This window comes from Lycium barbarum, chromosome 1 (assembly GCF_019175385.1).
Source record: "Lycium barbarum isolate Lr01 chromosome 1, ASM1917538v2, whole genome shotgun sequence".
NCBI lineage: Eukaryota > Viridiplantae > Streptophyta > Magnoliopsida > Solanales > Solanaceae > Lycium > Lycium barbarum.
In genome coordinates, this window is record NC_083337.1 from 51,358,312 (window position 1) to 51,430,400 (window position 72,089).

Consider the following 72,089-nt stretch of genomic DNA (forward strand, 5'->3'; position numbering starts at 1 on the left):
AAGACCCATTTAATTTTGTAAAATTTACTTGGCATAACTTACATTATTACCTATTTATGGAACATAACTAAACTTTACAATAATTATATTTAATAGCTAAAATATAACATATTTACTTCCTATAGATACCACTTTTTTACCACTCATCTGATAACTTCCCACACCCCTAAATTTAAGCCAAAAAAATCGTCCCTCTCTCCTATCCCCCTAAATACACACCATTATGCCCAATATCCCTTAATTTCCTCCAATTTCAAATCAGTTTTACAATAGTTCAACTTCCTTATTTATCTCTAATTAACTACTCATTAATTTCACTCATAATTCAAATCTAATTCCCAAAAAAAGTAAGATTCTATACTTATTTTTACGTTTCACCGTGTATTTAACTTATATTTTTGTTTTTTTTTCGTTTGAATCAGCAATGCAACTCTAAATAATTAATTATCATTGTTTGTTCTTGGTTGTTTTTTGTTAGATTCAAGTGAAATGGCTAAGAAAACTTCTACTCCGATGAGGACTAGAGGTATAGAACCCGAATTTTCAATTCCTAATGTTTTGGATTGATATTTTAATAGTTGTTTTTCATATATATTTGGCTATATTTTTAATTGTATTTTGATTATTATGTTCAATATTACTTATTCTAGTTTCTGTTGACTATATTTCAGATATATTTTTCGCATATTTTGACTATATTTAGAAAAATTTCAGAAAAATAAAGAAAAATAAAAAAGTTGTAGTGAAACGTTGACCTCAATTATGAACTCAATTATGACTATATTTTGGCTATATTTTAATTGTATTTTTTATTATTATGTTCAATATTGCTTATTTTAGTTTCTGTTGACTATATTTCAGATATATTTTTCATATATTTTGACTATATTTTTCAAAATTTTAGAAAAATCAAAAAAATAAAAAAGTTGCAGTGAAAACGTTGTTACCTCAATTATGAACTCAACTTGAATTTGATATTTCAACAGATGAATTCAAATATATATTCGTCGTTTAAAACGAGCTCTGTTCACTGGTTTGATATTGTTATTTTTCAAAGTTTTTTGATGAACTAGTTTTGAACCTTTTTTTTTTTGGTTAAAAATATGAATGTACTTTTTTAATTCAATTTTTTTTTTAATTTGTTAGCTGTTTGAATGAGATATGAGATCAGATATGGAATGGAGGATATTTGCGTGAATCAAGGAACATTAAAAACTTATTTTAATTTTAATTGGAATAGATTTTGTTTCCATAAATATGGCACTTTCAGTTTTCTCAGCGTGTGTATTTCCGTTATATTTATCCTATATTTAAGTCCACGCATCTACTAGCTAAATATAGGTCCTCCAGCTACAAATTGTAAATGTAGAACATGTAGTTATAGGTTGTTAGAAGGAGCTAAAAGGTAGCTGTTTGTGAAAATTTTACTTTAATTTTTTCCTAAGCAATGAACCCATGATTAAAGGTTTTTCTAGGCTAATGCCCATGTTTTAAAGAAATTCAGTAAGGTATCCTAAGGCCCAAAAATGAAATGGTTTTAAAATCAAAGTCTTATCTTTTGAAACCAAATCTGGGATTTTTATAAAAAATATATAGCAAGAATATTTTGTAAAACGAACATATACAAGATTTTAGACCATAAACATAACGCATTTTCCTAAAGAAAAACCAACTGTGCAAAAATATAGACATTTCTTTCTTAAAAAGGGTCAAAACAATCCAATTTACGCCTAATTTATAAAATGTTAGGTAAGAGTATTCTAAAAGCGTATTAAGCGGATTAACCCGGCCCATGTGTGAGTAAAGCATGAATGGAACTTAAATCAATGACAATAAATAAACTTTCTATCTTTTTCTATAGAAAAACTACTATTCTTATATATAAAAGGAACTAATTACACTCGGATATCATAAATCCGAACCTAAATACCCTATGTATAAAGGGGATATATTCAATTCTTTTTTCAAATAATGATATGAAACATGACAGTCTTTTGCGGGAAATAAACACTAAGTAAACAGTTCATGCAAATACTCACACATTGGAACTGGAAGGCCAACTGTATAGCACGGATCCTTAATACTAGGGTTCCTAACACCTTCCCTAGTGGATCACCAGAACCCTTACCAAGAACTTTGGATTAAGAAGGTTTTTTCATGGCGTATGAATAAACCCTTCAAAACTGGTTTTCGTAATTTCCTAAAAATCAGGTGGCGACTCTTCTAAAACAAAATCCAAAAGAGCACCAACGATTTCGAAGTAGCTTTTCCGAGCGCTAACCCCGCCCGCGAAAATGCGAATTGTTACAACGCGAATAGCATAGGGCATTTGGAGCACAACAAAAAGCTTACGAATTAGGGCTTCTGTCAGGATTAAAAGAATTGCACAGGACCGACTACTACCTTCAACGGGCGAGAAAGAATGGACATGGTAAGTTAAGGCAGAAGTGAAATTCGGGTCATATTTAGGTTCCTCAAGGACTGGTTGTATGGCAATTGAAGGCGATATGTTGTTAATAACACTACCTCATATAACAATTCGGTTGAGTAATGCAGATGCTTTTAGGGACCGAATGGCCAAAGGGTACTCTAAGGAATTAGCATAATGAGTTGTCCCCTCACAGTCTTTGAACATTCGAGAATGAATGTTCTTAAGGGGGGAAGAATGTTACACCTCGCTCTCCCACGAGCTAAGGACGTTCCGAACTCATGGCATATTTTCGGAAAAGGAGCTTATGGTAGGCTAACATCGTGAGTATACGCGAGATATAAGTCATGACAAGTGGGTGTTACACCTTGGAAAAATTTTGTGTCGTTAGTACCGTTACTAAACAAACGTGAGCCTAGAGAGGCCATGGAACTCTTATAAGGCTAAGAAAGAATTCTAACAAGTAATAACAGAATAGCTAAAGGTTTTCAGGTCAAGTGGGTTGAAGAAAGTAAGTTGTCAAAGCTTTGGGAAAAAACTGGGCAAATTTCGAACAGGATTTTTGGTCCAACTTGAGAAAGTTATATCTCCTAGCATATGAGGAGTTATGGAGTGAATAAGTTATCCAAATTGAAGTTCATCGAGTCTAGTTTTCAATGCAATAAACCGTTTGTCGATATAACATCAGAGTAGGGAGTTATGGAAATTTTACAACGGACTGCCAGAATCCCACAAACCTGCGCGAAAACCCTAAAAGCCCACTCAAAGGGCCACTAAGTTACCCGACCAACAACACTATAAATAGCCCCAAACCTCGGTTTTTTTCATCATTTTCACCTCTTTCATTCACCCAAACCTCTCTATAACAGTCCATAACCTTAACCCCAAGTCTATATACCAACCATAAGTGAAATCAGAGGTTTCCCACATCAAGTTTGGCTCGGAAATGACGGTTTGCCTTGTAATTCTCAATTTTTGTTATCATATTATCGTGGATAGGGGCGGAGTGTCACGACCCAGCTAGGGGCCACGACGGGTACCCGGGGCTAACCACCGAACACCGCTCGCTCTACTGCTTATCATACTCATTAGACATTCCTTTATCAATTCATACTCAATTTATAAGAAAATCATCTTACATTTCAAAACATAATACTTTTATATACATAAGTCTTTAGGCTATCGAAATAATATATATATATATATATATATATATATATATATATATATATATATATATATATATATATATATATATATGTGTGTGTGTGTGTGTGTGTGTGTGTGTGTGTGTGTGTGTATGTGTGGATGCATATACAAAATGGCAACCTCGTAAGACCACATAACCCACACTGCGTATCTACGAGCCTCTACTGGAGTGCTAGACATAAGTACGGGACAAGACCCCGTCATGCCCAAAATACATGTACATGAATTTACACAAAAGAATTATCATAAGCACCTCCGAAACAAAGGAGTGCTCTCTAATCAGCTACTGGATCCTACGAGTCCGAATCAAGCTCACCTCCCTGTCTACCTGTGGGCATGAACACAGCGTCCAAAGAAAACGGACGTCAGTACGAACATTGTACTGAGTATGTAAGACAGGAACGAAATAAATATGATAGAAGGATCATGAGCAATAAGAGAAAGATATAACTGCACGAGTGTCATAGGCAAATACATTTCGACATATATCTTATTTTACATAATCATGGTACATATGTCATCACATCACATATATCATCACATCATAATCCTCGTCGTTAACCCGCATCCGGGTAACCATCGTATGCCGCCCACTAGTGGTGATCATGCCCGGCCCTCTAGGCTCGGTGTAAATATAGCAGCCCGCCTTAGCGGTGACATGCCCGGCCATTTAGGCACGGTGGAATCGTATCGTAATCTTATCATAGCTTGATATTTTCATACATAACATAGGCATATTATAAGCTAGCATTATTGATCATCTTATAGACATATCATGACTTAGCATCATTTCACATTTATCATTGGGAGCATACATTAGGCCTTGAAGGCAACTATGGCTATGTCGGAGTGACGTGAGGTTGTGAACCCCCGATTATATTATGAACATTTATGAGTATTCTGCCTCACCTTGAAGGAAATAGTGTATAAGGTGAGTGTTAATAGTAATGACATCATTAACGTTATAGGATCATCATATCATGGACTCTAGAATCTCTATACTTTAACTGATCATCATCGTTATCATGCTCGCATGTAGTTTGGTATATTTGCGGACTCATAATCTCTATCATATTGCAGAATCATGGAAAACTTGAAATATTCATGCCTTTGAAGAAAGGGATTAGCCTTACATACCTTTGTCGTTTAACCAATATGTCACTTGCTTGTTTTCCTTTGATGTCCCTGTTTCTACCTTCAAGAGAAGTCGCATGAACATTAGCCAATCGGTTACTTAAATGTGCCCACTATTTCTAGGAAAATTTGGGCAGCATTTCCTTTGTTTATACAACTTTTCCCACATTCTATATCAACTCCCAAACATTCATAACAACATTCACAACATAGTAGACAACATTCATCATCCATCTATATTATTCACATTTCACAATTTCACTTTAATTTCCCCATAATCATGGTCATAATTCACTATTACGTTCTTTCACGTATAATACTCATTTCCATGTTCTAAATGTCATTCATAATCTACTTACAATCACAACATATTCATATTCATGATTCATTTCAAACTACTATTCAACAATAGCACTATTCCCACATTTATGACCCATTTTCTATATTCTTCAACAATTCAAGTGTTTCAACTTCTCAATATCTTAAACATCGTGAGAATATCATAAAACGTACCTTAGATATTGTAGGAACAAGCCTTGAGTAGCAATACTCTTCTTGCACCAAAAACCCTAACTCACTTCCCTTGAAATTTCTTGGCTTAGATGACTTTAATGGGTATCACACTCTTGATTCTTGTTGGTTGATGTATTTGATCATGGATTTCCTTTGGTTTCTTGTATATGATGTTGGTGGAACATTCTAGAGGTCTTGAGAGATGAAGAAGTGTGTGAGAATGAAATAAATGAAGTGGGATCACATATATAAAATCATAACTTGTTCAGTTCGTCGGGACTTCCACGGACACTTCCACGGTCCGTGGAATATTATATGGTCCATGGTTCTGGTCGTGGTTCACCACTGGCCAGTCATCTTTTCTGCTGGGCATTCCACGGACCATTATACGGTCCGTGGAAAGTTTCACGGGTCGTGAAACATGGTCGTGGAAGAAGCTGTCCGCATAGTTCCGTTCAGTAAAAAGGTCATAACTCTTGATACCGATATCGTGTGAGGGCCCACGACCTATGGTTGGAAATATCTGTCAATTATCTACAACTTTCATTCTTAGTGTTTTTCCAAATTCTAAACTTATAATGGCGTTTTGGCCCCTCCAAGTCAGATCATCCGAAAATGTTTCCTTAAATCGCCCTTTTGGATGGCTTATGCCCATATTTGGCTTATGGGTCCTTCTTAGGACTTGCTCAACTTTCCATACTACTCATATATCTCTTCATATGTCCTTTATAAAACCTTACCAAACAATCCTTAACACAAAAATTTACGGAACCTTTCCTAAACCTCACCTATACTCCACTTGTCCTTATCGATTCTTATTTCATCAATTCATATAACTTCAAGATCTTAACGTATGCATTCCAAAACCACAATCATCCGTCTTAAAATCTTAAGATCTTCCTATTGTCCTTAAGCTCGCGTTGGTTCATTCACTATGCGACGACATGAAATTTTCGAAGTGTAACACGGAGACATCAACACGAGTGGTGTTACGTGCATGCAAGGATAAATTAAGGTAAATTCCTTTCTATCTACTCATAATCAAAGTTAAATCGTAGTAAATTCTGTTAGATTTAACTCGTATTAAGTCAAATTGATGAAAATACGATACAACCCTATAATGGGTATTGTTGATGGATTACTATGAATATTGTTGAGGTGTTAGCACAAATATGGAGTTGGATGTTGATTGTTGGTGTTGGGTTGCTGTTGTTATAGTCCTGGTATCGGAGTATAAACAGAGGAAATGCTGCCCGAATTTCCACAACTTTGGACTGATTCGGAAATTAGCACCTAAGTGTTGGCATACAAGAAAAATAAGGACTAACCCAGGATTCGTATGCCCTCATATAGGTTTGGGTGAAAGGGCGAGCATCGGAATACGGAACTCGTTCGAATAACAACTTGGCGGTGCAGGTATGTAAGGTTTTCATCCCTGTTATTCTTGGCATGAATCTTAGAGCCCACTAGCGTGCATAATATATTCACTCGAGTTTATCCATAGTTTCCTATACTTTATGAGAAATATATTTATTTTTATGAATTTTTTTTATGAAAAATATATATTTTTTAAAACTCCCATTTTTCTACGGATTTCTCCAACATATTATGTATATAAGTATACGTCCGTGGTTACGACAATTATTGACTCCTAGTTATAACGTCCATCTATTACACGAAAGATTCCTATAATGTTATTATGATTATTGTCACTTGAGTCATTTCTTGGCCTCGATATGAGTCCTGTAATAAATTCGGAGGTATAACGACCTTACGTCACTCCGAAAGGCCCGATGTCCTTTCTTTGACCCCTCATGCATTTATATATATGCATACACTATTTTACTCCACCGTTCCGCGCTATAGTCGGCCGGGTACGACACGTAGATGTACAACCCCTGATCAGTTGGGTATTCACACCGAGTCCCATTAGGGCCTGGTACGTTATGATATGATAATGTTTTCCCGGACGTGGGGAGGATGATGATGATGATATACACACCGAGTCTTGAAAAAGCCGATTACGTTTCACATCGAGTCCCGAGAGGACCGAGTATGCTTCACACCGAGTCCCACTAGGGCCAGGTACGTTATATATATATATATATATATATATGTTTCATATGAAAAATGATTTCTCATGCATGGCATATTGTATGGTTTCAGATGTTACAGGTTACCAGTTATCACTATTCTCCCATGTTTACATTTATATTTTACTGATGTCATTACTTCCCTGCCTTACATACTCAGTAGTTTTATCCATACTGACCGTCCCACTTCTTGGGGCGCTGCATTTTGTGTTGTAGGTCCTGACAAGCAGAGTAGAAGAACCCTCTCAGTAGGATTGCCAGTTTCAGCAGGACGTCAGCGAGTATCATTATTCCGGGCTTGCTAGTTGGGTATTTATTGAGTCTGCAGGTTATGTAAATGAAAGATGTATGTACTCCTAGAGGCTCATAGATAGTGTAGTGGGTGTCAGAGTCATGCATGATTTCAAAATACTTATGATGCACATGTTGTAGCCTGGTAGGCTAAATGACTTTTTCACGATGTTCATGTTGCGGCTTCGTCAGCTAGCTTATGTACACGGTTATGCATAAAGATGTATATGTAATGTCTATGTTGGGCCATTTCTTTATGCAAGTGCTCTTGTATGTTTATGAAATAATTACTTTCGTAGCAATTGAACTAAGACTATATTACGTCACGTCAGGTGGTATCCGGTGTAAGGGTCGGGTGCCCGTCATGCCTCTCGTCAGGGTGTGACACGTAGTCAAGTAACATAATCATCTACTAGGCTGCAATAATAGAAGGTAAGTCCTATAACAAGTTGAAGTAAGCTTACAACCCTTGTTGAAGCCTACCGATTAAAGTGAATCTTACTGAAATCAAGGATGAACTGAAGCAAGCATAACATTTTACTGAAGTTTGTCAATATTGGAGTTGGATCAACATGAAGCTACAATGTTGAACAATAAGGAGCTCGTTCTTAGGGGGAAGATTGTCACTATAGGAGCTATACCTAAGGGTGAAGATGCTAATCAAGAGCTTATAAACATTGAAGAATCCGATCAATTGCACATGAAGAAGTATGAAGCTGTTATGAATTTGTCATCATCAAAAAGGGAGAAATTGTTGTGATGTTGTGGTCTCCATAATATTTTACAGCTTACATGAAGTTTTGATGATTGGAAAACTATGTACAAGTGACATTCAAATATAATAAAGAATGAAAGAAGATGGAGAAGAATCAGATCTTCAAAAAGAACTGGTAAAGCAATCACAAATTGAAGAGGAACTAGTCCTTAGAAGAAGAAATTGAGACAGAAGATACTTCGTGAAGACTTGGAGAATTGGAAGTTTGGCTCATTCTAATCCTACAAGGAACTAGAGCTCAAGATATGGATATATAACCATAAATTGAACACATGAAATTAGCATGGAAATAGAAGAAGATTTGCCGAATACGCATGAAAAAAGAAAACAAGAAAATCCATATCAAAAAAAGATTGGTTTTCATACAATTAATGAAAGTAAGCCTTAGATGGATTTGAAGAATTAAAATCAACCATTCACTCCTATAAATACAGCACGTTAAAAAACTCTGGAGCTTGACCATAACCAGAGAGAGAAACATCTAGAGCAAGAGTAGAATCAACATCAAGAGGGTCAAAGAAGCCAACTAGAAACATCAAAAAGCATGTTCCTATTAAGATGTATCATATTGTTCTTGAGTTGTAATAATTGGGTTCTTGTTGTTACATCTCAGAAATTTTGAGTTATTGCATTGTGAATAGACTAACGCAAGCTTAAGGTAAGCATGAAGTCCTTACGAGGTTAAGGAAAGTATTAGATAGCTTAAAGTGTGTACCATAGGATTTTGAAGTCATATGAATATGTGAAACTAAGTTCGTTGGAGGAAGTGAGGTGTAAGTCATGTTTGGAAAGGTTTTCGCCATAATTGAGCTAATATTTATTTAGTAATGTCTTGAGGAGGGGCTATGAGGCCTCTTGTATGGTTAATTATGTGTTATATAAGTGTTAATAAGGTTCCATAAGGAATGGAAGTCGAACGAATCAACGAGAACAACTTCGGAAAAGTTGAGTTATACGACCACTTATATAGTCCATATAACTTTATACGGTCCGTATAAGGGTCCGTATAACCTTTCCAGAGAAGGCCAATCACTGGTAGGATTATACAGTCACTTATACGGAACGTATAAGTGTCCGTATAACCAAGTCGGGTCACTTTTTCCAAATTCTTTTCCCTTTTTATATATATATATATGACCCAACCTCATATTTTTCATTTCCCACTTCTCCCAAACCCTTAAAAGCTTTAGAACCTTCTCTCAAGCATATTCTACTCACCAAGAGAAATCAAAGATCAAATAGCAAGAATCAAGATATCCATGTGTTGGAAGACTTGCTAGGGTTAGTAGACTTCAAGAATTCCTTGGGTATTGAAGCTAGGCTTTTCATACAAACTGATAACTTGCTCCAAAGCTCATTTTATAAGGTAAAAGGTTAGACTTCATGCTTATTTCATGTTATTAAGAATTCTTAGTGTTGACACCTAATTTTCACTGCATAAAACGTATATTTTAATTTCCATATTTTCCGAGTCCAAGACGGGATAAGAATGCCCTAAAAATAAAAAAATAAAAATTGAAAATTCTGAGAAAGTTGCAAGATTGACGTTTAATTATTATTTCTTCTAAAATTTAACAATTACAAGAAAATTACGGGTTATTTACTTTCGCAAAAGTGATTTGAAAAGAGGATACACGACCCGTTCCGTCTAGCTCGGAAAAATTATTAATTAAAACAACGATTGAATTACGGTACTCTTGACTGCATTTTTCACGTTTTTAAATATTGCTCGGAACTATGTCAATATTGGGCTTGTTTTAAAGCTTGCATCTTTACTTTACGAGTTTTAATTTTTATTTTAGCTTAAATGATTGATATATTTAGCTATATGTACATTTATAATATATATAGTCTATCAAATAGAAAGAGGGGTCAATTTAAATGTTTCTAAAACTAAAAGGTGGTGGTTTTTTTTTTTTTAAGGGAGTGGAAGTTTATTTAATAAACTTTCACCACACCCCCCCCCCCCCCCCCGCCCCACTATTTCTTTTTACTCCCCGGTTGTCTCCTTTCTCATATCAGGCGATTTACTTTATTCTTAGGGTTCCGCGCTTTTTCAGGCCAATTCACGGATGTTCTTCGCCGAATTTTTGAGGGGTTTCTTTCCTTATCACTAGTCCGTGTGATTTCCAGGTTTAATGGCATTAAATTTTATTAAATTGCACCCCTTTTTAGGGATGTTGCTCGGGTTACCCATGCATGTGGTTGCCATGGGCGGGACCTCGAGTCCCTTGCCGGCTTGCGCACCACATGCGAGTAAATGGGGCCTAGGGTAATTTCCCATGGGGGGTCTGTTGGTTTGGGTACGAATCCGAGGGTTTTTATCCTTTGGGTACGATTATGCCATTATATTTTGTGATTGTTTGTCCTATATGTGACTAGGTCTACTATTCGGTTGGTTGTTCCTTCATTTTAGGGATTTTTGAATTAGAATTGGTTGGAATTTTGTTTGTTTGTGTGTTATGTGCAAAATTTGGACTGGAAATAGTACTATTTTTGTACAATGCAATTTTTTTTTTATCTGAGGATGCCTAAATTTTGAATTGTTTTGAGGTTTTTGGGGGAAAATCTTTTTTGGGAATATTCCTTCCTATTTTTGTCCCCAAGCTGGTGGTATTGCCTATATATACTAAGTCTCTAGACGTGTGAAGGAGATTTTTTTTTTTGGATCCTGAAAAAAAAACTAAGTTCATTATCTTATACACTACTATATACACTATAATATATAATATACAATAGAAGAGAAAAAGAAAAAAAAATACAAACACATTAGGAATAAAAAGCTATTTTTCGAAAAAGAAGAAAGGTGTTAAGGTCTTGTTGGTGATGAAGCTTGGATTTCAATCTCCTCATTTGATCTTTAGGTTGCCTTTGCAAAAGGTAATATCCCTATTCTATTATTTAAATCAGTACAGTTTTCATATGAGTTCAAATAAATGCCTTGTTGTTTAAATATGTGTTTGGAACTTTATTTCACTAATTTAGATATATTCCTGCCTTGGTTTAGTTGGTAATATAGTGTTAATGATGTTAAGTTGTAATAATGTAATTGAGTTTTTTTTTTTTCTGAATCACGTTGAAGTTTTGATTGTTGTTTCTTTTCTTTCTGGAATTATGGAACTAAATGGGATAAAGGATGGTGTTTGGAGTTTAGTTTTGTTGTATTAAGTTCTTTAAGGTTCCAGCTTTGCTATATGGTACTTTTTCATCAAAAATTTAAGTATTTAGTCTTGTTCTTGTGATTTCTGTTCATCATGTTATGAAAATGGTTCTGTGTGTTAATCATGAGTCAAGTTTCTGTACTAGTTTCCTTGTTTGATATGGTTTTGGCCCTAGATATGGCTTCAGATTGGCTTCATTATAAAAGAGTTTGAATCTTTTCTCCAGAAATCAGCTAAGTCTAAGTTTTAGGAGATAAATTTGATCCCCTTCCATCATTTGTTGGTCTTGAATCATTCTTAATAGTCTAACATCTTTTTTAAAGGGGTTATTTAAGGTTCTGAAGCCTCATTTATTAGTTGAATTGTTTGAAGTCTTTAAGCTTACCTTTGAACCTGTGTGCATTGCTGATATTTACCTAGAATCTACTATAAAAAGGAAAGAAGGAGGGTGTGTTTGCTTAAGCTATTGTGTGTGGATCTCATTCTTGTGATAACAAGTTTTCTTTTCTTTTTATTAGCCATTTACCTAGATTATCATGGAAACTGTTATGTCTTAGTTTAGATTTTGAAATGCTAAATGGGCAGACTTCATGTATTCTTGTTGATTGAATAAGTATGAGTATAAAAAAAAGCCTAAACTAAACCTAGGAAGTGAAAATGGAACTCAGTAGTAACTCAGTTTCTTGTTCATCCCTTTATGTGCTTGATTTCTTGAAGATTTGGTCTTTGATTGAAATTTCCTTTCTAAGACAGTGCTATGAGTTGATTTAACCTTGTTGAGCTTACTATAATGCTAAAAAATATATGACAAAAGTTGCTTTTGAAAAAAAAAAAAAACAAGGTGCTTGCTTGCTTATCCTTGCCTTGTTAGTTGTTTGGTAATCTCAGACCTATATGTTCACATGTTTTTCTATTCTTCCTTGTATTGTTCAGTCTAAGTGTGATGTTTGGTTACCTAGGATTAGAATCATGATCCTTCATGACCATGGTCTAGTTTTTTCTGAACTTATGAGTGTTTCCATGTGAATTCCCCTCTGTCTGTGACTTACTGTGACCTTAACTGATTTTTACTCACACTTAGGATAGATTCATGCTCCCCTGATTCCTGTTGAACTTGTTTAATCTTGTTCGATCATTCTTTGTAACTGAGTAGGACCTCTGCTGATTGCTACACTTTGTTTGGATTTTGTATGTAAGTTTTAAGTAAAACCAAGTGTAAATCATCATTTGGAAATCCTGTTGATGCTTCATGAAGCTGATTTTGATCTAAGATGATCTTAGTGAATAGTTGAAGACCCCTATGACTTAAAATGGGCTAAAATCAAAAGCTTAGAGGTTTGAAAATGGCAGCAAACTTGTGATATGGCCCTAAGTTTTGCTTAAACTAAAATTGGTTTAGAAGACACAACCTCAGGCCTGTCACTTGATTCTGTGATACTTTGTATTGATATGAATGAATCTAGGTGATTCAATGCCATTTAGCTAGTTTAAGAAGTGATCAAAAGATGAAATTTCCAGAAATAATGTGACATTATTTGCATTGGTTATTTGCCTATTTGTCTTGCCTTGCTACTTCTGGACTTTGTTGGGTATATGAAGATTAAAAGTGATCTTTCCTAAAGCCTGTTTGATATATTTAGACTGCCTAGAATGAAAGTTAGTAAAAATATGAAAGCTGTAAGATTTATAGTTAAAATTTTGATCATAGAAGAGTTTAAGTGTCTTGGATGTTGTGTGTGTTTGTTGCCTTCATTGAAAACTGCAAAAAAGAACAAGAGTGAGATGTTTATAAGAAACTTGTCCTTTTTTGAATAAAATTTGAAACAGCAAAGTTAGAGACAAATCTATAAGTGGTTTGCCTGCATCTCACCTCTGAATTTCTAAAATTTCTCTGAGTCTCACTCACCTTTTTGTCCATGAAAACTTGCAATCTGTATCTTATGCTTTTATATTATTATAAGGGTATAGTGTAGTTGAAGTCTCCTGCTTCACATAAATTATTAAAACCAGTGCAAAAGGTAAAGAAAATAATAAGGTCAAGTTGCCCCCGGGAAAAACTGGTTATGTTCCTTATTCTGAGATTTGTCACTTCCTTTATTGTTTACCTGTTGATTTGAACATTATTTTGTGTGTCATTTGTGTTTTGATACTTACTTTACTGTTAAAGAATCATTTGTGCATTTTGATTCACTTAGAAAGTAGAATACCCAGAAAGGGGCTTAGGATCAAGTTGAAAAGGTAATTATGACGCCTACATTCTTCCTTTTGAAATCCATCTGTGAAACCTGAGTCTGGTTCTGTCATTTGCCCCCTATCTGTGCTATTTGAAGCCCCTACTTGATACCTGTGTATTTTCTGTTCAAATCCTGTAATATGGACAAAGTGTGAACTACTCTGAAGCCCTATTAATGCTTTTATGAATTTGTGATTTGCTTATCCTGCTATCATTGAACATGCTGGGATTAAAACTAAACTAAAATGGCCATGGATTTGTAATTTTCCTCCTGTGACATCCTTGTTGACAACAAACGAACTAAAAAATGATTTTTTTTAGTATTTAAAATCGTCCATCACTGGACATATATGACTTTCTAAGTCATTTATGTAACACCTCGTAACTTCGGACGTAAGTTTGACTCATAAGATGATAATATAATGGAACCAATATGAGGGTTATAGGAAGTGTTATGAAAACCAATTAAGTCATAAGAAATGTCTTTAGGAAAAGCAAAGTTGAAAACCACTCTACGGGGCATGTTTGCAAGTGAGTTTATAGAAGGTCTTACTTCCAACGACCATAACCCCTTTATTAATTGCGAATTTGGGAAAACTTCCTTGATGAAAGTTGTAGCCCTTTGAAATAGCTTTCCAACGGTATATTATGGGTCTTGAACGGAGCTATACACAAAGAGTTATGGCCATTTTACGACAGACTGTTCGACAGAATATCACCCTCTGTCACAAGATGCGACTCAGGATGCGACTCGCAAACACTACATGCGACACCGCAGTCCCGTCGCAAGTTGTGCCAGAGAGATTTTGTCCAGACTTTTCTGGACTTCTTTAAATAAGACCCAACTCGTCCAAAATCATATTTTCATCATTCTTGGTCAAGAAAACCTCTAAAATACTCTCTAACATTCATCCACAAGAAAATTCAAGGGAAATCCATGATCAATAACACCAAATCCATGAACCCAAATGTATGAAACCTAGCCAAAGTTCATCTAATTCAAGAAAACCCAAGGGAAGTGAAGTAGGGTTTTGGTGCTAAAGGAGTAACTCCACTCAAGACTTGTTCAACCACTATCTAAGGTAAGTTTCATGACTTTCTCATGATGATTAAAGTGTTGATGTATTCTTGGGAGAATAATAATTGGGTTTGATGAAGGGAATTTTATGAACTATGCTAGAGTTGTTGGATTGTTGTCTTGGGATTTGTTGTATTCATATGAGTGATGAAGAATGATGCTAATTACATCTAATTGAGATTGTAGAATCATCTAGAAGTAATAGAATGGGATTGGGTGAAGAAAACACCATTAATGAAGGTTGTGGAGCTTCATGCCCACCAAGTGTTTGATAAAATGCTTAGATGACCAAAGCATGAATATTATTGCTAATATAGAATCCCTTTGACTTGTATTGATATAGATCAAAGTTGAGAGGGTTGACGAACATTGTATTACGCTCAAAGGCTGGAATTGAGGTATGTGAGGCTAACTATCTACGTTAGGGAATGTTCATGATTCTCCCTACGCCTCATTCTTCATACTTGTTAGAAATTTGACTCATAATATAGTTAGCTCTAGTTTCATGAAATGATATAGAACTGTTATCTTCTAGGGTTGCAGTTACAGAATTCGTTCATGGTTGTCACTTTGAACATCATGAACCCAGCACGTAATCCTTATAGACTTATGCATTATTATCACATGAGTCTCAGTCAGTGTATAACCAGTTAACTGCAAGAGTCCCAGAATCAGAAACAGTTATCATGCTATCAGCTATAGCCAGTCTCAGTTTTGTACATTGTTAATGTTGAACACCTGTATCTGTATTTTTGGGCCCTAGGCCACAGTTTATGCATACGTATTGCTTGGGCCAGAGGCCACAGTTTTGTGCACATTATTTGGGCCCCAGGCCACAGTTATATTTACAGTTTTACAGGTGATTCTTCATCCACAACAGGGAGTACTTCAGCTTCTTGCTTTCCTGTTTAGTTCAGTTTCAGTTTCTATTTCAGTTTCAGTTTCAGTCCCAGTATTTTATTGCTTCAGTTGCTTTACATACCAGTACAATTCAAATGTACTGATGTCCCTTTTTATTGCTTGGGGGCCTGCATCTCGCGATGCAGGTAACGATACACAGGTTGACGACTCAGCTAATTAGGAGTGCACGTATCAGCTACTGGTGAGCCCCACATTCCTTCGGGGCGTTGTCAGCTATCCGGTTATTTCAGTTTATAGACAGATCTATCATTCAGTACTCTTAGAGGCTTCATAGACACAATTCAGATAGTCAGATATTTATTATGTTAGCCTTGTTGGCAGTTGTTCAATCGTTTTGGTTTAGCCATGTTGGCTACTGTCAGATATATTTCAGATTGTCTAAGTATTTCCGCATTATGATTTCAGTCAGACCTTTAGTATATCAGCATGTGTTTAGTTATTCCACATTTAGTTATGTTTTGATATCACATGTTGATTCAGTCAGCCAGTTGGTTCGCTCGGTCACATGCAGTCAGGCACCGGGTGCCGTGTTACGTCCAGGCCTAGGTTCGGGGCGTGACAATTTAATCCCTCAGTTTCACCCCTTCTTTGGTTGCTGACTCTTTAAAAACTCAAAAAAGAAACATGTTGGTGTGTTTGGTATTTGTGTTGTTATCCCTCCTCTTTATGTTGGGTCACCTATTCACTGTCCATTCTTTTTAGTCAATGTTTGTCTTTTCCTTCTTTTTCTAAAATCTGGAAATTAAGACCATGAGTGTGTTGATTATGGTTTTAGCCTTGTTTCCTCTCTCCCTCACTGTTTAGTCCTGTACCCTCTTTATTTTTTACCCTTCCATCATTGTTGTTGTTTGCTTGGATATTTTGAAGTTTGCCATATTCCCCTTGATTGTGATGTTGCTGTTTAGGAATTATTTGGACACTTTTGTGTCTTGCATTATCTATCCTTGTATTATTTGGATCCCTTTGGACCTTGTTTGTTTCTGTGGCTAGTAGTGATGCCTTTGACTCCTTCTAAGTGTTGTTGGATCATTGAATTGTTTTGTCGGTATACTGAGGTCTTTAAGTCTGTTGGAACCAATTAAAACTTGAGACTAGCAAAAAATGAGATGTCAGGGGATTTCTGTTGCATTATTGATTCTTCTTGAAATGAATAATTGAGAATAAGTATGTATGTTGGGTATATTGGAGTATATACGATAGTCAAACTTACCTTTCTATTAGGTGGATAAAGGGTATACCCGTATTGAGGTTTTTCTCTTTGTCCTAGTAGGTTTGTCAGGGGTATATCGTGTATATCACAGTTTCGTGTTATTTGGGCCTATTACTTGTGTGTGGTTTATCATTACTATTATTTTTGGGCTTATTTCATATTTGGGCTACTTTTGTTATTCTGCCATCATAAGGTATTAAGTGGGTTTGGCCCAAACTTGATGTAATTCATTTTTGCATTGTAATAATTATTATAGCTTTTAACTTTGTACTTAGTTTAATTTGTGCACGTATACTAATGTCATATATGTCCTTTATCTCTATGTTCGTCCAAAACCCGTTGGTGGGCCCCCACGGGGCCCACTAACGTATCTAGATCAAGTTAAACGAATCCGGAGCAAAATGGAGCATACATATGGACTTAGGGACAAACTTGCATAATACCTTCGTTTGGGCTTGGTCGGCCCAAAACCCTTACTATTTACTTTATGCAATTTAAATTCATATTTGTGCCTTTAAATTCAAGATATTGGAACCCTTATATGATTGTCACATAATTTAGAGTTGCCAAGTTGATTTTTTTTAACTAATTCGAACTTGTGTAAAAAATTGGATAAAAACGGACTGAAACTGGTTTTGGACTTAAAACGCTGTATTTGGGAAACTGCTAGACTAAATTGACATTATTGAAACTTTGGGGATTGAGACTGCCTGTGACCGTTCTGGACTGTTTAAAACTTACGGACCGATTGTGGATGTTTGAAACTTGTGAAAATGCGTATAAAACTTGTACAAAAATGGATTAAAATTTGGCAAAGTATAGAATATAATTAGTAGACTAAATAATAACTTAGTATAATCAATTATGGTATATATATATGACAGTATGCCTAAAACTATTTTCACAAAACTACTTTCATAAACTTAAAATGCCTCTTTTTTCAAAAAACCTTTTTGGGTGGACTTACGTGGAGTCCTACCTAAGCTAAGAGCCTTCGGGTATTAGCCTAGGTGTTCAAGTCCGACACCCACGCTCAAATTTGAGCAAAATTGTACTTCGATGATTTCTTAAACAATATAAATTTCTTGCATGTAAATGACACCCTTTTATTGCGGAAATCTAGATTTAAGCAATTTTTGTCAAAAAATGATTTATAATCATAAGGCACTATTAGAACCCGTAGGTAAGCCGCGATTGAGCGGATCCTTAATATCGGGGTGCCTAACACCTTCCCCGGCGAATCACCAGAACCCTTACCCAGACTTTGGTAGATTAGGTTTCTTTTAGCATAGTCGTAAAAATAACTATTTTAAATGAACCCTTTTCGAACTGGTTTTCCAAATTTCCTAAAAATTAGGTGGCGACTCTAAAATATATCCTTTAGAGCACCATTAAGTGGTTGGCGGATTTTTTTTACTTTCCCGGTACGATTCACAACCGTACTTCTCGGGGACACCTCCCTCCTTTTATGAGGTATGTGCGAGCCGATTAAACTTAAAATTCCCAACACCCGCTACACTTAGTTGTTAAATAACTTGGGTGAAAAGAGAAAGTAGAAGATGAGGTCTAAATGTAGCTTTCATGATGTTTGTGAGTAGTAAACTAACTTGAGCCATGATTCTTAGTATGTTATGGATATAATATTGCTATGAAGGGTATTAATGATGACAAGGTAGTGTTGTATAAAATTGTGCAAAGGGTGGATGTGAAGTTGTTGATGTAAGTTGAATATGAGAATGAACTTTGAGACTAAATTGAATATGACTACTTGAGTATGATATTGTGGATGTTATTATGGTTGTTTGGGGGTTGTTTTGCGATATGGTGGAAGTCGATGAAATAGGGGAAATGTTGCCCAATTTTTGTTAGCTCATGAGTTGCTCTAGTTTGAATTCAATAGTGTCTTTAAGACTAAACCATAGTATGAATCCTTTTAAATATAGATTTCTCAAGCCTTGGCGGTGGACGTTAGGTAGTTGAGAAGATAAAGAGGTATGTAAGGCTAACCCTTCTTATGTAAGGCTAACCCTTCTTCTTAAGGCATGTTCCCATTTGTTGTATACCTTCACATGAATTCCATAACGTCTTCCATGATGACTTCATTTCCTAGAATCATTAAAGCTCACAGTTCTTGATATTCTCATGACACTATTGGTCCCATCCTATGATAGTTGATCTTCTAAGGAAAGGTATAATGAAAATGATGATGACGATGATGATGATGATGATGTTGATGATACTTATGTACTCCTACGTATATACATGTATATATCTAAGTATGACTATTAAGAACACCGAGCTTATAAGGCCGGATATGATATCTATCGCGTGCGCACCACTGCAGTTGGGTACGGATAACACTGAGCCTTGGTAGGCCAGGTATGTATAACACTGAACCTTGTTATGGTCGGGTACGTAAGACACCGAACCTCTATATGGTCGGGTATGATACTACTATATGTATAAGTGTATGTAATGGAAGGTTCCTATTAGAAAAAGGGTAAGCGAATATGATGAACGTCGCTAGAGGTATAAATGGCTCTATCACCCCATGACTCTTCTTTCTTATGTTATCCTTCATGCTTCTATTATGTTATTGATTATGCTTTACATACTCAGTACATTATCCGTACTGGCGTCCTTTTGTTTGTGGACGCTGCGTCATGCCCGCAGGTGGACAGGGAGATAGACTTGATCCTTAGGCTGCTTATCCAGAGATTGCTTGGAGGAGCTCCATTTGATCCGGAGTTGCAGCTGTGGGTACTATTCTTTTGTGTATATATGGGCATGGCGGGGCCCTGTCCCGTCTAGATGATGTCACACACTCTTTCTAGACGCTCGTAGACAGTTGTATACAGTTAGAAGTCTCTTAGCCTTGTCGGCTCATATTTTGTATATCATTTTGTTAGCCTCGCCGGCTTGTGTATATGTGTATGGGCATAGTTGTTGACATTGATATAAAAGTATTTTAGCCGTTGGAAATGGTACTATTGAGGCATAGAGTTTGTTAATAAGCCATGTGGCTCATCTAGATATGAATGTGAATGTACGATGAGAGGTGCCTGTGTGGGTTAGCTCCGGGTGCCCGTTATGGCCCTCCGATTGGGTCATGACAAAAGTGGTATCAGAGCGGTTTCGTCCTAGGGTGTGTCTACGAGTCGTGTCCAGTAGAGTCTTGTTTATGGGTGTGCTGTGCGCCACCCTTATAAACAAGAGGTTGCGGGCATTTTAGGAATGAATGACCTTCTTTCTTCATAAGATCGTGCGATAGATCCATGATATAAGGATTTCTTTTCCTTTAACCTTGTGTTATGTATTTCAGAAATGCCTGTAAAGAGGAAAGCTACGGCAGCCTAAAAGGGCAAGACAGTGGCAGAAAAGTGGGCTAAAGGAGTACCGCCAACGAATATAGAGGAAGGTGAGTCCCAGAATGCGGTTCAATCTCAGTCCTCTCACTCGTTGCCTATTTCTGAGGAGCATGAGGGAGTCTCAGCCCCAACTCCAGCACCCCCAGCTCCTCCACCAAAGGTTTCGGGCCAAGAGATGAAAGAGGTCATTCAATTGTTGACTCAGTTAGTCGCCACTCAGGTCCAGCGGCAGGGTATGGGTCATGGTGATAGGGCGGTTAGTGCAAGAGCCCGTGAGTTTATTAGCTTTAATCATCCGGAGTTCTTCGGGTCAAAGCCGGATGAGGACCCTCAAAACTTTATTGATGGAATGTTGAGGACACTTCGGTTAATGCATGCTTCTGACGTTGAATTGGTGGAGTTAGCATCATATAGATTGCGGGATATTGCGGTTCATTGGTATACAGTGTGGTTGTCTTTTAAGGGTGTCAATGCACCTCCCCCGGTATGGCAAGAATTTTTTGATGCTTTCCTTCGACATTACTTGCCCCCCGAGATCCGGCGGGCTAGAGCTGATAAGTTCTTCAATCTTAGGCAAGGAAGTATGAGTGCCTTAGAGTATAGTCTCTACTTCAGTTCTTTGGTTAGGTATGCTCCGGCCATGGTAGCGGATATGGGTTATCGAGTACACCGATTCGTGAGTGGCTTAGGGCCACATTTAATGGATAAGTGCTTGACTGCGTCCCTTCAGGACAATATGGATATTTCTCGCATTCAAGCCCACGCCCAGAATTTAGAGGAAAGCCAACAACCGCAAAGAGGTGAGCGTGAGCTTGACAGAGGTTATAATAAGAGGGCTAGATCTTCGGGTACGACTAGTGAGTTTGGAGGAGGGCAAAGACATCAGTTTTCTAGGAATTTAGGCCATTCTATGACTAGTGGCCTCTACGGTTTACGGGCCAGAGATTTGATAGATCTACTCACTCCAGGCCGAGTCAGAGTTTTAGAGCTTCAGGTTCTCATTACAAAGGCGACTCGGGTTAGGCAAGGCCATCCATGCCACGATGTTCTCAGTGCGGGAAGCTACATTGGGGCCAGTGTCGACTAGGTTTAGATGTTTGCTATACATGCGGTCGGCCAGGCCATATCATGCGTGACTGCCCCTCGATTGGTGGTAGGGGTAGGGTCCAGCCTTCAGGGTTGGCAGCCGGGTCTTCATAATCTATACGCCCTCTGGGGCAAGGTTCACAGGCACCGGTCAACCGTAGTAAAGGTAGAGAAGGAGCTCCCAGTTCTAGTAGTACTCAGCACCGTATTTATGCTTTGGCTGGACGGCAGGATCTTGAGTCCTCCCCTGATGTCGTCACATGTATATTATCGGTATCTTCTCTTGATGTATATGCATTGATAGATCCCGGTTCCAAATTGTCATATGTTACTTCATATATTGCGGGACGATTTAGGGTCAAACCAGAGTCAATCAAACCTTTCGAGGTATCGACACCCGTTGGTGAACCGGTAATAGCTAGTCAAGTATATTAAAATTGTGTAGTTGTGATTTGTGGTCATCGTACTATGGCTGATTTACATGAGTTGAAAATCGTGGACTTTGATGTTATTATGGGCATGGATTGGTTAGCTTCTGGTTATGCTAATGTTGATTGCAGAACAAAAATGGTTCGCTTCCAGTTTCTGGGAGAACCAGTTTTGGAATGGAAAGGAAATACAGCGTCTCCGAGAGGTAGGTTTATTTCCTATCTCGAGGCTAGGAAAATAATTTCTAATGGTTGTATTTATCATTTAGTCAGGTTCAAGATATAGAAGCCGAATCGCCGACTCTTCAATCTGTCCCAGTAGTGAATGAGTTTCCGGATGTATTCCTGGATGAGCTTCCAGGTCTTTCCCCAGAGCGGGAGATTGACTTTGCTATTGATGTGCTATCGGATACTAAACCCATATCTATTCCTCCTTATAGAATGGCTCCCGCAGAGTTGAGAGAGCTGAAGGAGCAATTGAAGGACTTGCTTGAGAAAAGCTTCATAAGGCCTAGTTCATCTCCATGGGGAGCACCCGTGTTGTTTGTGAGAAAGAAAGATGGCTCCTTGCGAATGTGCATTGACTATCGGCAACTGAATAAGGTGACGATCAAGAATAAATATCCGCTCCCAAGGATTGATGATTTATTTGATCAATTGCAGGGTGCCAAATGGTTTTCAAAAATAGATTTGAGATCCGAGTATCATCAGGTGAGAGTTAGGGAGAAAGATATTTCCAAGACGGCCTTCAGAACAAGATATGGTCAATTTGAGTTCCGGTTAATGTCATTTGGGCTAACTAATGCACCGGCAGTATTCATGGATTTGATGAACAATGTGTTCAGGCCTTTCTTAGATTTAATTGTGATTGTGTTCATTGACGATATCCTGGTATATTCTCGGTCCGAGGCAGAACATGTGGATCATTTACGTACTATTCTTAGAGTTCTTCAGACTTAAGAGCTATTTGCAAAATTTTCAAAGTGCGAGTTTTGGTTGAATTCGGTGACCTTTTTGGGGCACATTATTTCAGTCGATGGTATTAGGGTAGATACCCAAAAGATTGAGGCTGTGAAGACTTGGCCAAGGCCTACAACACCTATGGAGGTTCGTAGTTTTCTGGGCTTAGCAGGTTACTACAGAATATTTGTAGAGGTATTTTCTTCTATTTCTGCAGCATTGATAAAGCTAACTCAGAAATCAGCAAAATTTCAATGGACGGATGCTTGTGAACGTAGTTTTTAAGAGTTAAAGAATAGATTAACTTCTGCCCTGGTCTTGACACTTCCACAGGGATCGGAAGGCTATGTTGTCTATTGTGACGCTTCAAGCGTTGGATTAGGGTGTGTGTTGATGCAACAAGGTAAGGTGATTGCGTATGCTTCAAGGCAGTTGCGAAAACATGAGAAAAATTATCCAACCCATGATCTTGAGTTAGCTGCGGTGATTCATGCATTGAAGATGTAGAGACACTATTTGTATGGTGTGCATGTGGATATCTATACGGATCACAAGAGCCTTCAGTATATTTTCAAGAAGAAAGAATTGAATTTACGACAATGGCGATGGTTGGAGTTGTTGAAAGATTATGATGTTAACATCCTATATCATCCCGGGAAGGCGAACATTGTGGCTGATGCTCTTAGCCGTAGATCTACGGGAGGTTTATGTGATGTTCAACCAGAGAAAAGAGAGTTATCTTGTGAGCTCCAGCAGTTAACTAGCCTAGGCATCTGGGTAATGGACTCGGGCAATATGGGAGCTACCCTTCAGAACTCAGCAGTCTCATCACTAGTAGTTAAAGTGAAAGAGCGTCAGTATGAGGACCTCATACTAGTTCATTACAGAAATACACTTCCTCAGAAGAAGAAGTCATCTTTTGAGATTTCTGGAGATGGAGTTCTCCGATGTCGAGGCAGATTGTGTGTTCCTAATGTTGCAGGATTACGCCACCAAATATTGAAAGAAGCCCATTGTTCCCGTTATTCTGTTCACCCCGGAGCAACGAAAATGCATCATGATCTTAAATATATATATTGGTGGAATGGAATGAAGAAAGACATAGCAGAATTCGTGGCCCAATATCCTAATTGTCAACAAGTGAAAATTGAGCATCAATAGCCCGGTGGATTGTTGCAAGCAATAGAGATTCCAACTTGGAAATGGGAAGTGATTAATATGGACTTCATTGCAGGCTTACCCCGTTCTCGACGTAAGTATGATTCTATATGGGTAATTGTGGATAGACTTACGAAGTCAGCTCATTTCCTACCGATCAGAACTATATATGTAGCGGAAGATTACACAAAGCTTTATGTCAGAGAAATAGTACGACTCCATGGCGTTCCAGTATCTATTATTTCTGATAGAGGGACACAGTTTACGGCTAATTTCTGAAAATCTTTTCAAGAAGATTTGGAGACTCAGGTGAGTCTTAGCACAGCATTTCATCCACAGACTGATGGACAAGCCGAGCGTACCATCCAGACTCTTGAAGATATGCTACGAGCATGTGTACTGAATTTTGGAGGTAGTTGGGATGATCACTTACCGCTTATTGAATTTGCTTATAACAACAGCTATCATGCTAGCATCAAAATGGGCCCGTATGTGGCTTTATATGGGCGAAAGTGTAGATCTCCAATTGGGTGGTTGGAAGTAGGGGAGACTAAATTAATAGGACCAAACTTGGTCCAACAAGCTATAGAAAAGGTTAAGCTCATACAGGATCGACTATTAACAGCTCAGAGTCGCCAGAAATCTTATGCAGATAATCGTCGACGAGACTTAGAGTTCCAAGTGAAAGATTAGGTATTCTTGAAGGTGTCTCCAATGAAGGTGTCATGAGGTTTGGCAAAAAGGGCAACCGTAGTCCTCGGTACATTGGACCTTATGAGATTGTACGCAATGTAGGCCAAATGGCTTATGAATTAGACCTACCTTCGGATTTGGAGTCAGTCCATCTGGTTTTTCATGTATCGATACTTCGTAAGTGCATTGGATATCCTTCCAAAATTGTACCGGTAGATGATGTTCAAGTCATCGAGCAATTATCCTACGAAGAAGTTCCCATTACCATTCTAGATAGGCAAGTACGGAGACTCCGAACCAAAGATGTAGCTTCAGTTAAAGTCTTATGGAGAAATAATAATAGAGAGGAAATGACCTGGGAAGCAGAAGAAGAGATGAAGTCAGGTACTCACATTTATTTCCACCCCTAGAGGAAACTCAGGTGGAGACACCATCGTTCGCAGGTATGTAATGCTTTCTTGATGCTTTCTTAGTCGTGTGTGGCCATAGTTATTGTTGTTGTTGTAGTCCTATGGGGCGATATATTTTGGGTTGCTGTGACGGGATAGTAGTGTCATATTACAGGGGAAACTCTAGCAAATTTTTTGTAGAATCCCCGAGAGCCTAACGTTCGAGGACGAATGTTCTTAAGAGGGGGGGGGGGGGAGAATGTTACATCTCAGAAGTTTTGAGTTGTTACGTTGTGAATAGAATAACGCCAACTTCAAGTAAGCATGAAGTCCTTACGAGGTTAAAGAAAGTATTAGATAGCTTAAAGTGTGTACCATAGGATTTTGAAGTCATATGAATATGTGAAAATAAGTTCGTTGGAGGAAGTGAGGTGTAAGTCATGTTTGGAAAGGTTTTCGCCATAATTGAGCTAATATTTATTTAGTAATGTCTTGAGGAGGGTCTATGGGACCTCTTGTATGGTTAATGATGTGTTATGTAAGTGTTAATAAGGTTCCATAAGGATTGGAAGTCAAACGAATCAACGAGAACAACTTCGGAAAAGTTGAGTTATACGACCACTTATACGGTCCGTATAACTTTAACAGTCCGTATAAGGGGTTGTATAACCTTTCCAGAGAAGGCTAATCCCTGGTGGGATTATACGGTCACTTATACGGATCGTAATGTTATACAGACCATATAAGTGTCCGTATAACCAAGTCATGTCACTTTTTCCAGATTTTTTCCCCTTTTTATATATATATGACCCAAGCTCATATTTTTCATTTCCCACTTCTCCCAAAGCCTTAAAAGCTCTAGAACCTTCTCTCAAGCATATTCCACTCAAACCCAAGAGAAATCAAAGATCAAATAGCAAGAATCAAGATATCCATGTGTTGGAAGACTTGCTAGGGTTAGTAGACTTCAAGAATTCCTTCGGTATTGAAGCTAGGGTTTTCATACAAGTTGATAACTTGCTCCAAAGCTCATTTTTATGAGGTAAAAGGTTAGTCTTCATGCTTATTTCATGTTATTAAGAATGCTTAGTTGTTAAATAACTTGGGTGAAAGGAGAAAGTAGAAGATGAGGTCTAAATGAAGATTCCATTATGTTTGTGAGTAGTAAACTAACTTGAGCCATGATTCTTAGTATGCTATGGATATAATCTTGCTATGAAGGGTAGTAATGATGACAGAAAGTGTTGCATAAAATTGTGCAAAGGGTGGATGTGAAGTTGTTGATGTAAGTTGAATATGAGAATGAACTTTGACATTAAATTGAATATGACTACTTGAGTATGATATTGTGGATGTTATTATGGTTGTTTGGGGATTTTTGGGGATTGTTTTGCAATATGGTGGAAGTCGATAAAATAGGGGAAATGTTGCCCAATTTTTGTTAGCTCATGAGTTGTTCTAGTTTGAATTCAATAGTGTCTTTAAGACTTAACCATGGTATGAATCCTTTTAAATGTAGATTTCTCAAGCCTTGGCAGTGAACGTTAGGTAGTTGAGAAGACAAAGAGGTATGTAAGGCTAACCCTTCTTCTTAAGGCATGTTCCCATTTGTCGTATACCTTCACATGACTTCCATAACGTCTTCCATGATGACTTCATTTCCTAGAATCATTAAAGCTCACAATTCTTGATATTCTCCTGACACTATTGGTCCCATCCTATGATAGTTGATCTTCTAAGGAAAGGTATAATGAAATGACGATGACGATGATGATGTTGATGATACTTATGTACTCCTATGTATATACATGTATATATCTAAGTATGACTATTAAGAACACCCAGCTTATATGGCCGGGTTTGATATCTATCGCGTGCGCACCACTGCAGTTGGGTACGGATAACACTAAGCCTTGGTAGGGCTAGGTATGTATAACACCGAACCTTGTTATGGTCGAGTACGTAAGACACCGAACCTCTATGGTCGGGTATGATACTGCTATATGTATAAGTGTATGTAATGGAAGATTCCTATTAGAAAAAGGGTAAGTGAATATGATGAACGTCGCTAGAGGTATAAATGGATCTATCACCCCATGACTCTTCTTTCTTATGTTATCCTTCATGCTTTTATTATGTTACTGATTATGCTTTACATACTCAGGACATTATCCGTACTGACGTCCCTTTGTTTGTGGACGCTGCGTCATGCCCGCAGGTGGATAGGGAGATAGACTTGATCCTTAGGCTGCTTATCCAGAGATTGCTTAGAGGAGCTCCATTTGATCCGGAGCTGCAGCTGTGGGTACTATTCTTTTGTGTATATATGGGCATGGCGGGGCCTTGTCCCATCTATATGATGTCACACACTCCTTCTAGAGGCTCGTAGACTGTTGTGTACAGTTAGAAGTCTTTTAGCCTTGTTGGCTTATGTTTTGTATATCATTTTGTTAGTCTCGTCGGCTTGTGTATATATATATATATGGGCATAGTTGTTAACATTGATATAAAAGTGTTTTAGCCGATGAAAATGGTACTATTGAGGCATAGAGTTTGTTAATAGCCATGTGACTCACCTAGATATGAATGTGAATGTACGATGAGAGGTGCCCGGGTGGGTTAGCTCCGAGTGCCTGTCATGGCCCTCTAGTTGGGTCGTGACATTTGTGGTCCCAATGCAAGATCTTATTTACATTCCTAGTGATTATAGTAGGTGCTATTTTGCATTGTAAGAGACTTCATTAACTAGTTAAAGTCATTGGAGAGAGAGTAGAGAATTGTGAAAATTGCTGAAGAAGAGAGAGTTGGGGTAGGGGCTGTTTGGAACAGATCCTTAGGTTTATAATTCATTGTAACGTTAAAACTGGCTTGAGTTTAGTGAAGAGTTTGAGAAATCCTATAAGAGATAGGTCCTGGTTTTTCCTCTCTTGAGCAAGGAGTTTTATAATTGGTGTCGCATTGAGTTGTAAGGGGCTAAGGGCTTCTTAGACCAGGTAGAGTTTTTGAAGAAGTTAGTTACAATTAATGAGAATTGTAGAAGGGGAAGGTACTAAGAGGTTAGTTCATTCGATTATACTGTTGTAACCTTAAAACTGCTTTTGAGTTTTAGTGGAAATTTGGGGAAATCATATTGGAGTAGGCCATAGTTTTCGACTCCCTTGAACAAGGAGTTTTACAGGTAAAATTCTTGTGGTGATCTATTATTCCGCGCTTTAGTTCTTGTTTACTACTGAAGAACCTGGTTTTTTAATGAGTTTGGTGGCAACATGAATTAGGAAGAGTAGTTCTACTTTTGTGTTAGAATCTATATATAATATAAAGCTAGGCATAGACAAGGTGATGTGGCACCTCTCTATGACCTTTATTGGCATTTGTCTTTTTTTCTCTTTTTTTTTCTTCATTTTTTATACATAATATATTAACTAAATGTCTTTAAAAGCCTCATAAAATAAATATTGAACTAAAGCCCCATGTAGTAGTAACTAAGTCATATTTTTAAGACAAACCTTCCAAATAACCGCTTCAGCCCACGTAATAGCACATAGTATGACCTTAATGCTATTGCTAATTAAATCGGTTTGCATTAAACTCCAGACCTTTGGCTTTTCAATTTCTCCAACTTTAGAGGTGGACTAGTGGATGGTATCTTATATAAAGAGTATTAGAGAATGTCAAGCTAATAATTACCAATTTCTCCAACTTTATAGATGCAGAGTGTCTTCAAACCTTTGCCTTTACAATTTCATGCTTGGCAAATCCTCAGAATCATTGAGATGGATCTACACCAGCTTTGCCACCGCGGACACACCTGTGAGAGGGGGGAAGAAGTCAAGAAGATGTAAGTAAGAACTCACTTATGTTACGTCTTTATTTTGATATATTTTGATGGTGACTTACTATTATTTTCAATTTTTTTTCCGCATTTGTCTGAATCGGGTAAGACTGTAATTCAATTTCCTTGAGAAACTAGATTGTGCCAACACGAAACTTAATATATAGCTTTCGCCTTCGATGCTTCCAAGTGAAAATATTTTGTTTCTAAAGAGGACAGTATGTCATGATTTTACTTAAGTGTGTGGTATTTTATTTTTTACACACACGTGTTGTAGAATGCAATACAATTGCTTTTGCAATCAATTCTGGATATAGATTGACAAAATATATCCTTAAGATTTAGATTATTAGCGTAACTCGAGTGAAGATGGAGCATCATCCTGTAGTGATGAGCGTGGGGAAATTTCCTTAAGTGACTTTTAATGAGAAGAGTTTCTTGAGGAAGGCAATGTCTGACTAATTATTTGGTGTTGAACACGTATTGATTGGTTCTATGGGGTGGATGCCCTGGTGCAAGTATTGATGGTGCAATTCAGGGAACATGTAGCTTATTATTTTTGAATGGAAAGACATGTTCCACAAATAGGACATATCTTGACATGATTATCTTGGAGGTTGAAAGATCTAGACATACATATTTAGCTCATATAACAAATCATATTAGCACAACAAATTATATAAATCTCATAGGGTTAGTGGTTAGGTGATTTTTATAAAGCATTTGAAAATAATACCTCTGATAGTTAAACTTAGGCAGTCACTTTTAAGCTTTCTCGTGATTTTGATCTTTGAAAAACATAATTTAACAAAGCTCACAAAAATGCGCTCAATATCGGTTACATAAGTTGTTAAAATATATGTCTGAAAGTTATGGATCAATAAATGATGAGGTTACAAGCACATATGTGATTAATTCTTGGTCGTAGATCATGGATACATAATCCCAAGTATGATGAACAGTTAGTAAATTTCTATGTAAACGATGAAGCAGTAGAACCGCCTTTGAAGTACATTTAAAAGTATTCCTCTTCAAAAGTTTCACCAAATAAATCAAAAACACAAGCAATAAATACAAAGAACAGAGATATAAAAAACGATGAGAGTGATTAAAGGTGTCCAAATGGTAGGAAGAATATTTGAAGAAACTATAAAGAAACATATTTTTGGATTTTCACATCTAATTCCGATCAGACAAGGAGGGAATTGTCTTGTGATTTGAGGGATGTTTCTCCACAATTACGCAAGGGAAGAAGTAGTTAACACGCTTGGAGGAAAAAAGGAAGAAACAAAAGGAAATAAGGAAAAACTGGGAGAAGTTAAGAGTAGAAAATCTGATGTGTTATCATTATCTTTTCTACTCATTATTGTTTCTAATTCCTTCTACTTCATTTTTCATAAAATATATCTTTATTATTATTTTTCTATTTATCGTAATTATTTTAAAGTCAACATTTGATCAAGTTGTGGATGAGACTGGCTGAATTGATGTTGATTTCTGCAAGAACTCTAAGTTCTGTCAAGTTATCTTCGTACGGTCTTACTTATCGATTAATTTTTTGGCAGATTTTTGTAAAAGGAAAAAGATAATGACACATTCAAGGGACCTTATACCAAGTTATTGTATTGTATTTGAGCAATTGAGAGTTGCTCACCTCTTCATTTGTTACTTTCTGGAATGATTTTGTAGAATTGGTTTACTATCATGGTACCGAAAGACGGCAGCAAAACAAACATTATGGGAAGCAAGGGAAAAAGGAATTGATTTAGTAGAGGGTTGATGGACCACTTGTCCACCAACATTTGAATGTCAGTGTTCTTGATATCCTAAAAGACCTCCTTGGTTCTACTGGATATTACGCCTATCCGGTGTAGACATATATGCATGTTACAAACGTTTCATATTAGCTTTATCTTTTTAATCTTTTCTTCCTTTTCACAGTGATTGTTAAATTTCCCCCTTTTATTTGGTGCAAATATTTCATATTGCAATTACTTCATTATCAGCTTCACCCTTTGAGTACAAGGGACAAGGCGTGAATTTTAAAGTTAAATTGTAATCCTGAGGACTCTCTTTGGAATTTTATTGCATAGCTATATGAGGACCATGGCTAAAATAATATTTCTCTCTTTTAAGCTGCTTATTGATGATTGATCAAGTTATGTCTAGGGATAAATAAGGTGTTAATTCTCCTCTTTATGTAATAGCAGACTCAATTGATTATTAAACAGTGTGATTTTGTTTAAAAAATGTTACGACTTTATATATGTATTTTAATTCTTTTCGCGATCGCGCAAAGTGTGGACAAGTACACTAGTTTTAAACAAGCTTGCAACAAAACCTTTAAACCTTTGACCATTTTTATTTCCGATCACCCCACTAAAATTTAACTAGTTTTAAAATGCTGGTTAATAGCCTGTTTGGCCAAAATTTTGAAAGAAAAAATATTATTTTTCAGAAGTTAAAAAAGTAATTTTTCTTCAAATGCACTTTAAAGGAAATACACTTCTAAAAATATTTTAAAAAAATTTAACTAAACACAAACTGTTTCCGTCAAAATACTTTAAAAACAATCTAAAAAAAAAAAAACAATTTCCCGTGATTGATGAGGGTTCTATTCCCTCCCCCATTTCCCCTTACCCTGCCTTACCCCCTACCTCTGTAATAAAAAACGAGTTAAAAAAAATGCACCGACCCTTACCCCTACCTCTGTAATAAAAAACAAGTTAAAAAAAATGCACCGAAAATAACATTGGGGCCAAAGCCAAAAGCCAAAAGCCGCGCCGTTCAAGATTGCGGGCCAAGCGGGCCTCTTCTCCCTGAGATTCTTCCCATCACTGCCATTTTCACTCTTCCTTTCCTTTTTTCTTCGATAATAATAATAATAATAATAATAATAATAATAATAATAATAGCAATGGCGGAATCCGATGAAACACCACCATCACCCCCAGCAGCTTACATACACCCACGTAGAGAGCCATTTGAACACGGCCTATTACCCATCCCTAAGCTCATCTTCACCGACTGTACACAAACGCTAGCTCCCATTAAGGACAAGTTATTGTCCTCCCTTTCATCCACTAACCGTGTCAACACGGAAGCCATTTCCGGGTCCCTTCAGATCTCACTTGAACACGCTCGCCTTGTCCTTGAAACCATTGCCTGTGTTCTTCACTCAGACACTGACCCTCTTGTTACTGCTAAACCCTCAGAGATTGGGTCTGTTGGTGTTAATGTCTTTGATGTGCTTGTGTTTTTGTATATTCAGAGTTATAAGAGGTTGCTTCCTAAAGGACATAAGGATTCTGCTGCTGTTGCTGATGTTTGGCCCTCCACTTCTGCTTTCGATGGTTTCTTGTCTGCATTGTCGCCATTGCAGGTCACCACATTGATTAAAACTCTGCCATTTTTTTTTCTGGATAAGTAATCAAAGATTTTATAAATGCTTGCACTAAGCCGGTGCGATAAAAACATAACTACAGATTGTGCTTATTAAAGGACGGATACATGCGCAATGCGTACCCAGAGACTTGTTAAACCAAATAATTGTAGTCCATGTGGGCCAAATATTACAATTATCTCCTTGGCATCAAGAGTTAGTTGTACGCCTAGGTGTATTTACGATTCACTTGCAGCCTTTGGCTTGAATAAACCATATGATTTTTGGACATGCATAATAGATTTTTTTTTATTATATATTTATATTAAATCGTGCTAATTTACATGAATGGAGTAGTGCAATGCGGTGGTACTATGCACACACTGACTTAAAATCGTAGTAGGCCTCTGGTTGTGCAAGTTTGTTTGTTTTGATTCTTGAAGAATGCTTCACCACGAAAGTTGTAACATGAGTATATGACTATATGAGATTCCTCTTGTTTTGCTTGCTAGCGTAAGTGGAAAGCTTAACAATTGACAACATACATTTGTTAAGTGTTCAAGTTCATTCCTGTGATCTTCAAATGTAACTGTAGTAGTTTATAAGGTGCATTTCAACGTCTGCTATGGATGTTTTTTTTTTTTTTTTTTTGTCTCTTGGAAGGGTCAGTGAAATTTGGTGCATTTATATCATATGCCACTACTTTCATTTTGGCTATGTATAATTCTAAATGTAGTGCTTCTTAGGCTTGAGATGTAGAGTGTCAGAAGAATGGTTAAATTTCTAATTTCTCCTAAGAGGAATGGTCTAAAGACTCTAAATGAACTTGTAAGGATAGAGATCTTTTCAACTTAATTATGTCCAATATTTTGGCTGTCATTGAGTGGTTTATAGTTTATAAATTGTTCTTTCATATCTTGCTGCTTCTAACTGTGTTTAATAACTTTATTATGCTTTTCATATAAATAGCGTTTATTATTGGCTTGTACCATAAGCACATGTTTGGGCTGCCGTGAAGTAATAAGAAGAAGCTTTGTTTCTTTAATTGCAGCTTGTTCGTAGCAATAGTCGACGAAATATGCCATCACAGTCTGATGAAGAGGCTCATCAGTTATCCTATTTACAAAAGCACTTGGGGAACATTCTGTCTCTGTTGTCGGAGTCAGTGGAAGGAGACAGCGATGAATCACTGGTTTGTCAATTTCAAACTTCATGTTTGTCACACCCCTCTTGGTATTCACTTTACTCAGTGATTTCCTTTGATATCAACAAGGCAAGCTAAATGTAAAGGAATTTTCTAAGGGAGATGATGCAGGATGACTTTGGACTCAACAAGGTTTTAAGTTGTCTTGCAACCCACGGTGTAAATGTCTGAGAGAGAAACAATGCAAATACAAAAGAAACTTATCAAAAGATCAATATTTGCGGTTAAACAATACCAATAGAAACATTTGAATCAACTGGTGAAATGAGTATGAGATGATTATTATTGGCTTAGTTGAGCCTCTAAATGACTATGTCATTTCTTTGCCTATTCTCCGTCAAATTATCCAAGACTTGATCACTGTATGTCTCACTTATGTGCTCTAGCAAAAACTTAGTCCTTTCAACCCGATCATTCTAGTCGCCCCTTTTTTGAAATTGTCTCGTGATCCAAAATTGATCCACATCCTCAACTGCATAGCCCCTACTATCATCATTAACAAAAGAAGATTCATCGTAAAAGGCTCGAGGAAGGTTAAGGTACATAAGGATATCCTTCCAAAGGGTGTGGTTGACCACCACTAATATTTCACATATTCCACACATGGATGAGTTGGTGCACACAACTCGCTCTCGGGAACATATAGACATGAATCACCATGGCTGCTGTCCTCCACAATTCGTAGATAAGAGGCTAAAAAGATGAATTGCCATCATCTGATAATTCCAAGATGCCATGTTAACCAAGGAAACATAAAACTACACTAAACAAAAAAAAAAAGTGAACAAACATGTAAAGGAAATATGTACAAGGCTCAAAAGGAATAGAAAAGAACGTTTGGACCAAAGTAAATCGGCTTACTTCCAAAAGCAACCTAATACGCCAATTATTCCTTGGCAACGACTCTAATTTTTTTATCATGCCCAACTATACCCTATAACTAGAAAAAGTGGTCAACACAAATATGATACTCGAAGTGAGCCGGGGTCAAATCCCATAGGAAATGGTATGCTTGGCTGTATAGATAACTAGTGGAATTATCACCTCCTACTCAATGCCAAGCACTTGTAATCTTGGAATAAATCTAACTGAAAATATGAAAATATGAAAATATAGACTAGGAAAGTAGGTGTAATTGATCAATGACAGTCACAAGAAATGTGAAACAAGGGATTCAGAGCCTAGGATTATTTTTCTTTTTGAGAATGGTAACATTCAGAGCCTAGGATTATAAACTATCCTCAAGTCCACCTTAATGCATTGTTTCAACCCTCACTAATTATGCCTGCGTCAATTTTATTACTCTTGGACTTTAAACTACCCAGGAGTGTTTCTATATTACTAATGTGATTCTTGATTACCATAATGCTTTTCAACAATTAACGAGTCTTTTTTTTTTTTTTTTAAAGGACGGTGATACTCGGGCCAGCTTGTGCGCACCTCGACTATTCCACCGGCAACCTGCTACCTCCGATCAGTCGGGTAACACTACCCTCTCCCCATCAGTAGAAAAACTGCTTCTGACACTGATCAAAACACTTCCTCATTTTGGGCACAAAAAGTGATTTTAGCTTCCTAGAACTTGCCCAAACATGCTATAAATGATATGCCAAAGCTGGTACAAGACCTACTTATCAGAACCCTGAGAGAGTTTGGGAGAGGGAGAGCATGTGTGAATATCCCATCTCCAAACTAGCATTTGATGGAAATTATACTTCAAGTAACAAAAGGAAAGCAACTTAGTGGGGGGTGTTGGTGGAGTAGTGTCCTTCGACCATGTCGAAAAGTGTATATATATTGAATGGATTGTAACTGATGATAATGCACTTTTCCTCTGTTTGGAACTGAGTGCAAATGGGGTGATCTGTCAGGTTTTCGTTCCTCATTTTAATGCCTCGTGATAGAATTCTACGAGGGTGAGGATTGGGCCTTCTCTATTGAGCTTGGCCGCTATGTTGCTCGGACTCGGTGTCGAGTGTCGGATACGGGTACGGATCTAGAGGTCGGATTCGGCATAATCTAAATTTTAAGATTCAGGGGTGCAGATCCGGGTGTGGATACGGGTTCGGGGATTCGGCTAAAATAATTCAAAATTATAAGAAAAATAACTAAATCTATGCCTAGAAATAAAAAACAAAAATAATTTTTAATAGTTATGTTTCATTTATAATTAAATATTAATTTTTAATTAACTTGAAACTCTTCTAGATACAATAAGTGTCCACTCTTCAAGAGCTCTCCGTTTCTTTCAATTTAGCCTCAAATTTTTTCTCAGATTGGCCCATGGATTCGGTCAAAGTATCCAATGTCGTTTGACCAGATCCGACACGAATCCGGTGTCGGTGTTGGTGTCGTGTCGGACACGGGTGCGGTAGCAAAAGTGAAGGGTCCGAGCAACATAGAGCTTGGGTAGTCATGGTGCCTTTTTTACCTGCTGGTTCTACTAGGACAATATTATAGGATCTAGGGAAACAAAATCCCTTTAGTTATTGCATTTTTTGTGAAGCTTGCTATGGCAAGCAGGAGCACACGTCCTTCGCTTGTGGAATCCGAGGCTTCAAAATGCTGAAGCTGTTGCCTCATTTATGCCTTTTTGCAGCCATTTCTTTTACCCCTGTGTTTCATAGAGTATTGTCCTAAAGATATACTGTTAAAGCTGACCAATTAATTAATTCCTTAGGTTCTGTCTGCGGAGAAATTTGACCATCTTGGCTTTCTATTCTATTTTGGTGAAAAGGGATCTGAGAGAATCCCGTTGAGTCAGAATGCCCCATTTTTTGCCAGTTCAGATCCAAACATGCCAGCTGTTCCTGTTCCTGCAGCTCAAGTACATGATTGGCTACTACAAAATATAGCGTCTGCGTTGGAACGCATAACTGAGAGGGCTTCTGCAAAGGAAAATGGACCAACCAGTGCCACCGATCAGGATGTGCCAATGGCTGATGTCTCTGCAAGTTCAGTAAAGAGTTCATTGAGTCCTAGAGGCCCAAATTTCATTGAGGGAGTCTCTAAAACATCATATGTACGGAAGCCCAATGATCTTAAAGGCTCTTCTATGAAGGTAAGTATTAACTAAACTTTCCTTGTTCTTGTTCAAAGTTAAAAGTTGCATGATTCAGTAATCTACTAGACAATATTTTGTTGTAACTTGAGTATCTTTCCTTAGCCTTTATCTAGAAGATCTTTGATATATGATCTAATGCCTTTAATTTTTAAAATAAATCACCCTGGTGTTCCAATTTGCACAAGTAAATAATAGGCTTAATACTTTGAAGTTAGCTGTGTCGTGTAAGTAGAGATAGCAAAAATTTTAATTTATCAACAAAGAGAATTCCTCTCACTGCATCGTATAGTGAGATCCATGGCATGCTCAATTCACTGAGGTGGATTTGTTTTGGCAACTTATTTTGGGGCCTCTTTGTTAGTATGTTTGTTCCTTTTGGTTTTTCTTTTTAGAGCCCGTTTGGATTGGCTTATAAGTTGGCTTATAAGCTGTTTTCAGCTTTTTTGAGTGTTTGGCTGGCCAGCTTAAAGTCATTTTATGCTTAAAATAAGCTCAAAAAAATAATTGGACCCATTTGACTTAGTTTATCTAAAGCAACTTATAAGCTGAAAACAGCTTATAAGCCAAAAAAAATAAGTTGGACTACCCCAACTTATTTTTTTCAGCTTATAAGCTGCAAACAGCTTTAAGCTGTAAGCCAATCCAAACGGGCTCTTAATGCCTAACTGATCAATGATAAGTTCAACATATACCTGTTCTGGCTGTTTGATGCAATTTTCTTGACAACTTTAAAGCATTCACGTATGTGTCCTAGGTGTGTCTGTTATATGTCTGTTGTCAGTTTGGTGACCCGTTAAGGCTAGGAGAAGGTGCACCAGACTGCTATAATAAAAAAGAGAAGTGCACCAGAGTATGTGGAAAATGATTGGAAGAAATTGGATAAGTTGTTCGAATAGGGTTCTTACAAGTGTTATAAGTGAAGTCAATGACTTCAGTTGCAAGAAGTGACAAGGCGATGTGCAAGGAATACAAGATGATAACAAGAGACCTAATAAGTGCTTAGATCTTAATTTAAACAAATGCACTTAATGGCCTAAGGTCTGAACCATTCAGATTCAGACCTCCATTAAGTGCAAACAAATGAGGCCTAAGTACCTAATATAGATTGGTGATCTCGGATGTGAAGCAAAAGAGTGGATTAAAAAGGTAGAGAAGTTGCATAAAATTGAGAATTTCTTACTAGCACTAAAAGGCACAAACCAATATAAGGACAAGCTATGAAAGGAGGCAGCATGAGACTAGAAATTACCTCCCATATCAATGGTAGGACATAGAGAGTTACTTGGAAAGTAGCAATTGGAAGTCTAAATGTGTCTAAAGGCTAGACTCTCGACCTCTAGAATTATGGTGTTCCAATGAAGTTTTGAAATAGTCATTAAAGAAAAAGAGACAAAAGATAGATAAATTTTTGAAGAGTATACGAGAACTAAGAGATAGCAAAGTGTGAGGTAAAGCCTTAGACGAGTTGTACGAAAGTTAGGATGCAGAAAGGGGAGACTTTGAACCAGGTTTCCTTATAAGAAAAAAAAGACTCTGAACCAGTTTAAGTATGCTAAATATGATTGTTGATAGATTAAAGAGATAAATATGCTATTACGATCAATCGATCAACACAAATTACAATTATAACTTTATATATTTTCATACACTCATGACAGTAAAAAAACAATAGGGTCACTTATTAAATTAGGTCTAATTAAGTACATGATAACTTAAAAATGGTTAAAAGAACCTGTGATCCAGATGATCTTCCTATAGAATTTTTGAAGTGCTTGGAGAGGTTGGAGTAGTATGGTTAAGGTTAACCAAGCTATTGTTTTTATATTAAGAACTACAAAGTAGCCAAATGAGTAGTATCCTTCATTCTAATATATAAGATTAAATGAGATATCCAAAGTTACTAACTCTATTGTGGTATCAAACTTATGGGTCGTGATAAATGGCGGTAAAGAGTGAGAAAGCATAGATTTGGAAATATTGTGAGGTGAAAGAGGATCAGTTAGATTTATGCTTAGTAGATCTATAATTGAGGTTATATTTTTGCTAAAAGGATTAATGGAAGTTTATAGGGAGGGAATAGAGGCTTGCTTCAGGAATGCTGTGTGATAAGAAGGTGCCACCAAAGCTTAAAGGAAAGTTCTACAAAGTGGTAGTGAGACCGACTTTGTTGTACGGTGCGGAGTGCTGGGCAGTCAAGAACTCGCACGTCCAGAAGATGAAAGTTACGGAAATGAGAATGTTGCGATGGATGTGTGGGCACACCAGGCGAGATCGGATTAGGAATGAAGATATTCGAGATAAGGTGAGAGTGGCATCAGTGGAGGATAAGATGCGGGAAGCGCGGCTGAGATGGTTTGGGCATGTGAAGAGGAGAGGCACAGATGCCCCAGTGCGGAGGTGTGAGAGGTTGGCTATGGACGGTTTCTGTCACGTCCCAAAATACCCGCTAGACGTGATTGGCACCCAGCAAACACCACCCGCCAGGCGAATTATATATCATACTCTTAATCATTTATAAAAGCACTAAAAGAAAGTAAGTGTAGGTCCAACAACGTTATTAATGATAAAAATGCGAAATAGTCGCCAACCAAATCCATAATCGATTTATGAAAACCAACCAACGCTGAGATAAAAAGAATCTCTAGCCCACATCCCACGCTAAGACCATGGAGCATCTAACAGAGTTACATGAGTTTGAGTGTCGGGCATGTAAACCTAAAATAAAAGAAATAACTATAAATAAACTAGATAAAGCTGAAATTGCTGCCTCCACGAACAATGCGGTGGCTCACCTCAACAACAGAATCCACTCACGAAGTCTTCAATTACCAGCCTCGTTCTCAACGACAGTATCTGCATGGACATGCAGGTAAGGAGTGAGTTATACATAAATATAACCCAGTAAGATCCTCGACCCGCCACTTCAAATACCCCTGGAACAAGTGTTAAAAAATACAAACACACAACAGGCACAAAAATATTATGCACATGAATATATCGTTATATAATAGCAACCAAGGTCCAAACCACTGTTTATCAAATATATTATATATCTCAACACGGTTTACACTACGAACCGTCATAAGTGGCAGTTAAAGAATTAGTCAACACTATGAATCCACGGCAACATACACAATGTGCCAAATATGTCAGGAAACATACACAATGCTAAGGGAAGCATACACAATGCCCCAATATCATCAAGAAGCATACACAATGCTAAGGGAAGCATACACAATGCCCCAATATCATCAAGAAGCATACACAATGCCCCAATATAATCAAGAAACATACACAATGCTAAGGGAAGCATACACAATGCCCCAATATCATGGCTCACAGCTATATCACATCACAAAATAATTTATAAAGAGAGTTTTGGATTATTTGAAAATAAAGTATATGCGGTTGGCCTTAAGGACCACCGATTCTACCAAGCACACGCTCGCCCCAACACATGGACCAGGCAGACAAAACATATTTTTAAAACGGGTTTTGAAAAGCAAGTACCCAAAGAAGTCTCACTTACCTCAAATTCACAATTCAAGCACACTTCCCAATAAATCAAAACCGCGTTCTTGAGTCTCCAGATTGCCTCAAACTACACAAAAACGGATTTAGAATGGTCAAAACCCTTAGGGTAAACCACTTCTATATTTTTAGAGGCTTAAACGGTCAAAGTCAAATTTTAAAGGACGAAAACGCCCTCTGGTCAATTTGTTCAAAACCCGACAAGACTTATGTTTTCGGAAAGGCCTTAACGAGAGGATTCCAACGATATATAGAAGTCTAAAATCCGACGCTATTTGCCCTTTCAAATCAATGATTTTGGTTGAAGAACCCTAGAGCTAAACTTTCTCAATTCCTCAAAATATCCCCATGATTTCACCATAAAGATTCACCCATAATTATGTAATAAACTTAAATAAAAGATTAGAATCATTACCTTGATAATTTGGGATGAAAGTTCTTATTTTTATCCCCTTTTTTCCTTTCTTTTTCTCCTTTTTTTTTTTTTTTTTTTGCTTGGTCTCTTTTATTTCCTTTCAGCTGTCCACAATTAAACCTTCACGTCTGATGACCATCAGACTTTTGAAGTCTTTAACTTTTTTTTTTCCTTTTCCTTTTCCTTTTTGGGCTTGGCCCACTAAATTCCTTCTTTTCAAATTTTCTTTTTAATTCTAATTTCTTTTTCTTTTTCTTTTAAATTCCTTTTTAGCTAAAATTACCAATTAAACCCTTATTTAAAAAAATTGGGTTATTACAGTTTCAGAAGAGGTAGAGGTAGGCTGAAGAAGTATTGGGGAGAGGTGCTTAAACAGGACATGGCGCAGTTCCAGTTTACCGACCACATGACCTTAGATAGGAGGCTATGGAGGACTCAGATTAGGGTAGAAGGCTAATAGGTAGTCCCACGTATCCCGTCGTACTAGTAGTCGCAGTTTTGATCTTCATTTTCTTGTCCTTTGATTCGTGCAACTATATGTTGGTCCTTGTACCACAATTATCGTATTTATCTGTGGTAGCTACTGTTTCTTTTTTCTCCTGCTTTATCATGACTTTTTCGCTTTCGTTAGTTTCATTTTCGTATTGCTTTGAACTGTTTGTGCTTATTTGATCTTTTCTCATCATGTTTTCTCTTGAGCCGAGGGTCTTCCGGAAACAGCCTCTCTATCTTCTGAGATGGGGGTAAGGTCTGCGTACATTTTACCCTCCCCAGACCCCACACTGTGGGATTTCATTGGGTATGTTGTTGTTGTCTCCTAGGAAAATGGTATGACAGATAAATATATCACATCATAATAAGATGGTTGAAATAGAGGAGTGTGACAGAAGTAATATGTGATTGGAAGATACCTAACAAAGTGAAATGTAAGTTGTGTAGAACAATTATGAGACCAACAGTATACTATGGACCGAGTGTATGCACTTGATAAATGTAGCAGAAATGCAAATGTAAACATTCATGTGCAGTGCAAACTTAAAAATGATCACATTTGACTAGGGGGGTGGACCTTGGTCTGTTCGGCTAGTTCAGTTTTCGGTTTTTGTCTAGGTGACCAAAAACCGAACTGAAGTTAATTCAGTTTTTTCAGTCTTTAGATGTTCGGTTTGATTAGTTTTCGTTTTGTTCGGTTTTGGGCCCGTCATATTGGTTTTTTTTCCCCTACCGAAAAATAGGCCTTCGACTTAATCTTTTCAAAAGTTAGCTTGTTTAATTCAGTGTTTTAAAAGGCGTTTTCGGGGCGAGCCTCGGGGAGGGGCGTACCAAAAATGCCCCGGGGCAATGGGTGGGGGGCGAAAGTCTCCAAAGGCGTACGCCCGGGCGTTTGGGGCTAGTTATTTTGTTGGGGCGTGTTGGGGCGTAAGCCCAGAAAACTTCTTCAAACTAAAACGAAATTTATTAAATAAGTCCTTAATATAATGACCAAATTCTCAAAAGTCAACATGTAATTACTCAAATGTTTTAAAAAGGAACTGAAACATTAAATTTAAAAGTCAAGACCTTTTTTTATTGCTAGAATGCCTAATATATATTCTTTTCCAATTATTTATCTAGTCTTCTACTATCTCAAAAAATTAACGAGCAGTCACTTGAACTTGTAAGTAGCGTATAATAGATTGTTCTAATTAGTTTTTTTTGTGGGGGTGGAGCATATATATATATATATATATATATATATATCACTTATTTATAGTTTTCTTCAATTTTTTACTCTATTTCACCTATTTACAAATATTTATTATAATTATATCATTTTATAAAATACTAAAAATTAAAACCCCATGGGGCTTACGCCCCGTGCCTCGGGGCTTACGCCTCACTGAGGCAGACATAAAACGCCCCGCCTTACGCCCTCACCTTTTAAAACACTGGTTTAATTGCTTTTTTTTCTGTTCATATTTGTCTTATCCATAGTCAGTTGGGTACTCTTTGAATTTGCAGCCAACTCATCAGTTTTTTATGGATAAAAAACACAATTTTTTGTAGAGTATTGCAAGCCGCTTCAGTAGAACAAAGCTAGTGCTTAAGAATGTTGTCCATCTCTGTCTCAACACAAAGAAACCCGCCTCGTAGTATCAATTCAAGATACAAAGTCTTAAACACAAGGCAACTTTCTAGGTATATAGAGTTGTGTCCTCATGAACAACATTTCTATCCTTTGTAATAATGTTCAAGAGCCTATACTTTATGTGCATGCATTATCTGTCAATGTAGAAAAGGTAACGAGCATCCTTATTACAAGAGTCTCAATTTAAAAACCAGAATTGCATTATTTGTAATTACAGAAAACCAGAATTCCTCTTTAAAAAAAAATTCAGTCCGACCGAGTAAACCGGAAAACCGAAATTTTTGGTTGAGTCGATTTTTTCAGTTTTATGCCCACGGCCCACCCATTTGACAGAACACAAATAGTAGACATAGTGGGTGATGCCAGGAAGCATAAAGGAAATACTAGACAGTTGGGGCAGAGATGGAATTTTGACAAACCAGAAGGAGAGATGGAGGATTGTCCCAGCATGTATTTGGTGGACTGTTTGGAAAGAGAGAAAACAAAGGTGTTTTGAGGATAAGCATTGCAATATCCAGACTGCTTAGTCCTTTATTATTTTGGTGTAAACAGCAACGGTTAGTAGAAGCTGAAGGTATTTTTGATGTTTTAGACAATATGTAAAAAGGAACATAGATAGGAAATTTCTCTATACTTGTAATAGTGTCATATTTTGGGAGACTATACAGTTGGTATAGTATACCTGTTAATATATAGAATGTTACCATAAAAATAGGTTGCCTAAGATAGTTTGACCAAGGCTTGTGAACCTCCACACGCATCAGTTCCACAGATGTGTGACACAGTAATGATTAAGGTGTTAAAAGGGGCGTGACATTCCTAAAAGTACAGGGAGAACCTATAATCCCCCGGTTTCATGGTGACTTAGTTAAGAACATAATACGGTGGAAACGATCCATATAGGCAACGCCAACTAGTTGATTACTAAGCTTTAGCTGTTGTTTCATTTTTATTAGGTCTAGTATTTGCCAGGGATATTTTTTCAGTTTCCAATAGACACTTGATCTCAGTGTATATTTCTGATTCCCTCCCGCTTGGATAGCCTTGGTGGACAAAGTTACTCGATACCTGTGTTGGGAGATAGCAAGTACTCCGTGGAATTAGTCGAGATGCGCGCTAGCTGGTTCAGACACCGTGGTTATTTAAAAAAAGAAAAGAAGATAATCCCTACGCCTTAGAAATGTTTTACAAAGCTTGTTTTAGAATGAAATGGATCCGATAGGACAAAACAGTAGCCAGCCGTAATTAGATTGGAATTGAGACGTCTTTGATTGATCAATTAAAAGCCAATCTTCAAACAAGGTCCTAGGTGGTAGGTTTGCTTTTGTAACTTGTAAGCATCAGTGAAGTACAACTTTGGTGTAGTTCTTGTTTATAATAGAACGCTAACTGTTTCAAAAAAAAAAGACGCCAGTCTCTTAAGAAAAGAAAACGTGTCTTTTGAATGGAATTGGTTGATCAGCTCTTCTTCAGTTGCGCACTTTGTCATTAATGTCTTTGGTAATTCCCAACTTAGTCTCAGACATTTGTGTGCTAATTTTGTGGATTAAAACATGAAATGACTTTACACTGGTAAATTCCCCAGCTGTCTTTATGCCTTGCTTAAATGAATGTTATTTGTTCTTTGACTAATACTTCTGGCTCTGTCACCCAACAAATGCTGTAGCAGTGTATCAATTTCTCTTGTATGCTTTGTGCAGACATCTAAATTAGTGAAGGAGGGTTTCTAACATTAACATTAATATTGAAACTTTCTCCTTTCATTTTCTTTTTTGTCTATTCAGGTAGTCAATTGCCATGAATCAGTCCTTTACATTTTAGCACCTCTGAAATATGCTACAGTATATGGATGCTCTGATGCAACCATTGTCCTGGGAGCTGTTGGCAAGGTAGGCATTGTGAGAGTTTAGGAAGACTTGTTGGTTCCTTCTTAAGTTGGTATTCAGACTGTTAAAATTTGCTTAAAGTAACTTTAATCCTGCATTATAAACAACTCCTTGTAAATGTCCCATATATGATGTGTGTAATTTGTCTATTCCTCACAATTATTTCATTTAATTTTATTCTGTAAAAGTAGTTCTGTATCTTTTTCTGTAGCAGATTCCAATGCGTGATACTGTTGAAGGCATTTATTTAAGAAAAGCTATCTTTATGAAGTATCTACAGTTCTACACATTATTTATCTTATGTTCTTGGTGATAAAGATTTAAAACACTTACTAATATTTGGTTAACCTTGTCATGTACTTGAGATTGATTACTTGAGAGTTGGGAGATTGACAAACCATTTCTTTTTGAAGGAGATGTGATGACAGGTAGCATTGAGCTTACCTTATTGGATTGGTTTTCCTTAAGTTTTGATCCAATTTGAGCTGTTTGGTTTAAGAAGAATGCATTTAGCCTGTGCTTGCTTCAGCAAGCAATTATAAAATGTGAAAGGAAATTGTGGATTTTAAACTTTGTGACGCGTCTGTTCATGTTATTTTTGGATTTCCATTCTTATTGTCGTCTGACTTACATGCTAGACACGAAAAGTTGGCCAGACATGCATGAAATATAGATGAAAATAAAAATAAACGTATTAGCCTTGAATTTGAAGCCTCAATATTCACAGTGAACAGTTACTTAAGGTGTTTAATTTTTGCGTCAAGGTATAGTAGATACCACATTACCCATAGTTTCGTCTAGTTTTATGTGTTTAACAGATTTGTTACTGCACTTTGTTCACCATTATGTGTCCAATTCTCTGTATGTGACAAAAGATTTCCCTTTATAATGTCTTCTACAGGCGGTAAGAGTTGAGCACTGTGAACGCGTGCATGTAATAGCAGCGGCCAAACGTATCTGTATCGCCAACTGTCGTGAATGTGTTTTTTTCCTGGGAGTGAATCAAACACCACTTCTTGTTGGTGATAACCATAAATTGCAGGTGAATCAGCACCTTCTATCTTCTGGTGAATAAATTCCAGCTTATTCTATGGATCTCCGAAATCTCTAATTTTATTCTTTCATGCTTGGATTCCAATGCTCACTCTGCGCCATTGAATTTCAGTGCAAACTCAGGCTGTATTCCAAGAGTCCAAGAAGTAATATTTTTCCTCAGCTTTTTGCATTTGCTTTTGCTATCATGAATCTTACACTAGCATTTGTTCTTATGTTTTGTACGACGAATGGAAAGCAACTAAATGCCAGCAGTTATGGGTATCGGGTCAGCTTTTCACATTTGGATACGTGCAAGGAAAAATATTGTATCCAATGAACACCAGGCAGATGCCTTTTGAACCATTCAGCACTTGGTTTAGTAGTCTGAGGTCGCAAGTATAAGCACCTGATCATACTTATTATAAATAAAAAGTATAAGCAGAAACATGTTGAAAGCGCAATGGGGTATATGTTGTGTATCCAATGTAGTTTTCCTCTCAAATCTCTTACTGCACATTCAAGGAGGATTTAAGTGTGTTCTAAGTATATGTCACTGTCACTTTAACGCTATTGAGAGGTTTGAAATACTATTTGGTCTGTGGTAATTTTCTAGAAATGGTGGAGCACTGGAGATAAAAAAAAATGGAAGTTCTGGATTTCATAATATTTGATTGAGGGAAATCTGTGTTAAGTGGAATAGACTGTCAATGCATCTAGAAGTCTGGAATACTAAAATTTGGCATGAGATATATAGGGATGATCATTTTAAACTCTTGCGATGTTTGGGGTATTCTACTTTTATATTACCAGGTTCACTGGCGTCTGGTTAAACCATGAACAAGTTGCTAAAGATAGAGTAGTCTAAACAGTGATATTTGCCAAAGACAGAGAGGGATAGCCTAGTGGAAGTGGGTTTCCGACTCCAACCATGAGATTTAGAGTTTGGGTCACCAAGGGAGTAAATTGGGAAAATACCACCGTTTGGCTTCTGGCTAGTGGGGCTTTTTGTTAGGAGTGGTAGGCTTTACCATAACCAAAAAAAGGCAGTGATTTTGCGCACTGGAATATTCTGACATTATATATTGTAATCATCTTCTAAGCCGGCTATGAAATATGTGGTGTATCTTAGCAGGTTGAATCCTCTGCAATAGGTATTATTGGATACATATTGCTATTAAGAATACTACTATGTCAACTATGAACGAAATATCCTAAGCTGACTGGGGCTCAGTTAATGCATCTCTTCTAGTTTTATAATCAGATGTAAGAGTTGACATTGGAGTGTTCTCTTTTTTTTTCTTTTCATTATATGCATTATTAGTTGCCAGACTTCCATTCTCTTGATTGTGACAGTGTGCTCCTAGCTGTAGAGTTAAAAGTTCCGCGGAATCTTAGATTCTGGAGTGCCCTTCATGTTTCATGGTTTTTATCAGGTTGCTCCATACAATACTTTTTACCCACAACTGGAGGAGCACCTGAATGGAGTTGGTATCGACCCAGCCATCAACAAATGGGATGAACCCGTGGCTCTTGGCGTTGTTGATCCCCATGATTCACTCTCACATCCTGCAGGTGTCTCTGATGTTCAGACTGAGTCTGCCAGCCGTCTAGACCCTGATCAGTTCACGAACTTTCTGGTATGTTTAGACAAACTAGAGACAAGTTCTGAAGTTCATATTGCTTCCATTTGCATTTTTGTTTCTCCCTTCTTAGTTTGCCTCCCTATTCCCTCGGGGAAAAAAGTTTGCTGAAATCTGTTGCTCTGATGATTATTTCCTTATTAAATTGGGGTTGCATGCTAATATGGACACATCTCCATGTCACAGATCCCGAACTGGTCTGAAGGTGAGCAATCTGGGTCAACAAAAGACAATCCATTCCCTTTACCTGATGCTTACATGGTACGTTGAAAAACTAATTTCTACTTTTCGATTAAAATATATTATAATGTGTGCTTACTATGGTATCATAGTTCTTATGTATTCAGTACAGTCCGTTCCATGTTCTAATGGTTCAGTTGAATAGTCGAACTTTTGCCAATCACTGTTCGTATTTGTCCTTTCAGCACAAGAACTTGGAGGATCTTAAGCAGATTTTGCAGGAAGCTGAGCTTGAAGAGAGCCGGAAAAAGGAATTAACAACAGCTCTTCATGCGTGCTTTAAAGACTGGTTATATGGTATTTTTTTTTATCCCTCCCGGGGAGCTATCTCCCTTTTGATACCGTGGTGACTCGAATCACAACCTTAGGGTTGGAGGTGGAGGGTGCTTACCACTTGAGCAACCCCCTCTTGTCAGTTATATGGTAATTGTAATGGTTTAATCATGTGTGTAATGGAAACTAGTTTGCACCTTCTCTCACCTGTTCTCCCATAATTTGACAGCTACAGGAAATATTCGACAATTGTACTTTCTTCAAAATGAGTAGAGTTCTACACAGATTGTAAAGCAGTATTGCAAGGAGTAGCAGAAACACTTGACTTTCCCTGTAGATTTCAGTTTCAGCCATGCAAGTCCCTCTTTTGCCATTTCTTTTGGAGGCAGCTGAGAGTTCTATTGCCTGTGCAGCTATGAGCAAGTTCACACTGTTGTGCAGATTTTATTTAGAATGGCTTCCGTATTGTATTTCTTTCAAGCAAAATGCATTCTCATGTACTAATATGGTAGCTTGTATTTAGGTTCTCTATTTTCCCCCACGTACTAGGTTCTGAAATTTAGCATTCTATTTTAGCATTTGTTTGCTATGGCTGTTGGGTTCCTGTATACAAATAAGAGATGCTGAAGAGAAGCCAGTATTTTGTAGAACTGGTTGCATTGGCCCTTAAAGAACCTGCATTTGTTCCCCTGAGAGGCTTGGTCTTAGTTATAGAGTTTACATACTTGACTGTTAGGTTGCTATAGCATTTAAAATTGGTGTTCTCCATCTTTTATGTTAATGCCACCCATGGATGAGATGCTCAGGTCAATTCATTTACAAGGTGGAGACTGAATTTTATGATTTTAACATTATCCGTTTGTGAAGGTGATATCTAAAATTCATAGCTTGGTACATTTATTACCAAGTGTGTCATCAATCAACCATTCTTTGATCACAACTTCATTATCGTAAGCTTTGGGGATTCACTGCGTTATTTTTGGGTCCATTTCATTCGGACCAGGTAACTTAAGTTCTCAAAAGTCCGTTTTTTTATTACGTAGTTATTGAGTGAGAAAATCAAAGATTATGCTATTTTACAGAATAGCGAATCACTTGTAGGCCCTTTCATATTTTCTAGTTCTCCAACTAAACTTCCTTCCTCATAAATAAATTTTTACACAAACTTATCCAATTATGTGATTACAAATTTTAATAATTATGAAGACTTATCAACAAGATATGTTTATCGTGTCACTAAATTATATTAATTATGAAATAAAAAAAATGTGATACAAATTATACTTTTTAAATTTAAAAAACTATTTTTATATTTTGAGTTTGGGATGAAACTAGTCTTCTAAATATATCTCCTTTTTATTAAATATTTTTTTAGACTTGGGAAATATTAAAAAGAATTATAAGGATATAGTTGAAAAAATTGTAAATTTTAATCTTGATTATCTAAATTAATAATTATTTTAGGATAAGTATTTTTAGCTAAAGTCATTGTTAATTTAGGACGGATGGAATATTGATTGCAATGATAATTTGATTAAATTAACTTATATATTTTTGCTCTCAATTAATATTTATCTTTCTTTCACCACATTAATCTATCTCCGTATTTTAGATCAATTATTCTTAATAACCATAACAATTAAAGTAGACTAAAAAGGGAAAATAATTTTTAATATCATACCTGAAACTTAATTTAGAACAAATCTTTATAAACATACGTATAAGCTCATTAAAGAAGCAACACCCAAAATGTATAACCCAAATAATGCAAAAGCTAACTCAATAAGGGGGCCCAACTGGGTCTGATTTTAAAAGAAAAGATGAGGACAAAATGGAAGCATGCAAGAAAAGTCAACACCAGCAGCACGTGTAGGGGTGTATCTGGTCCAAATCATCAAAGAATAAAATTACTGTTTTGACCCTGTGAGGACTATAAAAAATTTGTATCCTCACTTATATATAGTAATAATAATAACCATAACAATTAAAGTAGACTAAAAAGGGAAAATAATTTTTAATATCATACCTGAAACTTAATTTAAAACAAATCTTTATAAACATACGTATAAGCTCATTAAAGAAGCAAAGCCCAAAATGTATAACCTAAATAATGCAAAAGCTAACTCAATAAAATTCGCATAATTTCCCTTCTTTTGGGGTGGTCTTTAAATTTTGCCCCTCATATTTGAAATCTTTAAATTTTGTCCTTCGGCTAAAACTCATGGGTTCCAGGTTCGAACCCCCACTCAGTCAAAATTTTAAAAAAAAATCGCAAGGCAGAGTTTAAATTTCGCTAGGCCTCCACCGGCATACTCTTGTTAAGGAATTACCAAAGTTATGCTTGACCCGGCATACTTATGCCTTATGGGCAGACTTGGCATAAGTATGTCGGGTTCGGCATAACTTTGATAATTCCTTCACAAGTGTATGCCGGGTCCGGCATACTTATGGGCAAACTTTTAATGGGCAAACTTTTAGTTAAGCCTTAACTAAAAGTTTTTTCCTAGTTATGCCTTATGGGACAGACTTTTAGTTAAGGCATAACTAAAAGTATGCCCCATAAGGCATAACGTTTCCTTAAGGCATAAGGAAAGTCTATGTCTATGTCTTATAAGAAATAGACATAAGGAAATGGAAAGTCTATGTCTATGTCTTATAAGACATAGACATAGACATAACGAAATTTGCCTTATAAGACAAAGTCTATGTCTTAAGGAAACGTTATGCCTTATGGGGCATACTTTTAGTTATGCCTTAACTAAAAGTCTGCCCCATAATGCATAACTAGGAAAAAACTTTTAGTTAAGGCTTAACTAAAAGTTTGCCCATAAGTATGCCCCACCGGCATACACGCGACCCAAACCTTGCCTTGCAATTTATTTTTTAATTTATACTTGAGCGGAAGTTCAAACCCAGAACCTCATGATTTTTGCGTGAACGCTCAGGGTTGCAATGCGAAGGGCAAAAATTAAAGACCAGCAATATGAGGGGCATAATTTAAAGACCATAAATATAAGGGATAAAATTTAAAGACCACCCTAAAAGAATGGCAATCCGCGCAAAAAAAAATGATAAGGGGGCCCAACTGGGTCTGATTTTAAAAGAAAAGATGAGGACAAAATGGAAGCATGCAAGAAAAGTCAACACCAGCAACACGTGTAGCGGTGTATCTTGTCCAAATCATCAAAGAATGAAATTACTATTTTGACCCTGTGATGACTACAAAAAATTTGTATCCTCACTTATATATATAGTAATACTGTTCTCTTCTTGCTTGATCAGATTTGATTGCATGGGAATATTCCATTGATGCGTTAAGGGTAGTTTTGGTATTTTAAATATCTACAACATTTTAGAGTTAAAATTGATTTTTACATTAGATTACTGCTCCGCACGGTGGTATTTCAATATTACAAACAACCATTTGACTTCTTCTTTTCCTTTTCGTTTTGAATTCTTATCTTTTTTATTCTTAAAATTGTGATTAATATTATTGGTGAAATAATATCATATAATGTAAGATTAAAATTGTATACGGTAAAAACCGGGTATACGCTGAATCGGGGAAAAGCTTGGGTCAGAGCAAAGGAAGGACATCATTTGGTCCGATTCTTCCATGACCGGTTGTTCGAGGCCGTATGTCCGTTTGATCGTGGCCGGTGGTCCGGGAGATCTGTTGCGCGGTTGCCACGCGTCGATGGCGTCCTGCTGTGTTCAACTGCCAATCGTACGGGTGTCAGACCGTACGGTCTACCTAATCCAACTCAGAACTTTTTCTTTATTTTATTATTTTTTATGTTGTATGAAGCCCATGGGGCAGCACTATAAATAAGGGGCATTGGCCTCCTTTTAGAGGGTTGGCTTCTACATTACCTAAAGCTCTTGTAATAGCAAAATATACAAATCTCTCTCTCAATATATCAGATTCGATCCACATTTAGTGTGCTTAATTCCACGTTTCCTAAATCAAATACTGTTTATGTATTAATAGATATATGAGTACATAGCAAACCATTGATCATCAATTGCTCCTTTATAGCATATTCATATATTTCTTCTCTTTATCAAATAAGCACAAGATATAGCCACATATCCTATACCTCACTTACAATTTTAATTGATTATCCAAATCCGGGGTAAACAGTTTGGCGCCCACCGTGGGGCTAGGATAATAGTGGTCTTTTATCTTGATCTCTACCTTACCCATCTAAATAAAAAATACCTTCCGTTCGTGTCTGAAAAAACGGACTAAATGGCTGACAGTGGGCAATCTGGTCATGTCAACAACAACAAAATCGTGGCCGAAAACGAAGGAAGCGGTCCACGAGGACCACCAAACCCCGCTGATCCTAACCTCGTTAATTCGGGCCTCAACCGGCAAAACACTGTGGACCAGGAGAATGCCACCTTACCGGCCACTGATCCTCTAAATACCCACAATTCTGTTACTTTGTCCCGGGCACAGGACCGGAAAGAACCGGGAACACCTAATGATAATATTGACTTACGTTTAATTTTTGAAATGTTGTAGGAGCAGAGAGCGGTGATTGCCGAACAAGGAATCGCAATAGCCCGGTTGCAAAACGGAGGGGATACAACGACCCCGGAAAAAACGAGCGGTGTTGCTGAACCCAGAAGGGAGGAGGCACGCGTTATCGAGAGCAATGGATCCGGAGCTGGCTCTTCCACCGAGGTTCTGAAAATGCTCGAGACTTTGGCAAAGCGAGTAGACTCGACCGAAAAGAGGGTCGAAACATACAACTCTCAGGTGGATCAAATACCGGGGGCTCCGCCTTACTGAAGGGGCCGGATTCGAAGAGGTACATCCAAAGGTCTTTTCCTCCGAGTGCGGCCCCGAAATTAATCTCGAAGAGGTTTAAAATACCGGATATCCAGAAATATGACGGCGCAACGGACCCGCACAAACACGTGACCTCATACACATGCTCCATAAAAGGCAATGATATGGAGGAGGACGAAATTAAATCGGTATTACTGAAAAAATTCGTGGAAACCTTGTCAAAAGGAGCATTGACATAGTACGACCATCTGCCCGAACATTCGATCACTTCTTTCGAAATGCTCGCTGATGCCTTCATCAAAGTTCACGCCGGTGCCAAAAAGGTGCAGGCCCGTAAGGCCGACATTTTCCGTATAACCCAAAGAGACGATGAGTTACTGCGTGAGTTCGTCAACCGGTTCCAAAGGGAACGGATGGAACTCTCCCCGGTCCCAGAAGAATGGGCCGCATAAGCTTTCACAAAGAGGCTCAATGTTCAAAGTTCAACAGCTTCGTTCAAATTGAAAGAAAGCCTGCTGGAATACGAGGCTGTGACATGGGCTGATGTCCATAACCGATACGAGTCGAAGATTCGGGTGGAGGATGATCAATTCGAGCTCCCCCCGGGGCCAATAAATGTGAGCAAAAGTTTTGAGAGACCAATGAAGGGTTACGAAACAAAGGCCGAATCGTCGAAGGAAAGGTATCGGCCATACTCCCATTCGGAGAAGAAAAGTTTCAGGTCGGAAAAATCAAGGGTGAGCCCAAGTCGTTTCTCCGGTCGGGGTAGTAAACGGGTCGAGCTCCCATCGAACAACCGGGGTCTCTCATTCAGGAGCGATGCCGGAAGCTCTGCCGGCAACAAAGACTTACCAAAGATATCGGAGTACAACTTCAACGTCAGTACCTCGGGTCTCATCTCGGCCATTGGTCGTGTCTCGGATGTAAGATGGCCGAGACCTCTAAGGTCGGATCCGGGCCAACGGGACTCGAGCATGGTGTGTGAATACCATGGAACCCATGGTCACAGAACCGAGGATTGTCGCCAGTTGAGAGAGGAGGTAGCCCGGTTACTGAAGAACGGTCATCTCCGAGAGCTGCTGAGTGAACGAGCCAAAAGTCACTACAAGGAAAGGGAGGCTCATCGAAGGGCCGAGCCGGTAGAACCCCAGCATACAATCAACATGATAGTTGGGGGTATCGATGCCCCTCGAGGGCCGGTAATGAAACGGGCCAAGGTTTCTATTGTTTGTGAAAAGCGCATCCGAGATTATTTACCCAAGGGTTCTATCTCCTTCAGCAACGAGGACGCAGAGGGCATCATTCAGTCGCACAATGATGCATTGGTAATTTTTGTACTTATCTTTAAAACTAAGGTTAAACGTATTTTGATTGACCCAGGTAGCTCGGCCAACATCATCTGGTGGAGAGTGGTCGAATAGCTAGGGCTGCTCGATCAGATCGTACCGGTAGCCCGGGTACTCAGCGGGTTCAACATGGCGAGCGAAACCACAAAGGAGGAGATCTCATTGCCTGTGAACGTCGATGGCACCATTCAAAAAACGGTGTTCTACGTGATCGAAGGGGACTCGAAGTATAACGCATTACTAGGCAGACCCTGGATACATAGCATGAGGGTCGTGCCCTCAACACTGCATCAGCTGCTGAAGTTCCCCACCCCGGAAGGGATAAAAACCATCCGAGGTGAATAGCCCGCTGCAAGGGAGATGTTCGCAGTAGAGGAAGCAGCACCTCGGCCCAAAGAATCGGTTCAGAAGGAAGGAGATGTAACCGGAGGAGAGGACACCAAATAGCAATCAAAGCACACCGGATCGGATCCGGGTCATGAAGAAGATGATTTCGAGGTACCCAGATCGTTTGTCATGACGGATGACTCGGATGCAACCAAGTCAACTGTAGAGGAGCTGGAGCAGATCATCCTGTTCGAGTACCTACTGGACAGAAAGGTATACCTAGGCACGGGGCTTACCCCGGAGCTCAGGAGCAAGCTAATTGAATTTCTTCGAGCTAACGCAGATTGCTTCGCATGGTCCCATAGAGACATGACAGGTATATCAACTTGGACAGGAAGTTTTCCCCGGTGAAGCAGAAAAGAAGGCCCATGGCGGAAGCAAAACACGCCTTCGTAAAAGACGAGGTAACAAAGCTTTTAAAAATAGGTTCTATCCAGGAGGTAAAGTACCCGGATTGGCTTGCTAATGTGGTAGTGGTGCCCAAGAAAGGTAATAAATTTCGAATGTGTGTTGATTACAAGAATTTAAATAAAGCATGCCCGAAGGATTCATTTCTATTGCCTCACATCGACAGAATGATCGATGCTACGGCCGGGCATGAGATGTTAAGTTTTCTCGATGCTTACTCTGGGTATAACCAAATTCGGATGCACCCGGAGGATCAAGAGAAAACATCCTTCATTACCCGGTACGGGACTTACTGTTATAATATAATGCCTTTTGGCCTAAAAACTGCCGGTGTAACTTACCAACGCCTAGTTAATGGGATGTTCGAAGAACAAATAGGAAAAACAATAGAAGTTTATATTGACGATATGGTTGTTAAGTCCCTGGAAACAGAGGACCATTTGAAGCATTTGCAGGAAACCTTCGATGTGCTCCGCAAGTATAACATGAAGCTTAACCCGGAAAAATGCGCCTTCGGTGTCTGGTCCGGTAAATTTTTCGGTTTCATGGTGTCGAATCGGGGTATTGAAATCAACCCAGACAAAATCAAGGCCATCGAGGATATCAAAGTAGTGAATAGCGTCAAAGGGGTACAGAGGCTCATCGGAAGGATAGCGGCGTTGAGTCGCTTCATATCGAGGTCTTCGGACAAGAGTCACCATTTCTTCTCCTTACTAAGGAAGAAGAACGAATTCGCTTGGACACCGGAGTGACAAGAAGCTTTGCAAGAATTGAAGAGGTACTTGTCTAGCCCCCCGCTGTTGCACACACCGAAGGCGGACGAGCCGCTCTTTCTCTACCTTGCTGTCTCTGAAGTAGCGGTAAGTGGAGTTTTGGTCCGAAAATAATCAGGTACACAATTCCCTATCTATTACGTGAGTAGAACTTTGGGGGATGCGGAGACCCGTTATCCCCATTTGGAAAAATTGGCATTGGCATTGGTAAGCGCTTCCAGAAAGCTCAATCCCTACTTTCAATGCCATCCAATATATGTAGTAACTACTTACCCTCTGAAAAACATCATGCATAAACCGGAATTATCGGGCAGATTAACTAAATGGGCTGTAGAAATTAGCGGGTATGATATCGAGTACAAGCCTCGAACGGCCATCAAATCTCAGATCTTGGCCGACTTCGTGGCAGATTTTACCCCGGCTATGGTCCCCGAGGTCGAGAAATAGCTTCTGCTGACCTCGGAAAAGGCCTCGAGCATTTGTTCTCTACATACGGACGGGGCCTCGAACCTCAAAGGTTCTGGGCTAGGGATCGTCCTTAGAACCCCGGCCGGGGATGCCATTCGACATTCCATTAGAACTGCTAAATTGACTAACAATGAAGCCGAGTATGAGACTATGATTGTAGGTTTGCAATTAGCCCGAAGTATGGGGGCCGAAATAATCGAGGCAAAGTGCGATTCACTTTTGGTCGTAAACTAGGTGAATGGCGTCTTCGAGGTCAAGGACGAACGGATGCAGAGATACCTTGAAAAAACCCAAGTGATACTACATCGATTTAAAGAATGGACCATGCAGTACATACCGAGGGAGCAGAACAGCGAGGCCGATGCATTAGCCAATTTGGGATCCTCGGTCGAAGGGGAGGAAATCAACCCCAGGGCAACGGTGCACTTGTTAAACACGACAATAGAAAGCAGACACGCCAAAGTAAACACAATGGGTTTAACTTGGGATTGGCGCAACAAGTACACTGACTACTTGAAACACCTCGTAATCTTGAACTAGTGTGAATGTTTAAAAATCTAGTATTAAGATGATATTATATCTATATGAATCCATTCTTGATGAATTTGGGTGGAGGATAATCGTTTTGAAGTCAAACCAACTAGTGAAGTTCTTAAGGGCTCTTAAATTCGCCTAAGTTTTGGTAGGTATGTCTTCTAGGCGATTTTCATGCAAATGTGTTGAGAATTTGGAAATACTTCCTTGATGAAAGTTGTAGATATTTGAAATATCTTTCCAACAGTAGGTCGCCCAGCCCGAGAAACATTTTGTACAAAGAGTTATGACCATTTTACTGAAGCCTGTCGTTTCTGGAAATTTGGTCAATTCGACGGAGCAGATCGACGCTTCGTCGAATGAACCGTTGCTTGTGTATTTCTCACTGGAAATTTGATGAATTCAACGGAGCCGATCGACTCTCCGTCGATCTGATCGACGCTTCGTCGAATGGACCGTCGATTGTGCATTGCTCACTGGAAATTTGATGAATTCGACGGAATAGATCGACGCTACGTCTATCTGATCGACGCTTCATCGTTTGAACCGTCGATTGTGCCTGACGAGCTGAAATTATATAAGTTGCAACATTTTTGTTTTCTTCCATTCTTTTCACTCTCAAAAACCCTAAGGCCGAAAATCATTCCCCCAAGTCTCCAACACTAAGGTAAGAACATCTTGATCATTGATTATCAATCCTAACAATAAGCCCATGATTCTTAACATGATTCTTGTGACAAAAACCTAGGGTTGCAACATAAATCTTTCCAAAGGGATTCAAGCTAGGGTTTGGGTGTTCTTCATTAGAAAAGTGAATTGTTAAACATTGTTTAACAAATTAAGGTATGTCTCTCTTTTAAGAACTTATTTTGAATGAAAATCACTTTTGAATCTATGGGTAGAAGTATAAATTTTATTCAAGATTCTTTAATGAATGAAAGGAAAAGTAATCTTTTCATGTTTCTTGAACCCTAATTCATGTCTAAATGGTGGTTAATGTGTGTGAGGGGAAAAACCCACATTAAACCTACATTGTAACAAACCCTATATATGTATAAGATATTATGAATGTTTTCCTCTATGAGAGATGCTTAATAATGATGGTTAAGAGTTGGTAATGACATTCTCATTGATGAACTGGACATGAAAATCTTTTGTAAAGAAGTTATATGTTTTCAAATGTTGATTGGAATGACTTATTCTTTCGATATGGCTTAATAAACTTTAATGTTATTGATGGTATGACTACTGTGAGATAAATTGTGAATCGACTTCTCTGCCATGGACCTTGTTGTTGTGTTTGCCTTGCTATTCGGGAGGAAGAGTAGCCACTATGGATCCTAGTGTATTAATTGCCTTGCCATTCGGGAGGAAGAGTGGCCACTTCCGGGTTCGCTACCTGGGGTGCATTAATTGCCTTGCTATTCGGGAGGAAGAGTAGCCACCGTGAATCCATATTCCGGTGAATTGCGCAGTGTGCCTTGCTATTCGGGAGGAAGAGTAGCCACCGTGAATCCATATTTCGGTGTATTACGAAATGTTGTTGATATTGAGTTGGGCCCATATAGGCGATCGTGATATCCATATTTATTATGGAATTGATATTTATGCCTGATCGATTTAAAGCATAATTGAAACCGGAATTTTTGGAATGGCTTTATAAACTGTTCAACAAACGATATTAAGAATTATAAAGTGGAATGACAGTTGTTTTCATACTATCTTTTCAGAACTGATTTCTTTATGTATAAGTATATTTTATTTTATATTACTCATTGTCCCCGAGGCACTCACTGAGTACGAAGTACTCAGGCATACCATTGTTATTTTTGATGGTATGTTAGGTAAAGAAGGAGAGCAGGTTCGTGATACTTCAGGCGCTTAGGAAGGACTTGCTATTGCTGCTGATTTGGTGAGCCCACACGTTCATTCGTGGGACACCCTATTATTTTGTTCATTTATTATTAGTTTTTGGGCTGCGTCCCGATGAGTCAAACTATTATCTCTTTATCCTAGAAGCTCCATAGTATACGTTCTTGTGGGTAGTTGTTGGGTTTTGTTAACTCTTGGGCGTTGTCCCGTTTTGGTCAAGTTTTATGATATTAAAGACTTCCGCTGATTTAGTTTACGTATTCATGAATTGTTACATTTAATTTATAAACTGTTGGAGGCGAATGTTGAACCTGGCGGGTTCAAGTATTATTGCGTGTTGTTTAGGTTCTTCCGATGTTGTTCATGACGTCGGATGCCGGTCACGTCTAGGGTGGGTTTTGGGGCGTGACACTACTTGCGTGATGGGAAGCTCCCGAATGACCCAAAAGAATCACTGTCATTGAGGACCAAAGCGGCGCGTTTCTGCCTGGTAGACGGCCAATTGTATCGGAGGTATTTCTTCGGACCCCTGGCCAAGTGTTTGGGTCCCGGAGAGACGGAGTATGTAATGAGAGAGGTGCACGAAGGAACCTGCGACAATCACTCCGGTGCTGATGCTTTGGTCCGAAAGATTATCAGGGCCGGTTATTATTGGAACCGGATGGAGGAAGACTCGAAGAATTTTGTCTGTAAATGCGACGGGTGTCAGAGGCATGCTCTGATGATTCATCAGCCCGGGGAGTTGTTGCATTCGGTGGTGTCACCCTGGCCTTTCATGAAGTGAGGAATGGACATTGTCGGTCTATTGCCATGGGCACCAGGTAAAGCCCGTTTTATTTTGTTTATGACTGATTATTTCTCCAAATGGGTTGAAGCACAGGCCTTTGAAAAAATCAGAGAAAAGGAGGTCATTGACTTCATATGGGATCACATCATCTGTCGCTTCGGCATCCCCGCCGAGATAACTTGTGATAACGGTTTTACACCTCGGAAATTTCTCCGTACTTGTATGATGAGTGGAATGTTGAAAAGTTGAGTGAATGATGTTTTATTAAGTCGGGAATGGCTAATTAAGAATTTTTGGAAAATAAGAAAGTCGCGGAAAATTTTCTGTCCAGTGGTCGTATATGGCACTATACGACCCGTAAAGTGATTTACGGACCGTATAGTGCAATCGTCCTTCAGCTGGCCAAAAATCTCAAGTTCTGCCCAGTGATGATATGGTTAAATACGACCTAGTTTACGGCCCGTAAACTGGTTTACGGTCCGTAAACAGGTCGTAAACTACCATGTCCATCAGCCAAAACTTTCTGTCTTTGAAATGGTTAAATACGACCACAGTGGACGGACCGTAAATCAAAATACGGTCCGTATATGGTTGTTTACGATCACTGTTCATCCCGACAAATTTCCATTAAAGACCAGATTTTGAATTATTAAAAGGGAACTTAAGCCCATTTCACGTCATTTTTCATCCAACACTTCAAGAAAACTCTAGAGTGTTCTTCAACACTTCAACTCTAAGAATAGCAAGAAAATCCAAGAAAACCTAAGATTATCAACACCAAATTCATGAAAATAAGTGTAAGAACACATCAAAGGATCTTCTAAGTCAAGAAATTCCTAAGAAGGTGGAACTAGGGTTTTGGCTAATTGAAGTATTTCAACTTAAGGATTGCTCAACCATCATCCAAGGTAAGTTTCATGATTATTCCATGTTGTTTGAAGTATTGGAAAGCTTAGACACTTGAAATGTAGAAGAACATAGAAATGGATCATTATTGAGTGAATAGTGACATAAGTGAATGATAGTGGAATTGAACTATGAATATTGAAGTGTTGTGAGTACTAATACGTTATAAATGATGTTTATATCATGAAACAAGCATTTAAACGCATGAAAACGCAAGGACGAGCTAGAAGTAGAAATAAGGGAAAATTGGAGGAAAATTGTGGATTTTGCCAAATGTACGTAAATGACGATTGTCGATTATGATATTGCGAATAATATTATGAATATTGGGAGTTGATATAGAACATGGGAAAAGTGGTATGAGCGAAGGAAGCGTTGTCCGACTTCTCCTAGAATTAACGACGCGTTCTTATAGTCAGTTACTAATGTTGATACGAATTCTCTTATGAAGGTAACGACGTGATATCGACGGAGAACAAGTGAGCGATATCTTAGCTAAACGACCAATGTATGTGAGGCTAGTCCTTCTTTCTAATGGCATGAATCTTTTAACTTGAATCCCTATTCCTTTCATGAGTTCTTGCATTCTAAGAAGTTAAAAGCTTATACCTATGAATGTCTATATGAGATAAGTTATACGATATGATGACACTAGAATGATGATGATGTTATTCCTTGCCTACACTCACCTTATGTACTAGTCCTTTCAAGGTGAGGCAGAATGTCCATGATGGTTCCATAATGTAATCGGGGGATCACGACCTTACGTCACCCCGATAGAGTAAAGTTGATCATGAGTCATATATACGCATTATGATAAGATAAGTATTTTATGAAAAACATATTACTATGAGTATTTACATTAAGCATGTCATGATTGCATTCATACCGGGCCTAGTTGGCCGGGCAGACACCGCTTCGGCGGGCGGCGATACGGATACGCCACGACCTACGGGCGTGGGCAGACACCACTAGTGGGCGGCATGAGATGGTACCCCGGACGCGGGCTAATATTATTGATTATCACACCGTTCCGACATGGACGGGCAGCTTGCATATGATGCATACATGTTATGATGATGAGTATGAGTAAGATAGCATGCATTACTTCATTTATGATTATCAGTCAGATCCAGATGTCTCATGTTGATGTTATCCTCATATTATTGATGTTTCCTTTCATTATGTATGCCTCTCATACTCGGTACAATATTCGTACTGACGTCCTTTCTTCGGACGCTGTGTTCATGCCCACAGGTAGACAGGGAGGAGAGCTTGGCCCAGGTCCTCAGTAGCTGTCAGCTGATAGATAGCACTCCATTGTTCGGAGGTGCTTATGACTATTCTTTTGATGTACATTCATATATGCATATTTTGGGCATGACGGAATCTTGTTCTGTCTATGTATTCATTATGTTAGTAGAGGCTCGTAGATACGCAGTGTGGGCTAGATGGTCTCACAAGATGTTTTCATATGTATGTATATTATTTTGATGGCCAAGAGGCAAATGTATATAAAGTATTTATGTTTTGATTAAATATGATTTTCCTACAATTGGTATATAAAATTGATAAAAGAGTATTAAATGAGCGAGACAAGCAGTAGAGTAAGCGGTGCTCGGTAATTGCTCCGGGTACCCGTCGCGGGCCCTAGCTGGGTCGTGACAAACGAGCCCTAGTTCATGGGTGGAAAAGTCAACAAATTCCTCGAAGGGCTGAAGATCAAGAAAATTGTATCAACTCCGTATCACCCATGTGCAAACGGACAGGCGGAATCCACGAACAAGACAATAATCCAAAACCTGAGGAAAAGACTTGAAACATCAAAGCATCATTGGAGAGAAATATTACCGGAGGTATTGTGGCCTTACAGAACCACATCGAAATCGAGCACTGGGGAAACTTCTTTCTCGTTGGTCTACGGGGCTGAAGCTCTTATCCCCGTAGAAGTTGGTGAACCAACCCTCCGGTTCCGATATACGACCGAGGAGTCTAACGAGGAGGTCATGGCCGTAAGACTCAACCTCACGGACGAGCTTCGCGAAAACGCGTTGGTCCGTATTGCAGCCCAGAAACAGAGGGTGGAAAGGTACTACAATCGGAGAGCCAATTTTCGTCATTTCCAAATAGGGGACTTGGTGCTCCGAAAAGTTACCTTGAACACCAAGAATCCCAACGAAGGAAAACTGGGTCCAAACTGGGAAGGACCTTACAGGATAACCGAGGTAACGGGTAAAGGATCGTACCAGCTGGAGTCCATGGATGGGCAACAGCTGCGCAATAACTGGAACGTGGCTCATCTGAAAAGATACTACTGCTAAGGTAAAAATACCCCATGTTTCTCTATTTTTGACCTTTTGTTTTTGCAGGAAGCCGAGTACCAGGCAAAGAAAAGAATCTAAATCTGAAAACACGTGTTGCACTCTTTTCCTTAGTACGGTTTTGTCCCAAAATGGGTTTTCCGACAAGATTTTTAATGAGGCAGCAGGTACAACGTGTTACCTGAAAAATACAAAGGACAAACGTCCGGACTCTCGGGGTCACACCCAACGAATGGGGACTTAATAGCACTCACCCAATCTTGCAGCTCGGCCAAGAGCTAGGGGACTATCACACCCACTCCGGAGGCCGCCCTAAAAAAATAGCACCGAGCCAAAAATGTTAGGTTCCGATGTAAGGACCAAATGATCAAAATGAATCGTGTTCCCCCGAGTGTTTGCTACGGCAAAAGCAAGGCCGGACCTTCTGCTATAGGTTTCGGTGTAAGGACCAAACAATCAAAATGGATCGTGTCCATTTAGTACTTGCTACGGAAAAAGCAGAAGGAAACAAAATTCTCATGTATACAAACACTTTGTAATGCAAAATTATCGAAAGTTTGGATAGCAATATCTCGGTTATCTTCCTATTTCGGCACTACTTCATTTACACACCCTATACCGGGCACTATGGTCAAAATTCGACTAAGGCAACGAGGTCACAACGATCCGAGCTGAAATTTTCTAACCTCCCCAAACGGGGACTGTTACGTCAAAATTCAGCCAAGGCTGAGATTCGGGTGCCCGAAGGAATACCGGCCCTAAAATATTGCCGAAAAATACCGGCCCTAAGGAAATTCCTATCGTGATTCGGAGGCATCTGTATTCACAAAGCATTAGGTAAGTCCTACGGGCACAGTGAACTAAATGACTACGAGTTGGCCTGTCCTTAATACGGACCAACAATTCGGGCAAAAATTATAGCGAACATTCAAACGAAGAAACAAGAGAGATGCGTTTTTCATTTATACAAGGGGTGTTTTTTACATCAAAAAACCAAAGTCCTACAAAGGCAAAAAATAAAATAAAGATAAAAGCCAAGTACAGGCCCTAATCTACCCGGAATGGCTGGAGCCAGAACGTTCGGACAGTGTCTGCGTCATCGGAGTCAGAACCAAGAGCATCCTTAGCCTCTCCCTCGATCCTTTTAGCCTCGGCGATAAGGGCTGGAAGATCAGTAAAGCCATGCTCGGCTTGCTCAAGAGTGATCCTCCGAGATTTTCATTTCTCGTACTCAGCAACAATAGTAGCCTGAGCCTCGGCGGTTTCCACGCTCTTCCAAGCTTCGTCCAAATCAGCCTCGGCTTGGGCTAACTTCGCCGCTAGAGCATCCCGAGCCTCTCTAAGAACATTCTGCATTTGGTTGGCCGATTGAAGCTCGGCCTGGAGAGTGCCATTTGCATCGGCCGTTTCCTTAAGCTCGTTCTTCAGATCATCACACATCCGAGCCCTGCTCTCCGCTTTCTCTTCGAACACCCTTGCACGCTCTTGATATCGGGCACTCTCAGATTCGAGCAGCCGATTCCTCTCGGCCAAGCTCGCAGCATCCGACTTCACCAAATCCAGCTCCTCCCGGAGTTGGGAGAAGGTGGTTTCAAGCTCGCTAAGCCTCGAGGAAATTTGAGCGTTATCCCGGCTAAGGCCAAGAGACCCCGGTCATCTTCCTCTTGTCCGAATCTGAGACAAGAGGCCTCAGATAGCTTACCACGCCCATCGGGCGAGAAAGAAAGCTGCAGTCCTCGGGGACGGTGACCACGACATATTTTGTTCTCCTCGGCTCCACGCTTGGGGCTGGAAAAATACGCACCAAGCTGTCCCTGGCCCCAAATTCGGAGGACCGGCTGGCCGACCCTGTGGCTCGAGGGATAAGGAGATGCCCGAATCCCGCAGCTTCACCGGTAGCCGGAGGGGTGCCCGAGAACATATCGTCAAACTCGTTAGGCCTCGGAGCCAGAGTAGAGAAACTTGGAGCAGCCTCAGTATCTTCGGCAAAGCTCGGGGGCTCCGTAGTTGCAGCAGGCTCATGCTCGGGCGTCAGATGAACGTCAATGGGGACTTCGATCTCCGGGACCGGCTCAGTCCTTTGACCGACTTCAGCAGCGGCCGCCTCCCCGGGCCTTCTTGTCCTTTGCAGGGGAGTTTCCTCGGAAGAAGTTTCACCTGAAATGTCGACGAAATCAATCGACCTTGGAGGAGCCGGGGAAAGAATTTCTTCCGCACCTGTGTGAGAAACCGGAACCAAAAGTCCTGCACCAGCAGAAGGAAGGGGTGGAACGGCGATAGCTCCTCCGTGATAGGATCCACGGGAGCATCGGCATCGACTCTCCGAACAATAATGTCGGCCTCTGTTTCATCCCGTAAGGTCCGAGTGACGCTCCTCGCCCTCTTCTTCGAATTTTGCTCTTTATCCGAGGGTCTTTTCCTCTTGGCGGCAGCAGCAGCAGCAAGGGCACGAGATGCACCCGCCGAGTCAAACTCGGGTGCCGATGTTATGGGTTCGGCTGCCGACTCCGGCCTGGGATCCACCGAGCCTTTGGGTAAACCTGAAAGTCAAAAGACGCAATGAATACGGATAGTAGAAGGTGCAGTGAACACAAGAAGAAGCAAAAATACTACCATGGTTCTGGGCGATCCATCGGCCATGTGACAGGTGGCCCCACGTCCAGTTATCGTGAACATGTTGGCTGAGAAGTGCAGTGACCCATTCGCTCAGGTTCCGGACGACCGGAGGAATATACCCACGGGCTGATATGAATAAGAAAAACGGTGAGAAAGTGGGATCAAATTTTGACGAAACGTACAAAAGCAATCACTTAAGGGTTCAGACTTACGCTTGTTGTTCCACTTCTCCGGGAAAGGCATGTAATCGGCCGGAATAATATCCTCGGTCCTCACCCGGACATATCGCTCCAGCCAGCCCCTGTATCTGTCTTCGTCCATTTTTGAGAAAAACGGATTCCGGCTACGCTTGGCGAGTTTTATTACGCCACCCCGGAACATCCTCGGGGAGTATAGGCGTATCAGGTGGGCCAGCGTGAGCTTCTTCCCGGCATTGTTGGCCAACAACCGGAGGCATGCTACGACCCTCCAAACGATCAGACCAATTTGTGCCAAGGTCACGTCGTAGGTCCGGCACATGTCCAAAATGACCGGATCTACTGGAGGACCGAGCTTGAGAGTGAAGGGATAAGTATAGACATACAAAAAACCCTCCCGATGGTCGGTGACTGACTCATCGGGCCCAAGGGCAAAAACTCGGACCGGGCGATTGTCCCACCCGCAGTCGGACCGGACAAGGTCAAGCCTATCCTCGGTAATGGAGGAGGGGTATCGTCTCACGTCATACCCTCTGTCGGATACGGAGGAAGCTTTTTCGACCTCTAAGTCTTTGTTGAAATTGGTTTTGGCCGGTATAATATCCGAGGTCGTGGGCTCGAAGGAGCCCTTTTCCTTAGAAGGGGAAGCAGCCTCGGTTCCTTGAGACGAAACCGAGGGAATATCATGGGAAGTGGTTTCAGACATTTGAAAATATGAAAAGGAGAAGTTGAGTGGATTCAAAAGAGGAGTTAAATAAAACAAAGGGGAATAAGGGAACAAACAATATAGGGGAAGTCAGAAAACGAGAAGCAACAATAAACAATAACAGATTAGTGTAAAGGAAAAGCAAAGTTGCTTCCTTTCACGTAGAGTAAGCAATGTATCAGCAACAAAATTGGTATAGAGGGTGAAAAGATGTGATGAAGACGAAGAAATGAAGTGAAAAATCGAAAGCAAAGTGGAAAAGGGTTGAAGAGTTGAAAGGTGTTGAAAGTGAAAAAATGAAGGGTTAGAGGGCGTTTTATAGTTATGGGATTTAGGCGGTTACGGTTTCCGGACAATCGGGAGGCGCCATGTGTCCCATAATTAATGAGGAATGACTTGAAACGACGTGCGTGCGACGGTTGTCAGAGCGGACCATCCGGGATATGACACATGGCCGATGGAAAGAAGACGTGGCGCAACCGTTCCCGCCAAAATGAGAAGATAACTACGGACAAACGGAGTCGACGATTTCTTAATTCATCCACTCCCCGTCACTCTGAGAAATCTACGATCCGGGAAGTGTGGGGACTATCTATATACGGTAAAAACCGGGTATACGCTGAACCGGGGAAAAGCTTGGGCCGGAGCAAAGGAAGGGCGTCATTTGGTCCGATTCTTCCATGACCGGTTGTTCAAGGCCGTATGTCCGTTTGATCGTTGCCGGTGGTCCGGGAGATCCGTTGCGCGGTTGCCACGCGTCGATGGCGTCCTACTGTGTTCAACTGCCAATCGTACGGGTGTCAGACCGTACGGTCTACCTAATTCAACTCAGAACTTTTTCTTTATTTTATTATTTTTTATGTTGTATGAAGCCCATAGGGCAACACTATAAATAAGGGGCATTGGCCTCCTTTTAGAGGGTTGACTTCTACATTACCAAAAGCTCTTGTAATAGCAAAATATACAAATCTCTCTCTCAATATATCAGATTCGATCCACATTTATTGTGCTTAATTCTCACGTTTCCTAAATCAAATACCGTTTATGTATTAATAGATACACGAGTACATAGCAAATCATAGATCATCAATTGCTCCTTTATAGCATATTCACACATTTCTTCTCTTTATCAAATAAGCACAAGATATAGCCACATATCCTATACCTCACTTACAATTTTAATTGATTATCCAAATCCGGGATAAACAAAAATCGCTATTGTTAAGCTAAGGTCTTGTTAATACCGGATTCTTGCAGTTTCTGGAGATATCTAATCCAGTTTCATTCTTGTTTCCACGTGGCAGAAACCCATTGACTGTCTTAAATTTTCTTGGCCCACGTATGGCTTCTAGCCAAGAAACTATCAATACTACCTGTAAGAGATATCAAGAAAAAGAATAGCGTCATACAACCCTGTGGAGATGGCAGGGATTAGTTGCTATTCTCCTTCATTACTCTCTTCTCGGAGGTAAATACCTTTTTTCTCTTCCTCCTTCTTAGTTTCTGCCTTTAATCTTACTTTAGGTACTTAAGAAAGAACTACCATGAAAATTGAACAATGGAGTTTCTTGAATTTGATTTCAGAGAATGAATGTTTCTTGCATTTGATTTCAGAGAATGAACCATTTGATATCAAACTGTTCCACTCTTATTTATGTTAATATAATATAATATTACCTTTTACAGATTGAATATTTTATTATGTTTACTTACAGAGTTCTTTCAGACAGTTGAGTATCTTTTACTACTTGGTACTTTTGTAGTTAGCCTGATATGGTGGGAATACTTTTGTTTTAGAAGTGATTTTGTACCCTCACATGAAAAATTTAGGAGCTCGATAATTTAGAGATAGAAGCCGTCTCATTATACAAGTTGGGAATGCGTATTTCAGCACCTTGGGATCATCTTTGTTGGTTGTCAAATATCGAGGAGGGGTCGTGACAGGGAAACCTCTTAGGAGGAGAGCATTTGAAATTAAAGCAGAAGTTGACTTCGTGAATGCTGACGAGGCGAAGAAACTTGTAGCTGTTGAGGGATATGCAGTACTAGATGTGCGCGACAAATCTCAATTTGAGAGAGCTCATATCAAAAACTGCTATCATGTACCGCTTTTTGTTGAGAACACAGATAACGACTTAGGTAAATCATTACTCCTCTATCTTACTTGTTTTTGTTAGGAGGAAATGGACTGTTGTCTCATTATATCGTCTTGGAAGTTTTTCCACCTCATGAGCTTGTTTTGGAGATTGAATTACGATATACATCTATTTTTCATTGTATCAGATCGAGACCCATCCTATTCTTGGTTGCTCAGTGTTGGGTCCTTATAGTATATTGTTCACGCTCTAAATATCCTGGTTGTACAAAAGGCTGAATAAATTTGATTGGGATGTAATACAACTCCTAGATCCCCTAATATAATATTAGATCCTAGAAAAACTAAAAGAAAATCACGTGTATATTCAGAGAAATCCATTTTTTTATACAACAACAACATACCCAGTGAAATCCCACAATGTGGGGTCCGGGAGGGTAAAATGTATGCAGACCTTACCTCTACCTTGGAGGTAGAGAGGCTGTTTCTGAAAGACCCTCTGCTCAAGAGAAAGTGTGACAAAAAAAAAAGGTTAGATACGAACAAGGAGAGCAAAGCAATATTAAAATGAAAATAACAAGAGCGACAAAGCTATGATGAAGCAGCCTGAAAAAAGAGGCAGTATCTATCACAGATAAGTAAGGTGAAAGACAGTAACTACAATCGATATACAAAACCATACACTAATTGCACTACAAGAAATAACAGAATGTAACAGAAGTCAAAGGGCAAGAAACTATACAAGTGCTACTACGACTACTACTCTGGACTTTCTAAATAGGGCAACGCAGGACTACCTTCTACCTTTCTACCCTAATCCATGTCCTACATAGCCTCCTATCTAAGGTCATGTCCTCAGTAAGTATGTTCTATCTAATTACCTCTCCCCAATACTTCTTCGGCCTACCCCTACCTCTTCTGAAACCGCCCATAGCCAACCTCTCACACCTCCGCACTGGGGCATCCGTGCCTCTCCTCTGCGCATGACCAAATCATCTTAGCCTCGCTTCCCGCATCTTATCATCCACCGAAGCCACTCCCACTTTGTCCCGGATATCTTCATTTCTAATCCTATCTCTCCTAGTATGCCCGCACATCCATCGCAACATCCTCATTTCCGCAACTTTAATCTTATGAACGTGAGAGTTCTTGATTGGCCAACACTCTGCCTCATACAACATAGTTGGTCTAACCACCGCTTTGTAGAACTTGCCTTTAAGTTTTGGAGACACCTTTTTGTCACATAAGACTCTGGATGCTAGCCTCCATTTCATCCACCCTGCCCCAATACAATGTGTGACATCATCACCAATCTCACTATTCCCTTGGATAATAGACCCAAGATACTTGAAACTTCCTTTCTTTTGAATGACCTGGTTACCAAGCCTTACTTCTACGCCAGCCTCATGCGTTGCGTCGCTGAACTTGCACTCCAAATATTCCGTCTTGGTCCTACTCAACCAAAACCCTTTACTCCAGGGTTTCTCGCCACACCTCCAGCTTAGCGTAAACTCCGTTACGAGTCTCGTCAGTTAGAACTATTTCTTCCGCGAATAACTTACACCATGGAATCTCACCTTGGATTTGCTGCGACAATCCATCCATCACCAAGGCAAATAGAAATGGTCTGAGAGCTGATCCCTGGTGCAACCCCATCATCACTGGGAAGTGCTCCGAGTCCCCTCCCAATGTACTTACCCTGGTCTTGGCTCCATCATACATGTTCTTGATTGCCCTAGTGTACGCCACCGGTTACACCTCTAGCCTCCAAGCATCTCCATAAAACCTCCCTTGGGACTTTGTCGTATGCCTTCTCCAGGTTGATGAATACCATATGAAGATACATCTTCCTCTCTCTATACTGCTCCACCAATCTCCTTACAAGGTGGATGGCTTCTGTAGTCGAGCGCCCCGACATGAATCTGTAGTCAAGAAAAATCCATCTTTTTATAGAAAAAATAAATGAAGAATTTCATGACTTTATTTTCTTATGAGGAGAATGCCATGACTTTATTGACCTGGCCACAGAAGTAGCATGACGAGTGAAGGAAAGTGCTGTTAGAAATAAAAAATTATTTTTTTCCTAGGTATCAAAAATCTAGTGATAAAAAAGAATTATAGAAGTAGATAGCGGATTTCTCGTTTCTATGGTTACTTCTTAATCAGTGAGGTTGGGGATAGGGGTTGCTGCATTGGTATATTTTGTTGTGAATTCGTTTGTGCCTTTTTATTTTCTGCAGGGACGATAGTAAAGAGGCAGATGCACAACAATTTTGCTGGTTTATTTTTTGGATTGCCATTTACTAAGCCCAATCCTGAGTTTCTGCCATCTGTTAAAAGTCAATTTTCTCCTGAAAGCAAGCTGCTACTTGTCTGTCAAGAGGGTCTGAGGTAACTTTATTTTCTGGTTACTGTTAGGTCAGTTCAGGGTTAATATTCCAAATGAATATATCTTCATTTTGATTGAACTACACCAATTACGGAATTATTAAAATGAAATTCCTAACCTGATCTCCGTTTTGATGTTCCCTAAAAAATCATGTAAATAGAATAGTGTGACCTATAGGTCACAAGTTCGAGCCATGGAAACAGCCACTAATGCTTGCATTAGGGTAGGTTGTCTACATCACACCCTTTGGGGTGCGGTCTTTTCCCGAACCCTGCTAACGCGGGGATTATTTGTGCACCGGGCTGCGAATGAATGAATAGACTAGCAAGCACCTTTCTACAGGATTTGATAACACTGCAAAGACAAGTGTGTTGGAGTGTATTCATATTTCTTCACATACTGCTTGTCAAAGTACATGTTTTAATGAAAGTAGTTTTAACAAATTTGATTTTGTGGGCGAATAAGTGAGAGTGAATTCTATTTGTGTGCTTTGTGTAAGAGTAAGTGGGGAGGTTTGTGCTGAACAGTGGATTCTTGATATCATAAGAGGCAAGAACAAGGTACCCCGGTGCATTAAGCTTCCTACTATTTACGTGGTCGGGAAAAGGTTGGGACATTTTGGGTCTGTACGCAACTTTACCTTTTTGCAAGAGGCTATTCCCACGGCTTTAATCTGTCACTTCCTGGTCAAAGGCGATTACTCCCTTTCATTTATACGTTGGTAATTAAGCAATGTAAAAAAGGAAACGGCAGTTTGGTGCACAAAGCATCCCGCATAAGCAGGGTTTGGGGATGGGCCGCACCCCAAGGGGTGTGATGTAGATAGACTAACCTAATGTAAGCATTAGTGGCTGCTTCCACTGCTCGAATTAAACTCTGAATGCTTTGGAGCATTATATTATCTTCTCTTATTACATTCGCGTGAAAGCTAAAGTTTTCCTATATCAAGATCCTTACTGAATATTAAAGAGGAATTTGATCATTATTTTTCTTGCCAGTATCATTGAGATTCAAATTGGTCCTTTTATGTGCCCTCTGAGTTCTAAAATGTCGCCTGGTCTGTGATCTTTTAACTCATTTATGATTGATGTACATCTAAGCATCTACTCAATATATCTATCGATGGATGACAACTTACCATTTCCTAATCACTTCGTCGTTTTACCTGAAATCCTTTAAGGTCCGCAGCTGCTGCCCAGAGATTAGAGGGAGCAGGTTATGACAACATAGCATGCATAACATCAGGTCTTCAGACCGTAAAACCTGGTAAAATACTAAAACCTGACGTTAACACTTCAATTTAAACTTGTATTTATGTACTAGCTGAAAACATAATTGTTTTTTTTAGGAACGTTTGATTCTGTCGGTTCAAAAGAACTGCAAGATGCTGGCAAAGCGGGTCTGGTTACCATACAGGGAAAGATTTCAGCAGTTCTTGGAACTGTGCTTATCTGTAAGTTCTATAAGGATACATCTTCAATGCTTCCTCTTAAAGGTTTAAGTTTTGTGCACGTAGAATTTTTTACGCCATCAAATTAGTTCAACATATTGCTGTTCTAGCAAGATCAATATGGTAACTTTAAAATAATGAAATAACTTGTTGTATATAACTAAATCCTAATCCTAAATATTTCTTCATGTATAATAAATTGACGTTCTATTTTTCTCTTTGTTCATTTGATTAAGGATAATTGATCTTTCAGGTGCACTTCTATTTGTAACATT

The 72,089-nt window shown here is 38.9% G+C and overlaps 2 protein-coding genes across 4 annotated transcripts in view; both read left to right on the forward strand.

Annotated features, from left to right (window-relative positions):
- Window positions 1-31,663: 31,663 nt before the first annotated feature.
- On the forward strand, window positions 31,664-48,493 carry LOC132635486 (uncharacterized). 3 transcript variants are annotated; one of them, XM_060351907.1, is made up of 10 exons: window positions 31,688-32,342; window positions 33,394-33,575; window positions 34,956-35,028; window positions 36,227-36,607; window positions 44,469-44,573; window positions 45,472-45,612; window positions 47,039-47,242; window positions 47,432-47,506; window positions 47,671-47,782; window positions 47,988-48,493. In XM_060351907.1, exons 1-10 carry the CDS (start codon window positions 31,878-31,880, stop codon window positions 48,029-48,031), a joined length of 1,782 nt encoding a protein of 593 aa, XP_060207890.1. In that variant the 5' UTR covers window positions 31,688-31,877; the 3' UTR covers window positions 48,032-48,493. The 3 variants fall into 3 exon arrangements, 2 of the variants coding, with proteins under 2 accessions (XP_060207890.1, XP_060207897.1); XR_009580525.1 differs by lacking the exons at window positions 47,671-47,782; window positions 47,988-48,493 and adding an exon at window positions 45,736-45,769 and having other exon boundaries at window positions 31,664-32,342; XM_060351914.1 differs by lacking the exon at window positions 34,956-35,028 and having other exon boundaries at window positions 31,693-32,342; window positions 33,394-33,534.
- Window positions 48,494-67,189: 18,696 nt separating this feature from the next.
- The window catches only part of LOC132635496 (rhodanese-like domain-containing protein 9, chloroplastic), a 5,123-nt gene continuing 223 nt past the window's right edge, over window positions 67,190-72,089 (forward strand). The window contains exons 1-6 of the mRNA XM_060351928.1: window positions 67,190-67,348; window positions 67,772-68,019; window positions 70,216-70,366; window positions 71,545-71,630; window positions 71,713-71,817; window positions 72,068-72,089. The exon at window positions 72,068-72,089 is cut by the window's right edge and continues 223 nt beyond it. Coding sequence (XP_060207911.1) covers window positions 67,302-67,348; window positions 67,772-68,019; window positions 70,216-70,366; window positions 71,545-71,630; window positions 71,713-71,817; window positions 72,068-72,089 — 659 coding nt within the window. The 5' untranslated portion in view covers window positions 67,190-67,301. The remainder of the gene's footprint in view (window positions 67,349-67,771; window positions 68,020-70,215; window positions 70,367-71,544; window positions 71,631-71,712; window positions 71,818-72,067) is intronic.

Coding starts and splice junctions, on each gene's coding strand:
- LOC132635486 (XM_060351907.1), top strand. CDS start 31,878: ATGGCGGAATCCGATGAAACACCACCATCACCCCCAGCAGCTTACATA. Junction 47,243..47,431: donor ATCAGTTCACGAACTTTCTG/GTATGTTTAGAC, acceptor TCCATGTCACAG/ATCCCGAACTGGTCTGAAGG. Junction 47,783..47,987: donor CTTTAAAGACTGGTTATATG/GTATTTTTTTTT, acceptor ATAATTTGACAG/CTACAGGAAATATTCGACAA.